The following is a 72,089-nucleotide window of genomic DNA, read 5'->3' as shown; positions in this document are numbered from 1 at the left end:
TTGAATAAATCTTCATCGCTCTTTCCAGGCTATCCATAGTTATTCTCTTAATGATGTACGTGCCTACGCTAAGACAATGTGTATCTTGGCTGCTGAGGCTAAACAGTTCCAGTCTCTCCACACTGTCCTTAGAGATGGACAAATTGACATCCGGTGTAGAGTTGTCAAACTGTGGGTCCAGCTGTGGTAGACAGTCCACTGTGAGCTCTTCTCCACAGGAGGAGCTTACTTGACACTCTGAGTGCCGAGACTCAATTGGCTCGCTACACTCTCCTCAGAGATGGACGATAATATTGAAGACAATATCTGGTGTAGATTTATGAAATTGTGTTTCTGTATCTGTAATTCTGTACTGTGTGTAGACTCTGTACGATCTGTAGACTGTGAAGACTTTGGATGGTCTGCACTGTGCTTTTACATATAAGACTTTCGTCAATAGACCGTTTTACTCATGCTGTCTCTTCAGACTGAAGCTAGACTACCTCTCAAACGAGATTCAGTCAGTTACAGCTTGAAAGATGGTTCTGTGTCGGAATGTCTGTTTTTGTTTTGGTCTTTGTGATTCCGCCCAAAGGGAGGTCGCCATGATTTTTCCAAGTAAGACATGTTCCTGGATCAACATCTTTTGTTGATCCTGGATCAACATTACTGTCCAAAAATATAGGCTTATCCCAATCCATACCCTAAACCTAACCCTACCCATAATTTATTTCTAATATCAGAGGGAGATGATAGCTGATTAACAAGAGTGTAGAGGCACCTAACCCAGATTGTAACCCTAAAACTGACATTTCCTGAAAAGTTATCCCTCCATTCTGATTGGTTGATTGGAATGTTGTTTCAGGATCAACAAGGATGTTGATCCAGGAACATGTACTTGTGAAATCACGTTCACCCCCAAAAGTATTTTGACACGCCAGGGTGCCAGTTGGTGGGAAACACAGCTAATTGCAGCCATGGAAGCCAGCAAACGCACTGCATCAGAGAACGCAGATTCAAACCGATCTTTAAAGCCTCTGAATCCATCTAAAATCTTTAGACCAGAGGCATATTAAAATGCAGATAAATCAACTCATAAACTAATAGTGCTCGTTCCTGTTTCCTCAATCTGGCAACCCGTGTGAGCATAGATTCTGAGAAGGAGCAGGGACACTATAATGGGGGGGAGGTTAGGACGATTCCAAAGACCCGGCAAGGGAGAGGGGGCCCAGGATGCGTTTTTTACAGAGATGGACTCTCACTTTTTAAACAGGAGCTGAATTGATGTTCACATTTTAACTTCATGTGTATTTCTTTAACAACAGGGCCTTCTTCTGTTTGGTTTTTATTAAAACTTACCAATTCTAATATTTATTTATTTAATCGTTTATTTTGTATCTTTTTAAATATTCTTTGTACAGATGTTATTGTACTACCCTTGTCCCAGATCCAAACTAATGCAACTACCCCTCATTTAAATCTTTTCCACTAAATATTTTGTCCATGATAAAGTGTTGTCAAGAACTAGTATGCTAGTTTACCAAGGTGAAAACAGTGTCAGAGAATGAAATATGAGATACATTTGTAAAGAATTAAAAACAAAAATGTATAGAAAGATGGTGGATAATGGTCTTTTGAAAATACATTTGTGTGTATTTAAGAAACCTTGTCTAACATTATCAGTGGACCCAAAAATGATTAAAATTGATGCTATGACCCCTTTAAGATGGCTGTGGTATTTCTGTTCTTGTCAACCTGTAGGATCCATGAGCCTGGTGCAAGTACGGCACTCGTTTCAATAGCGAGTTATCAGTGGAAAGTGCTGTATAATGGAAGCCATTTGCACTTCATCGCTTCCATCATACCCTTTGGCCAGTGCTCAATATAGATACGCAAATCCATAAACCCAAATCATCCTCTGATGACACGGAGCCAGTGCGACTCAGCAGATGGTTTACTTAGAGTAGTGTGTTTGAAAATTGTGAAAATGAAGATAAAATGGTAGCGTGAAAGAGAGTGTGCATGAGTGTATGCAGCAAGTTGTTTGAAGATTTACTGCAGAGAGTCACATATATGAAAAAGCTACAGATGTCACCTAGGTAAAGAGGCCATTACCCTGTGATTCATGCCTATGAATATATAAAAGGCAGTAAATGAGAAACAGCAGGTCTGAAGGCAGCTCTGCCATGAGGATTCAGTATAAACTTCTAACTTCCTGAAGTCCTTGGCATGCATTACTTGAATAACTCATAGTGTCTTAAAGAGGTCATGACATGAGAAATCGAATTCCCTTTGATCTTTTGACACATAAAAGGACTAATATATAAAAAGGTTTCTACTTCCTCTACATTGTGATATCATAACATGGTAGATGGTAGACTAATTTCATCAGTTTCATAGCTGACCCAGCAGTGGTGAAGGTAATTATTATTATTAAAAACATTTAATTATCTCTGTATGCAATGTCAATCTCATGACCCCTTTAAAGCTTCAAAACATAAGTAATATTTATTTTATAGATTGAAAGCTGTGGATAGAAAAATAATATGTAGTGTGCTTTTATTTTGTCAATCTTCATTCACATTTGCTGCTCAAATAGAGGTCATCTAGTTTGCTTGCACATGCAAACTATACTCAGCCACTATATAAATTGTTGTAAGTGGTTTCCAGGGCAGTACAGTTACTAAAGTGTTTTCTGTGTATTTTGTTCTGCTGACATACAGTATGGTTGCTAGGTTAGTGAGGGTGGTTGCTAAGGTGTTGCTAGAAGCTTGAGGTTGTTCTGGGTGGATGTATGGCCATTGCTTACTGACCCAAATCAAAAGAGCATAAATTGTAGCAAGCACATTATTCAATTTCATGTGGATGAAAATAAGGCTATGATGAATAGACCTATAGTCTTAACAATGGCATGTAATCAGTTTTCAAAACTCAGAACATTTATCTTTTTGTCTGCTGAAAGGTTTTTGGAAAGAAAAACTGGCATTTAGTTTAAACAACAGTACAATCCATTGAACATACTGTGATCCCTCACAGCCTCGTTTTCATTTCTGTCAGAGATAGTAGGGTATATACTGAGTTGGAACAGTCTAATTTTAAGTCTATTTTTAGGGGTAAGAATTTCACTTCACTTCCTTCTTTCAACATTGAATAGCTTCTTGTTATTTTATGAACATAAAATGGAACTTTGATCGTTATGATCCTTAGTCTATCCTCTAAAAACTGCCACATTTCATAACAAGGTCCCCTTCAGTGTTATCATGCAATTTAGAGGGGTGCGGGGTGGTCAGTGGGGCAAAGATGAAACACTCTAACAACTGCACTTCTACCTGCAGTAGAATCTTATTGTGTCAGATGCTGTCAAGGCCTAGAAATTTGGGATGAACTGATGGAGCCACAACTGCCTCTGACACCACAATTTGTAATTAAATAAGAGTAAGTTGATTAATGAGTATGTGAATGAGTGAGTTACTCAATTACTGACTGAGCGATGTTTTTTTTAAACTATCGAGTATTATTTGTAATTTAAAACTTGCTAAATGTTTCAGAGATTAACTTTTCCTAATTAAAACTCTTAAAGGGATATTTCACCCAAAAACAACAATTGTCATTAATTACCCTCATGTCTTCACATCATGGTACTCTTGTGAATGTGCGTCAAATACTGACATGGAAGAAATTGTTGAATAAGGTCGGGTAAGGTCGGGACATGTAGTTGCAAAGTTACTTTTAGTTAGTAGAATGTCTAAAGTGGACTATCGAAATAAAGTGTAACCTAAGGTCGTTATTTTAGTTTTCTTTGTGCACAAAAAGTATTCTCGTTTCTTAATAACGTTAGGGCTTAACCACTGATGTCACATGGGTTATTTTAATGATTGCACTGCTGTCTATGCAGAGTCAGAGAGATCTCGGATTTCATCAGAAATATCTTTATTTGTGTTTCGAAGATTAATGAAGGTCTTATGGGTTTACAACATGAGGGGGAACAATTAATTATATAATTTTCATTTTTTAACTATCCCTTTTGAACTATAAATGTTCAGAGATTTACTGATGAAATGTGGGCTGTTTAACTCTGAGATGTTCTGCTACCGAACAGCAAATTATCAGTTGTATATAATAAAGAAGAGGAACAAAAAGAAAAGCTGAAGTAAAGTTATTTTTGTAGAATGATATCTTTAAGGCATTTTAACATTTGAAATCAGAACTTTAAAGATGACACTCAAAAGTCTTGTCTTTACGAACTATGGAAAATATGAACTGTGTATTTGTATTACTCTTATATTATTATTCTTTAGTAAAGAAATTAAATAAAAATTACATGAAAAAATAACTAGTTTTAACTAGTAGTTTTTGTTTGATAATGTAAAAAAAAACCTCTTCCAACTGTACACAATCCACCCTAACATTAGCACTGACCTCCTGTGATTATAGTGTTCATTGGGTGCATTTTCAGTCAGAAGTTCAGTTCAGTCAGTCAGAAGAGTTCACTATTTTTGTGATAATTGTGTTAAAATAGCTGGGAATTGTCAATTGTCAAATTATAGTAAAAAATCGCTAAACCATTATGAAAATCTAGTATCTTGAGTGATCTCCTAATGCATTAGAAGACTGAAAGAGAATTCATTCAAAGCAGGATAAAACATTTGAGAGGGTGGACTGCATGAGAAAAGATGGCTTGTATCCTATTAATGCTTTGTACTCTTATGCAACTAAATCATCAGGGCATTTATCATTTTCAAAGTTCATTATTCTCTGAGAGGGCGCACAAAGTGGACAGCGTAATAGAGTATAATCTCTCATTTCCTCTCAGCCCTGATATAATTGCTCATTTGGATGGAAGTACGGCCAAATACTCGACCGAACACTCTGGCCCACCACATAATTAAATACATTGAATAGATCTTAAATCTAACTTTGTATGCAAATACTCTCATACATACTCAAATACATCTCATTCTTAAAATTGAATCATCCGATCCACATGTCAGTTTCTTGAAACAAAGCAGTATGGTGTGAAGGTTTTAAGAAAGATACTGTTAAGGTATTGTCTACTACTGATCAATTGCCAATTCTTGCCTAACCTGATTTGTAACCTTTCACTCTTCCTTGTTTTGTCTCCTAATCTAAAATCACATCACATCAGTCATACCGTACATGAGCCACATAATAGAGGCTCATCAAGCCATCTGATATGTTTTAAATAAGATGCACATCTCAGAAAATGCCAGAGGGGCTTGCTTTATTGAACCTTTACTTCCATCCAAAGCACTTTACCTGACTGCTCCACTGGTGCTACAGCAGATAATGGCACAGCAAAATCTATCATTATTTTTTTCAAAGTTGTTTTGTTGTACTCTTCATCCAAATCCCTGTAAAAGGCACTTTTCTCTCGTTTCTGCTTCCATTACTTGAGAAATGAATGAAAGCGTTGTAGACATAAGAGCGTTGTTGGGGTTCTTTGTTGTAGGCACATTTTAGCTGAATGCAAACTCATGACAATGAAACAATGAAAGGAACAATGAAAAAATACTGTCGGACTGCCAAAAATCAGTAGTTAGAGATTTACAGCATTTATCCACATGGCAGAGCCAGTAATCAAGAATCAGTAGTTAAGCTTGATGTGAAATTAGTTCACCAGTGTTATAAGGTCCTTGCACACTGAGTCCGAAATTTTTGTATGCATTCTTTTTTTATTATTATTAGTCATCCTTTCCTATCAAAATGCTTTGTTACGGATGTGAAAATGCAGTAAATCGAACCTGATCCAAATTTTTTTATGACAGACGAAAGTTTCGGAGGCAGTGTGTAAATGTGATTGACACAACGTGAGGTCGTATTTATTTTTCAAAGTGCAAAAGTTTCTGACAAAAAATTCGGACTCAGTGTGCAATGACCTATACAGGTTTTTTTTTTTTCTAAGGCATTGTTTTAAGAATACGCATGCGCTGATTTGTGAAATCTCCCACCACCTCTACTCCGTGTGTTTCTCTCCACAGACCCTGTGCACCCAGGACGCGATCTTCCCAGATGTCCTTCACTCCGGCACCGGGATGCCACGGACCTGGTGCACCAGCAGCAGAAGACGCGAGCCAGGCCCCGGGCGACGCCTTCTCCGTCTCCGGTCTTCAAGATCTCCACCCGGAACCGCTTTGCTCCCCTCCGCGAGATGGAACGCGACACTGTGATCGTCGGAGACTCCATCGTCCGGCACGTCAGTGCTACGTTAGCTGAAGGTAAAGTGCACACTCACTGTTTCCCCGGTGCTCGTGTTCTCAATGTTTCTGCGCAGATACCCGCGATCCTGAAGGGCGACGAGAGCATCTGTGCTGTCGTGCTACACGTGGGGGTTAACGACACCAAGCTGTGGCAGACGGAGACGCTGAAGAGGGACTTCAGGAGCCTGATCGAGACGGTACGCAGCACATCGCCCGCGACAACGATCATCGTGTCAGGACCGCTTCCCACGTATCGACGAGGACACGAAAGGTTCAGTAGACTTTTTGCTTTAAACGAATGGTTATTGTCATGGTGTAAAGAACAGAAACTGCTCTTTGTTAATAATTGGAGTATTTTCTGGGAGCGTCCTAGGCTTTTCCGTGCTGATGGCCTGCACCCCAGCAGAGTCAGAGCGGAACACTTGTCGGACAACATCTCCAGGACGCTACGCTCCATCTGACTAGTAAGCCAATTCTCAAATAACTGCTACGATGACTTTTGTTCTACCCACTTAAAAGATAGAAGTACTTGCGTTGTCAAATCTATACAGACTGTGTCTGTTCCCCGAATAGCGAGGTCAAAATATAAATTTAATGCAGGATCTAGAAAAAATCTGATCGTGATTAAACCAGAAAAACGCAAAATAAATGAACAAAAACAATTTTTTAAGCTTGGGCTCCTAAACATTAGATAACTCGCATCCAAAGCAGTTATTGTAAATGAAATGATCACAGATAATAATTTTGATGTACTCTGCCTGACTGAAACCTGGCTTAAACCAAATGAATATATTGGTCTAAATGAGTCTACTCCACCTAGCTACTGTTATAAACATGAGCCCCGTCAGACTGGTCGTGGTGGCGATGTGGCAACAATATATAGTGATATTCTGAATGTTACTCAGAAAACAGGACACAGGAGGTTTAGCTCATTCGAAATACTTCTGCTTAAGGTTACACTGTTAGATATGCAAAAGAAATCTCTCCTATCTCTTGCTCTGGCTACTGTGTATAGACCGCCAGGGCCATATACAGATTTCCTAAAAGAATTTGCAGATTTCCTCTCAGATCTATTGGTTAATGTTGATAAAGTGCTAATTGTCGGAGATTTTATCATTCACGTTGATAATACAAATGATCAACGCAGACTTTACAGCATCGCACTTCATGTCAGATAAAAATTCATCAACCCGCAGCATCAGCGTCATGATCAGCATTCAAAGACTGAATTATTTAGACATGTATCAGACATAAAACGTCCTTAAAATAAGCTGACTATCTTGCCAGAATGTTGAGTAACAAAACAAATTGGCTGTTCTTGAAATGTTGGTGATGCCACAAAGAAATCCACACAGAAATCGGAACGTGGCTAAAGTCGCAGTTTTCTTGACTTTCCCGGCACTGACCTGATTTTCACTCTTGTGAATTGATATTAAGGTCTGTTTTCAGTTTCTAATGATAGAAAAGACGTTTCTGAATGGAATGATATGAGATTCAGCAGGTGTTTCTGCACCTAAAGCAAACGCAGAGTTGATTGAAATCAATATTTAAGAAAGCAAAACTCCGGTAGTTTTTGGCAAAAAACAATCAAACGTTTAACAATTTTGTTTATTTTATTTGCGGCCTACGATAAAACAAACCAAATAGTTAGTTATCAAATTCATGAGCGTAGGTAACGCGATCTTTGGCAAGTAATTACGATTTGCAAACCACATAGCAACAGACAAGAGATTTCTTAATAGAATAGTTTATTTCTAACACAATACTAAGCTAAATGACACAAACAGAAGACGTAACAACACACACACATTCGTTGCAATGAATTGTCTTGATCTGAAGAGAGTTTTAGGTTAATGCTCGTTTTAAACCTGATGGAAATCACACACACATGGAACTCTTCTGTCTTTACTCTTAAAAGATAAATACAACCAGTTCCAGCAGATTTAGGAGATATTGTCTTACTTTCCTGGCTTTCAGTTGAGTTCAATTCTTTCCCGGTCCAGGAAAGATCGTGCGCGGATTGGCGGCTTGGTAGGTCGTTGTCACGAGAATACTCTTCAGTGGTTGGTTGGCTTCTTTCTGACTTGATGACGTTCCCAGGAAGTTGGTTTCAGTTTCTGAGGCTTTAGATGTTAAAGTTCTTTGGAAGTTTGAGTCTTGATCTCAGTTCACTGCTCGATCATGATGTTAAAATGACTAAGAGTGCCGAACGAGCTGAGTTTAAGCTTGAGCTTAAAACTTTTCTTTCCAACAACCAACCCTGAGACACAGTTGGGTATCTGTTTTTAATGGGCCGATTTGGGATCCACCCATGGGCGACTGACCCAATCGGATTCTTCCTGTGGGGCGGAGCCCCGCCCTGCACAGCTTCTTTCCGTGCATACATTATCTGCTGCCTTAGTTCATAAAATAACACACATATTCTAGCAGATTCCTATAAGTGTCCTAATTTGTACATTATGATGGGAAAAGACCATTTTCATCCATACCAGATTAATACTAATGAAATCAGCTTTCATCTGAAATCACACATTAGGTATTTGACATGCACAAAAGCACATATATCAATTGTATCCATTACGCGGTTAAGCCATAGATGAAACAATCCTTAATTCTAAATAATCACATCGAGCATGTGAACTGAACACTAGTGATCAGATAAAGTTATACATCCAAAGATTACAACAATACCATAAATTCCAATAACACAGCAAGCTTATACATGTCATGAAAACCTTAATATATGTTAACAATATATAGTTTGAGCATATTGCTTCAATAGCAGAAGCTAGTATAATTTGTCCCTTTTAAAATACTTGAGCAAATCATTGCGTCTCTTTTTCTGTCAGAGAGCACAATATATATATATATATATATATATATATATATATATATATATATATATATATATATATATATATAACTAAACTAAACGAGAAAACAGAATTAATCAAAATGAAAAAGAGGTACCTTCGCTGTGGATCAAGCCCTATTTGATTGTTGGAAAGTCAAACATGAATTTGCTTTGACCTGTATGACCTGAAAACAGCATTGAGGAAAGAAGATTAACAGCTACAGTGAAAGAAATCCCATGAATCAAAGTAAAATGTTTTTGCTTCTGGCATCTCAAACTAGATGAAGCCAGCTTTGGTCTTTATACATTTCACAGTCCCTTTGTGAAATGCAGAATTATTTTGTTTTCCTTGTAGGATAACCTCAACAAGTCTGTAATAGGATGGTAAGACAGCTATTCATTGGCCTTCAGTATGTCTGGGCAAAATCTAAAAAGCAGCATGACCTGAGAACTATATCAAAGAATTTCAGAGTAAATCTAAAGAAATGCTGAACAGCCCTCGAGGAGATGAAATACTTTGGCCAAATGGCTTGAAATCTGCTCCGAGCAAAATCGAGGCAATCAGAAAATGCTCACCCTAGTGAACAAAAAGATGTGGTGAGATTTCTTGGGATGGCCCTCGCAAAGTTCATTCCAAACTTGTCACAACCAATTTTAGAAGTGATTGAACAGTTCTAAAGAACTGATTGTCTAATGACTTGGACTTTCCAAAACAAGTTTTCCTGTTAAGCGTGAGGAGTAGCTTTACAAACGGTTTCTCTTCTGAAAGTACACTTTAATGGCTCAAGGCAGAAATGAAAGGTTTGAGGACTGTGTGAAGAAGGGGTTTCAGACTCAGATTATCTGAGGGCATGAGCCAGGAGTTGTTTTCCATCGGGCCTCAGGGGAATATTGACACCCTAGATTTTATTCTTTGAGATCTGTAATGGATGAGCGTGCAGCCTTGTTTGTCATAGTCACTTGTTGGCAGGCTTCAGTTGTGCATTTACAAATTTGTGTTTTAGACACATGACTGTGGAATATATATTGTTAAATGATCTCTAAGAGAAGGACAGGTTTCTTTATATTTTAATTAGTCTAATAACGTATAACATTTAAGCGGCCTTAAGGGAAATGTGGCCCATTTTCCAGTGACAGTTTTCAGTTTAGGTGTGTCTAGGTTGAGCTTTCCTTGAAAATGTCTTGGTATTTTTTTTTTTTACATTCAAAACTTTTCACAAAGAAGAGTATGCAATGTGCCAGATATGTCATGTGCTTGTTTAAATGGGTCATGAACTCAGAAATCAAAATTGCCTTGATCATTTGACATGTAGAGGTCATTGTACTATAAAAACATCCTGTAAGTTTTAGAACTCAAAACCTAGTCTAAAAACAGCTTATATTGAAGCCAATCTGGCAAAACGACAGCTTGTGGAATGTGCCACTTTATGACATAATAGTGTGGCTAAACCCCACCAGCCACCGTAGAAGTAGATCAACGCCTGCTTCTGCATCACTACCTGTTTAGCCCCACCCATTGATTCGTGCATGTAAATAAGGAGAGAAACGCAGGTCTATGTAAAAACCAAATGATAAAGATGGCTCTGAAGAAAACAAGACACTGTACAGTGTACTGTGGAAAAACACAGTCTTTGCATCGCCTGTTTCAGTGTAAACGAACCAAAATGGAGACTTTTGAATACGAGGGCGTGGCTGCCCACATTCCTTGACGACTGTGTAAACAATAACATCATGCCTGTACCTATAGATATGTATGGGTAGATTCCCCATTCGACCACTCCAAGCACGCAGACGCGTCCGCCATCTAAATAATAGGGAATCTACCCATACATATCTATGGTTGTATCTGCATGAATGGTCACGTGACATGTGTTTTCAGTTGTGTAGTGTAAACGGAGATCGTTTCGGAAACGCCAGTGTAAATGGAGATCGTTTTCATTCTAAAATGCCATTTTAAAACGAAAATGCACTAGTGTAAACGGGGCCATAGAATCCGCTATGGAGGTGGTTTATTATTTAATTTTTTTCCTTTACGAATTTGTTTGATGCAGCATTCTATATGCATATAGGTATGCTTGGGCTGTTATGAATGTTTAAAAAAAAAACCTTAAAATGTTTTATAGAGTTGTTTGGGGTGGGGATAAATTAAAAGCGATCGGCGATAACGTCACAATCGTGTTGCATTGTGGTCTGTGGAGTGGCCTGAAGTGTGCATATGAAGCAGACTTGCTCCCTTGGTCAAAATTGAGGGGTTGAGGGTCTGTCCATATAACCTTCCCTCGTTAACTTCACGAAGTGGAACACACTTCAAAATGGCAGCAGGGATTCCCCCTAGGGGAAGTGCTTAGGGACGTTTGTGAGTGCGTGTCTAAAAGTGGAGTGGAACGCAGCCTTAATGTGACATCTTGTTCCAGATTTGGATGTGTTACTGATTGCTTGCAAGGTCAGACTTTTTTTCAAATGATCAGCAAATGTTTCTCTTCAGGTATATACATGTAACGATTTTACGTCTAAAGTTGCTGAAACTACTTGAGTGTGTTTATATAATTCCACCATTGAAACGGCAAACTCTTGTAGGATGAAAGATGGTGGAAGTGCATCTATTTGTGTTCTGTACTATCTGATGACTTTCCAGAACACATTCAACACTCTGCACTTTCAGTTGAGACAGCAGCTTGCTGGTGGGCCTACATGATGGAGGAGGCATTTAAACTAAAGAAGCAGTAGATAAAGGGAAGGGAATGGAAGAAGAGAGCCTTGTACCTGCAAACAAATAAACATACTAAGAGGGTAAAATTGAAAAGAAAAAAAAAAAATTCAATCAAAAGAAATTATGACAGAAGAGAAGAAAACTAGTGGTTAGAAAAGTTTGGTTGTCACTCAGAGTGGCCCAGCAGTATGTCTCTGATTCTCTTTCCTCTATCCATTGTAAGGCCCATTTCAATGTGGACAAGCGTTATTTATCCCTCTAACATCCCATTAAAGCTGCTAGGGCAGCAACTGCCAACACTCTTAAAGTAAATCTAATTCCTCGGATATGAAAGTGCAACAAATTCAGCAGTGGCAGCTTGAACCAAGACAACAAATTCACAGAGTTAATGTTGCTAGTCATATAACTGTGGAATATTGCGATGCCCTTACAAAGAACCAACTTCTGCTTTCGTACATAAGAAAGTTTACCTCAAACAGGAACAGAATATCGCTGATTGGTAATTATTGTCATTGTATTTTTACACAGTGTAAACTTTAAACAGATCCAAAGACATAAGCCCTACATTTAAAAGATTGTCTTAGTTTAAAGTTTGGTTGTTGCAACTTATTTTGGCAAAGAACCACCCACTTGCAGAGAAACCGTGCATCTCTCCAACATTTAAAGTCATAAACAACAATTAATTTAGATGATAACTACACCATTTGGTTTATGCATTGACATTCATTTAAAAGTTGCATTTTTTGGGGGTCTGTTATATTTTTAATATAGTTTTTTTGAAAGAAGTCTATTATACTAAGGCGGCATTTATCTAATCAAAACCAGTAATATTGTGAAATACTATTTAAAACAATGTTGTATTTAATTCATAATGGCAAAGCTGAATTTCCAGCACCTTTACTCCAGTCTATGGTGTCACATAATCCTTCAGAAATCATTCTAATATTATCAAGCAAATTTTCTTATTATACTTAATATACATATTTTATTATTATGTTAAAAATAGCTGTGCTGCTTAATATTTTGTGGCCGCTGTGATATACTTCTTCATGCATTTCTGATTAACGGAAGGTTCAAAAGAATGCAATTTATTTGAAAAAAATATATATATATTTTAAAATTTTGTAGGAATGCTTTTACTGCAACTTTTGATCAATTTAATGCATCCTTGCTGAGTAAAATTATTAAAAAAAGAATTTACTAACCCCAACTTTTTGAATGGTATATATTGATAACAATTATATATATTAAAGTGAATGTTTTATCAGCGACAGATTCTTTTTAAAAGGCCTCTTAAAAGCATTAAGACACTTTTGTGTCACAGCTCAGGATATTTTCAATTCAAGTTTATTTGTATAGCGCTTTTTACGATACAAATCGTTGCAAAGCAGCTCTACAGGAATTTAAGTTTCCACAATATATTTATATATTGCAGAACCTTAATATATTTAACTTATGGCAAAATTTGGTAATTCTGTATGTTGTCTGAGCTTTGGCATCCTCTGAGGTCCTCTGAGGGGTTGGCATCATCTTTTCTCAGGTGTTCGGTCATCTCAGATCATTTAGGGGTTGGATCCAGACTGAAGCTTCTGTAATTCCTAGTTACCACGGGATGTTAATCCTGTGACAGAAACAGAGAAACAAATAGAGACATAATTAGCATAGCTGCTGTTCCATCTAAGCAAAAATGATTTGTTCAACCCAAGCTAAAGAATAATAATAAACGTTCATTTGATCAGATATAACTGCAGTACAAGATTATAAGATGCATTATGTGAATGCTTGGCTTAAGAGATGTGTCTTTAATTTAGATTTAAACAGAGAAAGTGTATCTGAACACCGACCGTTATCAGGAAGGCTATTCCAGAGTTTGGGAGCCAAATGTGAAAAAGCTCTACCTCCTTTAGTGGACTTTGCTATCCTAGGTACTAGGCTTGCTGCTATAGACGGTGTTGGCGGTGATACCGGTGTTAAGCCGCAACACCGGTTACTTCACTTGCCCACTGCGGCACCTTCTCTCACCGTAATTTAGATTTTTTTTTTTAATAGTACTAAAAATAATTTAGTTCAGTTAGAGAACAGACACTACAATTAAAACTGAACACGGCTGCTCAATGCAACACATCGAGCGAACGACAGTCGCGCATCACAGATCAGATTTCATTGAACACGTGAGGAGAGTGAGCCGAGGTGACTGACAGAAGAGTGAGGTGAGACAGACAAGACGATGGCAGAAGAATTTCAAAACGAAATGTAAAAGCGCCTGTTTAAAAAATTATTTTGGATTTTGAAAAGCCTGTTGACCTGCCATTTATCTAAAGTGATATTGGAAGAGTTTTTTTTAACATTCGTTTCTCATTTATTTGGTTCCACAGTATTTGCTAGTTTTTATTTTATTTAAACTGTGATTTTTCCCCGAAGTGAAAGTAAAATGCGCACGGTGCTTTTACAAGCAAAGGAAAGTGGGAAAACTCAAACAAACTAAAAATAAACAACTGCTTGATGCCGAATTGCCGCAAATTCGAGGAAAAGAGGGAAAACTCAAACGACTCCACCACCACGGTAATACCGGTATTACCGGTGTTGTCACACGTCGATTAACCGGTGGGAAAAGTTCCACAAAAGTTCACCGTCACAACCCTACTAGGTACTACCAAAAGTCCAGAGTTTTGCGGCCTTAGGGAGCGGGTTGGATTGTAGCGTGGCAGACGACGAGTTAGGTACGCAGGAGCTAAACCATTTAGGGCCTTATAGGCAAGTAATAATATTTTGTAAATGATACGGAACTGAATAGGTAGCCAGTGCAGAGACTGTAAAATTGGAGTAATATGATCATATTTTCTTGACCTGGTAAGAACTCTAGTCGCTGCATTTTGGACTATCTGTAGTTGTTTATTGAAGATGCAGGACAACCACTTAACAGTGCATTACAATAGTCCAGTCTAGAGGTCATGAATGCATAGCTTTTCTGCATCAGAAACAGGTAGCATGTTTCGAAGCTTGTCAATGTTTCTAAGATGGAAGAATGCTGTTTTTTTTTATTTGCTAGTAATGTTTGGAACTGTCAGTCAGCATGTCATTATATATTTTGTTAGTCACATAAGTGTTTATGGTTTCTGACCTTGCTTATTTCTTCCCATAAGCAAAGATGGCAGTTTTAATATCTCATATTTGAAGGGTCCTGTGCCTGGGGGTAGGGCTTATTCAAAATGGAGTGTTTCATATTGTATTTTTAATGAACATAAATGGATTAGTATTATGCTGATCACTGATCTAAAATCAAGGCTTAAGAATCATCCATTTTTAAATCTCCCCCAGGCAACCTAGACATCTTTGACTCAATAAAGCCAAAAGTATAAAATAAAAATGAGGACCAGAGTGATCAAAAAAGAAGCAAAGGACCATAAGCCAAGTTAATATTTTTGGCAATCATTCAGGTCATGTTGACCCTTAACCACCTACACAACCTGGCTAGAGACAGGGCAGAGATGAGTAGACACAGCCGTATATAACATTGTCTTAATTATTTCGATCTGGAACTAGCTCGTATTGAGACGTAGCTCATTAATGTACAACAGCACCGCGACATGGACCCACCAGGCACGGTGAGGAGGTAATCAGAGGCATGACGAATCCTCATGGATTTCTGTTATGAGCCTAATTAGCGTTCAGGGCACCAGTCTGACTGACCACACACCACCACTCCAGCTGCCCCTGTGGAGACGGACACACAGTTATCTAGCGAGGGCCAGATTCTTAACCCCACAGTAGCAATCTGTAGAGGAAGGACACTGAGAGATGTGATCATGCAAGCCGAGAACAAACACGCACCCAAAAAGTACCAGTTTCAACTTCTGTTTCTTTGGATGTATTTCCTGGCACAAACTGTGCTTCAGTACTGGATTAAAATTTACTTCTGAAGTCTGTTTTTTATGCCAGAACCCATTACTTTTATCAACACAGGGTACTGATTGCTAAGATGAAGAGGAACTCTCAGCTTTTGAACACAGCACAGACTTGTAGGAGGTTACAACCCTGCAGGACATGTCAGTGCAACCTGTGCTTTTCTCTCAATCACAAAAGGGATTTGGAGAATGTGAGGAAAAAGTAAATTTCAAAACTCAGCGTGAATAATTACAAAGTACTTTCATCATGAGAAGCCCAGACGTATGTGAATAAATGAGGCTGGAATATTAATTATGAAATAGTTTGAATGCATGCCGAGAGTAATCTACAGGGCCAGGCTGAGCGTGCCAAACCGCTCAAATCTAATGAGCACATGATAATGGTACTTAAGTAATATCAGCATTATTGTGAGATGAAATCAACAAATATTTATGAAAAGCATTGGGATGAGAATTATAACAATTTCTTTGGTCTTTATACAGCTGTGAAATTTGACAACACAGTCTGTATTTATAGTTTTATTTATTCATGTAGAACATTCATGAGCATAATTGCTGTACTTATGAGCAAATTTACATGTGGAGGAAACCAAACACTTTTTGTGTTCCCTTCTTCTCTTAAGAACAAACCTTTAAGAACTTCTTGAGTGCTTATATAAGAAGGATATTATAAAAAGAAAGGAACAGTTTAGCCTCTTCTGTTATCATTTATTCACCCTCATGTTGTTCCAAAGGAATATTCCTTTTCAATGCAATTACAGTGAACAAGGTTGGAGATACCAAAGCACTATACTATAGAAAAGAGCGAATATTCCAGATTTATTTGTTTGTGTTTGACATGTTTGGAATAACATGAGGGTGAGTTAAAAAAGTTATTTTTTTTATCTGATTTCTCTCTCTATCTACAGTACATGACACACCCAGAACAGATGAAGGGTCCCTACAGTAAAGATGATTTACCCTTACAGCACAGTGAACAGTGAGAGCATTAGTTCTGCTGTCCAGATCTGCTTTCATTACATTTAATCTGTGAAAGAGACATAAACTAAATAAATACAAGGGGATTTTAATTAAGGAAGGCTCATTGATCTTATCCTCTCATATTGTGCACAGTTGCTCAGTGATTTTATTGCATGCATCTGCGGTAGATTGCTTATGGACCTCTTCAGGGCAGAATCAACATTTTGAGCTGAAAACATCCCCTGTCGTGAAAAGACTTTGTTTCATATGTAGTATGAACAATCACAAACAAAAAGTGCTTATATTATGGCTTCCTCTGGTGGTGGTCTGCTCTTGCTTGGAAATATTTCCCCCACCGCAAAGATGAATGGGAAAACGTATTGTCCAATGATAGTGAACTGTGTTGTATCATCATACTTAAGTAGCAGTAATATATGTCAGTTAAGTAGCTCATTAAAAAGTTAAAATATAATAAAAATTCCTAAGTATCAAAAAGTGCAGGTATAATTATCATAAAGTTTAAGCCAGGACTAGGGCTTAGTTAGGGGAAGTCGTGGCCTAATGGTTAGAGAGTCGGACTCGTAATCCAAAGGTTGTGGGTTCGAGTCTCGGGCCGGTGGGGGGAGTGAATGTCCAGCGCTCTCTCCACCCTCAATACTACGACTGAGGTGCCCTTGAGCAAGGCACCGAACCCCCAACTGCTCCCCGGGCGCCGCAGCATAAATGGCTGCCCACTGCTCCGGGTGTGTGTTCACGGTGTGTGTGTGTTCACTGCTGTGTGTGTGCACGTTGGATGGGTTAAATGCAGAGCACGAATTCCGAGTATGGGTCACTATACTTGGCCGTATGTCACTTCACTTAGTTAAATTAAGAGATTTAAGCAACTTTTACAAAAATGCCTTGGAAGAAAACATTACAGGCGAGCATCTTGACAAAGAACAATGACACTGACATGTCAGAGCAAGATATTTTCAGCTGACATGCTATTATAGTATATGCCTATTTGCCTATTTATATGGAATAATATGCCTATTTCTTAATTTTTTAATTAGCTCTTATTTTTATATTTTCATTTTAGTTTCAAGTTATAGTAATTTTATGTGCTTCTCTCATTTTTTAACCATTTACATATACTGTAGCTTTATTTATATTCCAGTCTTAGTAATTGTGCTTTAATTTATTGTTTTAACATACACCTATTTGTTTTTTATTCTTTTATAAAAATTATTCTTATTAATTATTCTTATTCTTTTTAAGTTAAAGTTAATATTTATATTTTAATTTAGTTCAGCTTTATTTAAATTACCGAAAGAAACATTTAATAGTTCTAGTTTTAGTTAACAATCACTGGTTACAATACACTCTATGCCCCTGCCTGTTTTATTGTAGCAGTCAGTAGGCATATGTGGCAGTTTTGATTGACAGCGATGATAATTTCTTAATTAGCTTGTTTGTTTGTAGGTTATAAAAGCCATCTCTCTTGAGGAATTGTGGCCTTTCTCTTTCATTCTTACTTGCATATTTTACTCCATACAAAGTGTCATTTATCCCCTAGACATCTTTATTTTCATCATTACAGTTTGGCTGATTGAATGAATTTGAATTAACTTTAACATATTTATTATATCTGCATTTTTGTGCATGACTCCTTTTTATGTGCCCGGGAATGAGCTTTTCATAATGTAAGGGATTATGGAAAATAAAACAATGATGCGGTGTTGTTTTTCTCTGCCCGGGAGCAGGCATTGTTTTTATAATATTTTATTCTGTTTGGATGAGGTCCTCATTTAGCACAAGACGATACTAAAACCTGTTTTTCAGAGCTCTCCCCCACTAAATTGCGTTTTAATTAAAGTAGATTTATAATCAGGACTTTCTATTTGCTATGGGTAATTAAAGCCCATGGCAGGAGCTGGAATTATCAGTCTTTAATCATTGCTTCGGAATTGAATAGTGTTCTGCACATAGTTCATAATCTGATGTCTGTATCAAAATACTGAACTGAATGAGGGATAATATCCCCTATATTCATGTTCATGCACAGGTCGAAGGCCTGCAAGAGTCACTCTATCTATCTATCTATCTATCTATCTATCTATCTATCTATCTATCTATCTATCTATCTATCTATCTGACTGTCTATCTATCTATCTATCGGACTGTCTATCTATCCGTCTGTCTGTCTGTCTGTCTGTCTGTCTGTCTGTCTGTCTCTCTATCTATCTATCTATCTATCTGTCTATCTATCCGTCTGTCTGTCTGTCTGTCTCTGGAAAATAATTTTCAGCCTTTTGCTATACTGTCACATCAGTTTTCAAAGGTTACTTATATATAAACAAGTAAGTAACCTTACGAAATTGATGTCACATATAGCGAAAAGAAGACTTTTGATGATCAGAACTTTTGTTTCTTTAGCAACTGTGGCTTTTCACCTTTTTTCACCCCTAAGCCTAACCATTGGTGGAAAGAAAGCACACACAAAGTATAGCAGAATGAAAACACAGGAATGAGAACGCAAAATAGGCCTAGTGCCGAATTGTCATGGGTGTGTTGGACAAAACATCATGTGTAATACACAAGATTTAAATAATACATTAACTAAATTAAATCTATCATAAGCACTCCATTGTAAAACACTGTTACCAAAAGTAACAAGAAACTAACTTTTAAAATACATACAAATGTGATTAGCACAGGGAATTCTGTCCTTTCTCTCATAAATTATATGGCGAGTCATACTGAAAGACTGTCAACAGTTCTAGGAATTGTATCATAAGGGAAATCTGTTAATGCACTTGAAATATGAATTATGAACTTCGTTGAGTACAATAGGATATTTGAGGCACATTTAAAATGTAGCCTACTTGGAGGGTCTCCAGAAGGTTCAGTCCGTCCAGTGATCTGAGAAACCACAAATGATGCCTCAGATGACGTATCAATGTGGCCTATGGTGTGAGGGAAAAATGTAAAAATAAAAGAAAACATTGAAGATAAACCTCTCTCATGCTATTTGTAACTCTAAAAATTAAGAAAATTTTCTCATGTTATTCTTATTTTATGTTAAATTATATATATATAATTTTTTTTTTTTTTTCTATAAATTTTTGCTGTCACACCATAGTGGTTAGATACTGAAACCCGTTTTAAAAGTAGACGACGGATAAGCGTCTCCTGGAATCTGTGGATAGACGGCAGATTATCGAGAGGAGAGACCTGAGAGTACTTCTGGAGCTATGTGCGTGCGTGCGTGCATGCGTGTGCGCGCATGCATAACATCACTGTTTGCGCCCGGTGCATCACTCGCAGGTTGGATTTATTCGGTGCATCGCGGAAACCGAAGTGGCCTCGTGATGCCGCGTGTGTGGTGTGGAGATCGGCGGGGCGCAGCCGCCGCGCAGGTAAGAGCGCACCGCGAGCGCGCAAGTTTTCTCCAAATCGAGGATGCCAAGAGAGACGGCGTTATCTCCAGCCGCTTCCCACGCCGCGTGGTGGACACTTGAAGAAGGGGGAAGCGTGAACTTTGAAGCTAAAACTGGGAGTATTTGACGCTACCCACTGAACATGACTTTCATCTGCACTCTAGGATTTAAAAGTTGCAAAAATGAAGTTCGGCAAAAGCGTCTGTATCATAAACGTGGGTGGCACCAAGTATGCTTTTCCAAAGGACGTAATCAAGGATTTCCCTTTGAGGAGAGTGAGTCGTCTCCACAGTTGCGCCTCCGAGAGAGAAGTGCTGGAAGTGTGCGATGATTACGATAGAGAGAGGAACGAGTTCTTCTTTGACAGACATTCAGAAGCGTTCGGCTTCATTATGCTGTATGTGAAGTACGGCAAACTGCGCTTCGTCCCGCATATGTGCGAGCTGTCGTTTTACAACGAGATGATCTACTGGGGTTTGGAAAGCTCTCATCTGGAGTTCTGCTGCCAGCGGAGACTCGACGACCGCATGTCCGACTCGTACACTCAGTTCACCGAGGAGCACCACAGAACGGCCGATGAATTCAGTACGGATGCGTCGTCAAACGGGAAGCGGGACTCAAAGTGGCTGGAGCGAATGCGCAGGACTTTCGAGGAGCCCACCTCCTCCCTGGCCGCGCAAATTTTGGCGTCTGTGTCGGTGATTTTTGTCATTGTGTCCATGGTAATACTTTGCGCGAGCACTCTTCCCGACTGGAAAACTGCCGAGAGCAACTTTGAGGAAGAGCACAGGTACACAGACTCTTTAGAGCATCCATCCGGGTATTTATGTCTTCTTTCTTAAATTAACTTCCTAATTTATTTTTGTGACATTTCAGCGGCAAAAATATCCCACATGGGGGGTGGTTGACACAGGATGCGTTCTTGTGTTCAAAAACAGCTTGACGCCACGCAGAGGAAATAAAACAGCTGGCATAGGCGTCTCGACTAGTTCTTAAAAGTTGAATGTCTTTTAAAGGTGCAATTTACAATTTTAACTCTTAATAAAATGCTAGACATGATCAAATAAGTAGTACTTTTAATAAACCTGTGATTTACAGTCATACTGAATAGAGTAGGACAGCTGTTTTGTTTTACATGGAGAGGGTCTCCTCATGGGGCTGACATGTTGAAATCACACGACCAGCCAAATGCTTTTCATCTTGTCTAAATAACTTTAGGGCTATTTTAGCTAATGGGGGGAAAAAATGTTGAAATGTTACCCCCAGCCCTGAAATAAAGGGGGCCCACATATCAACCAATACAACATAAATAAAAAGGTAATTGCTGTAACTTTAACATAGCACAGTGTCTTAAAAATGTAAAGTTCATGACACGGGATGCTAAGAAATAAAAAAAGAGCAGTGAAATGAATCACAGAGGGTAAAGATGCCTGTCTAACCCGTTTATAATAATCCAGCATTGAGCACTCACTTAGACATTTTCTCTTCTGATTTTCCATCCCACTGCCATGAAATGCATGATAAATGTATGCTCTCGCAGTCCTGACTGGGGTCATTAGAAGCAGTTGGTGTTTTGTATTAATAATTATATGACAAATCGTTTACTTTCAGATGGTTTTCTCCTATAAGTTGTTCTTTATCCACTCCTGACCACAACATAGAAATTTGGTTACAGTGTACAAGCTTAGCAAGCAAAAACAACATATTTCTTCTATTTTAATCAAGAACATTGTTCTTGAAATACCTGGAATCACCTAATTAATTGCAGTTATGTTTTTTATTTTATTCTAGGCTGTGTTCGGTCTACACTATTTTTAATTGTTCCTAAAAAGGAGTCAGATGGTGTTCATTGTCCATTGTGTGGTGTCTCACACCATGACTGCTCATGGTGTGAGACACCACACAATGGACACCATCTGACTCCTTTTTAGGAACAATTAAAAATAGTGTAGACCAATCAATTCAACTTTTAAAAACACATCTCAGTTGTTTTAATGCAAACTGTTTGTCCAGCTGTTTTAATACAAGAGCACATCAAGTGTGTATGTGCGCCTATTTCTCATAAAGCAATGCCTATAAATATACGTGTCTGCAGCCACACTTGTCTATAGTCTTCTGTATCGTGTATATTGTCATGTTATCATATTTCCTAAATGTTTGCCTTTTATCTTTCAGCATGAAAAGAAGTCATAAAGTTTCATAGTCTAGTCAACAAATAGCCTACTCGAGCATCTCGAAGCTCCTCGATTTTCAGTGCGCGTAGCTAAAACTGAAGCGAAGCTGGAAAGCGCACTAATTGTGGGGAAGGTAGAGCTGTCTCTCTCCAAGGTGCTGATTGAAGGTTGAGAGCCAGCAGTTTTTAGGTCATGTGGAGGAATGGATTCAAAACAGCAAAACATGTCAGCTGTTTGAAATTTATTTAAGCTTGACTGTTTTTTTCTGACTCCATTTAAGGCTTTAAAAAAATAATAATCTAATTAAGGAAATAAAATGACAATAAAACCAATAAATAAAAGATCAAAAGGTGAGTCGAATACTGGTGCCACTAGTCATTTACATAGCTAGAAACCTGCAACAAACAATGGAAAAACTAGTATGTTAGCAAATTTCTTTGTTTTTAATATCCTTTTAATCTCTGTCTTTGTCTGTTCCGTATTCATAACTGCCACGTGGACTGTTCTGAAGGTACTGGTACCTGAGGAGCAAACTTCCATACTGTGTGTGTTTGTGTGTACAAAATATAACATTGTCTATGTTGCTGAAAAATCAGGTTTGTTTTTTCAGCTGTCATTAGTATGAGTGATATATCTTCGGGGACAACTTTCAATGTCTCCATTTTTCCTCCGCTGTGCTTCTATTCCAGCTCAAAGTTGACTTCTGTCAGAAAAGCACGTCTGACATGAAAACGTCAGACAATTTTGTTGCATATAAACTAGAGTTTCACTCCACTTGATGTAAAATGGGACATTTTGCGTATCTATTTAGGGGTTTTAAACACTGGAACAGAAATAGGCTACACCAGTAATTTCAGCATAACAGATGTTGATAAAAGACTAAATCTGAATTTGTCTAAAATGGAAAAACAGTATTTATGTCCAACTTGTCAAGTGGATTTGAAACAGCAACTTGTTTCTCTCTCAGAGAACCAAAGAGAAATAAACTTCGCTATCTGTTGCCAGATTTGTCCCTCCAGTTCTCAGCTCAGAAATTCTAATCTCATCTTCATAATCAAATTTGAAATCATATTGATTTTGTTTTTAAAACAAAGAGAAATTGACAGGGCTCTGAACTGGAATGGTTTGCCGTTATTTATTTATCCAGCCCTTTAAGCCCCAGCAACCGTTTGAACAAAATGCCGAAACAGATAAAGACAATGAGCATTGGCATATCTTCTTAATATTAGTGTTCTTTTTTACTCAGTCACTAACAATTACTGGCATTCTGTGAACACACTTCAATCCATTTTCCTGTCTGGCTTTCATCAGACATCATTACTGTCATCATTAGACTCTGAGAGGAATACAGATATTGTGATCAATATTGGCATTACTCCATAAACGGTGTTGCTAGGCCTTATGGGATTCCAAGCGGCTGCATGTATTAAGTAGCAGAATGCATTTCAAAATGTTTCTAGAGAGTAATGTTTCAGTTTCACGTAATGAAAATATAACTTACTATGCATTTGTTTCCATTAGCAATTAGTTAATGGTCATTTGGATCACAAGACAGTAAAAGAGCTGTTCATTTTATTTATTTGCTAGTGTAATTTCATCAGTTCATTAATTCTAAGCCATTATTAAAGTTGTAGGCGCAATCTTGCGTTCTTGAACAGAGGCGTAATTCTGAAGGAAGTCAGCTCATTCCTAAAGCGATTGCTGACTTTTTGACCTTATTACTCGTTGCCTCAGAAAATTTCAGTCAGCTTTTCAAAGGATCTGTGAGCGAGCAGCAATAGTAATGTGTAAATCATTCAACAGCTTAGCAAACAAGATGATGAGTCTCAGTGAAAGCTTTAAAATGGCTTTGAATTATTTCAAACTTTGGCACCTTGAACTAAACATCTGATGTGGTTAAAGAGACTATGTTCCTTATCCCGTTCTTTCTCTCTCAAACTGTTTTTCTGTTCTTTCCCCATCACCGCGCACCTGTCCAGGATCATTGAGGCGGTGTGCATCGGATGGTTCACGGCAGAGTGCATCGTGCGCTTCATTGTGTCCCGAGACAAGTGTGAGTTTGTGCGACGTCCGCTGAACATCATAGACCTGCTGGCCATTACCCCCTATTACATCTCTGTCACCATGATGGTTCTGACAGGAGAAAACTCTCAGCTGCAGAGGGCCGGTGTGACGCTGCGTGTGCTGCGCATGATGCGAATCTTCTGGGTCATCAAGCTGGCGCGTCACTTCCTAGGGCTCCAGACTTTAGGGTTAACATTGAAGCGCTGCTACCGTGAGATGGTCATGCTCCTGGTCTTCATTTGTGTGGCCATGGCCATATTCGGAGCGCTGGCGCAACTTCTAGAGCACGGCCTGGATCTGGAGTCCGGGAACGAGGAATACGCTAGCATTCCTGCCGCCTGCTGGTGGGTTATTATCTCCATGACCACTGTCGGCTATGGAGACATGTACCCCATCACTGTGCCAGGACGTGTGCTTGGTGGCGTGTGCGTCGTGAGCGGAATAGTGCTGCTGGCTCTTCCGATCACTTTCATCTACCACAGCTTTGTGCAATGCTACCACGAACTCAAGTTCCGCTCGGCTCGCTGCACACAAAGCCTGTCCGCCGAGTTCCTCAATTAACTATTGGCTGTGGCCAATAATGGGACCGCTTTCTGCTAGAGAAATCATGTCTAGTGCAAAGATCTCCCAAGGCACTTCCATCTGCCGCATTCATCTCCAGAACAGACACTCTCAGTGCCGCTGAGCTCCAGTATGTGCTGTATCTGTTACTCAAGGGGCTGGAGGAGGCTACCATGGTGACGGTATCACAGAGGCCAGGTGTCCTTGACAGGTACACACTGCTGGAGGGAAACTTTCAGAGGCCTTGAAAAGACTCAACAAGCCCTCGCTCTCAGAGATCTGCGCGTTACCTTATACATGTGGCGGTCCTCCAAAGGATTTAGCCACTTAGGCAGCCCACAGTGTTGGCAAGAAGATACGAGAGAAATAATTTAATCATCTTGTCGCCCAGGAACCTTTCTCTTTGATGATGCCTTCATTTATAAGCAATGAAGTTTTAAAGCAGTTCCACTTTCCAGCATTTAAAATATTGAGAGCCTCTCTTTTTTTACTAACAATAGATTCCAAAACCTGAATTTTAATCAATCTGTTCCACTTTCTGAATACTCTTTCCAGACTAAATTGTTGTGTAGACCCAATTCAGTGTGACAGCAAACCTCCAGAGGTGGTGGGACATAATGAGCGGAATAGACTGAGAATTACAAGGATAAAGTGAGAGCTGTGTGGGCAGCTATGCTGAGAGGAACATAACGGGCCATGGGGAGAGAGTGCTGTCATGGAGAGTTGGGTGTTTTGGATGACACCACGCAGAGCGTGTAGAGTTCTCCCCGAATCCTCTACCTATGAATGTCCTCTATCGTCCTGCCAGTTTTCACACGGGAGTGAGATGCCTTGAGGCTTGTGCACCCTTGGGGTTGCACAGAAAGCAAGGTTCAGTAGGGTTCTGGAGATCTTTATTGATACAGCTACCTCAAGGCCATCTCCTCCCATGGAGTCACCCATGCCACCCATTTCTCCCCGACTCACTGCTGTCTCTATGTTGTTGTGGCTCTTATGCTCCTTAATGCTCTTAGGGGAACATTCAGAGATTGTGCTACTATCTGGGTTTTTGTCTCGACACATCATGGATCATGGGAGGGCTGCTGCTAGAGGGAAAAAAAAACTGTGTGTAAAATTGTAACAAAAGGGTTATTTGATGTCAAATAACATGTCAATGTTGGCCTGTTTAAAATTTTAATTGGAAGTCAACAATTAAGGAAAAGTCATCATGAAAATTGACCCTGTTTATTTTCTTGGGGCGCATTCATCTGGGCATATTATTCCAGATTCAAAAAAGTCTTAACTTAATAATTTGATCCACCTCTGAAATGACCTTCCTTAGCCTTATGTTTATGTTCTGTTTTGTTTTTAACTCCTCCCTTCCAACCACCTAGTCCATTGTGGTACGTAATATCCACTTTTCACCATTCAGTCAGTTCCTGATACCCGATATAAAACAGTCCTATCCTACATTTTTCCTCACTCTGTTACACATGTAAATATTCAGAGAACAGAAGTAAAACGGATCCATGTTGACTTTAAAACATTTAGCATTTTAGAAATTTACAGAGTTTGTTTTTAATACGGTCAACATTCCAATGTCAATTAAAAAAACGGATAGTTCCGGTCCTTGATTCTGATTGGTTGAGCCACGTTCGAAGCTGTTGAAAATTTCAAACCTACACCTTTGTTTACTTTGTGTGATGCTTGGCAACGACTTTGTTCCAACCATAGATTCCAACTACAACTATTTCTGAGGAACTACATTGTTTGGTGGAAGAATACTGTTTTTATTAATATCATTACACTTATTTGCTCTGTTTTATTTTGTGAAACCTTACTAAGTATATGGAATAACCATTTTATAAAAGCAATAAGCCCCATGAAGACTTGGTTTACAGTGAATTTATAACAGCTAAGGAGGTTTTAGGCACTCCTCTTCACGTCATGCCTAACAATTCCCCTTAGCTGTTATAAATTCACTGTAAACCACGGCTTCTTGGGGCCTATTGCTTTACTATGATATGATATGATAAACTATATTTAACGGTGCAATAATAAATTATGATGTTTATTAAATTTTTTTTACTGTTAGGTTTTTCTTTTCTTTTTTTTCTCTCCTTCAGAATGATAAAGTGGCTCCATCTGGCCCTTCTTGCCAGCTTGTAGTGTTTTTATATTTTCTTCTATACATTGACATCTTTTGTTTCACAAATATTTAACCGCAGAAGAGTGCTTTAGGACAACTATTTGTTTAAAAATCATGTTAAATTGTATTCATGTTTAAAGGGGGCTGTAGGCAAAAAGCATTGATAATGTTATATTCAGTATAATTGAAAAAAAAAAGTATTTTGTATTGTGTACAAAATATCCTGTCCCATTAGAATTTTATTTTTTTGCTTTCTTTTAACAGAACTAAAAATTGACATCAGATTGCCAAAAGGTCTAATAATTCAGTTCTTAATATTGCAAACAGGATCGCCAGTTTAAATACAGATAAACTACCTGTTTAAAGAAGTAAGCGACAAACTTTCACCTTTTCTAAGAATAATTCCTCTTGTGCAAGGTGTGGTGCCTCTCTCCTCTGTTATTACCACATTCTCACTAATCACCGTCATCTTTATTCATATTCCTCACAGCAGTTTATAGATGGAAACCAGCAGTCACTGACTGCAGCACTGGCCTTTTAAACAGAAGTTTGTGATTGGAAATAGATGCATTCCGTTTTGGGTTACAGGAAGAAAAATGTGTCAGACCAAAATGTGATAAGATTTCCCTCCTCATTAATTAAACCTCCTGAGGAGATCATGCTGAGATGTTCTCTGGTGTGCCTCCAGATCACTTCAGACACAGACTCCCTTGGCTCACATGTACACACAACAACACCCAGAAGTTAATGTGAGAGTGAAAATAAGCAAAATCCCTGAAATTAATTGCAGGTGTCAGCTGCCACTCATTTGTTCTTAATACACGTTCATCCCACTGCTTCTCTCTCTATTGCCTGCTTCATTAATCATGGTAAACATAAGGGAACCTGTTTACTTTCCATGCAAATATAGCAGCGCTCTAATGAAAAGCTCATGGCTAAAGATGTGATCCGTTTCACTTCAGTCCCTACTAAAATCTCACAACAGCAGCAAGAGATCTCCTGGAGGAAGGTGTAACAGTTTTTATAATTTTCACATCTGACACTGTACACCATCATATGACACGTGCAAAACAGTGCTGCCAAAAGTGGTCTCAATGGACATACAGCGGGTAAAATAAGTATTGAACACGTCACCATTTTTCCCAGTAAATATATTTATTTTTTGCCCCTCCCTTTCTTCATGTGTCCCATTCTTTTTCTTTGTGTCATTCCATTTTATTACGCATAACTTAATTTCTGATCTTATTTGTTTTGTTTTCTTTGTATTTATGGATTGCTTGGGTTATTACCGACATCTGGTGAAAATGTCAAGTCGACAGAACCTTTAAAAATATATTTACTGAGAAAAATAGTGACGTGTTCAATACTTATTTTACCCGCTGTATATATGTTTACTGTAATACTTTTAATATTTATCTGTTGTGTTAACTCTGCAGAAATAAGCTTTTGACATACACAGTTCTGACACAACCCATTTAAACAGTGTTTTTTTTTTATAATTAGTTTTTTTTATTAAACTTACTCTATTGTTTTATAGTTGTAACAACAGTTATGCATTATGGCTTTCCTGTTTCCTTATTACACATGGCTTGAGCTTTTTGTAGGGATTTTTATACCCCAGTAATGTTTAGAAGAGTGTTTGAAATCCTGCTGTAGACTACAGTTTGGCTATTTTTCCTCTTTTTTTCTGCATTCACTAGTACTGTAAGCTTTCAATGTATTTTTTAAATAGAAAGTCTATTTTGAATAAACTAGAATTTGCCTCTGTGTTAGCTAAAGCGGGTCTTGACGAAATTCATGAACACTGGATATTAATAAATAGTACAAAATAAATTACTGTTTTGTGGTCTTATTTATTATTTTTATTTATTTTTTGCTCTTCCAAATAAACACAAAAATCTGTTTCATCATAAGCTCGATATTCTACGTAAACTTAACATTTCTGAATTTTTTTTTGACCAGCCGTGTGTCTAAATCATTAAAAAGTCTTAATTTGTTAATGTTAATCAGAGCTAAAAAGAAAGAGAGAGAAAGAAGAAGGGTACATTTCTGAAGGTAACACAAATGCTAATCCCTTTTACGCATTAAACTGGATAGCTGGTGTTTTGGCTACACTTCTGTTTAAAAGTTTCTGGTCTTGATTTTTTTTTTTTCTACCTAAAAAATGTTTAGTGAAAAACAGTCTGTTATGCTTGGTTGCATTAAGCCTATTTGATCAAACATGCAGTAAAACAGTATTGTTGTACAGTATTGTACTGAACACAGACTTCTGAGCAGTAGTGTAAATTATTTTATTCCCAATTTAATAATAGCATTTTTCTGAACAGATACAAAGTTTTTTTTATTATTAAACTTTCAAAATTACAAAATTGAACAGCAAGTTCTTCACATATTTACACATCTTGTAAGTACAAATTGAGAATTTTAATAAAATAAAAAAACGATTAAAAATTAAATAAAAGGGCATCACAAGCATATTTTAAATTAATTTAGCAGAGACACAGTTTTTTGGGCTTTACCATGTTTTAAAGACTTTATAGAGTCTTAATTCTATTGATGAATATAACATTTTCCTAATAACAAAAACAGACCAATAATACATATTTTTCCTTTTAGAAAAGTCATATTCATTTGAATGAAGACAAACAAATGAAGTTCACTTCACAAAAAAGGGATATTAAAATAGATAATAATGCACAATAGACTCTTTTTTACTTTTCCAGAAAGCATTGTAATGAAAACGCTCTAATGTTTCTTTAACGGGAAATATTTTGTGAGCAATTTTAAAGGACACTTGGTAAATTTGATTTAGCCTACTTAATGATAACCAGTTAATTCGATCTCTTTTTGATGATATCTCTTCTCCTCCATCTAAATTTGTTTGGGTTATATGTTTCCTTCATTTGAGTGGGAAGTTGGGAACATTTTTGTGGAGATCTTAATAGTAAGGTTGACGCTTTTTTAATCGGGCAAGAATCGGTCTGCTAAGTGACGTAATTTCCGGCGGGGTCCTCTCACTCTCCGGCACATAGAGCCAGTGGTGGAATACGATCCTGTCTGCGGTGTGAGTCACAGTATTATCAACAAAAATGTACTATAAGGTCAGCGGAGTCACGGGGAAATTAACGGGAGCCACAGCAGCGTCCGCTTACAGCCCGCAGGTACTCAAGCCTTCCGCTGCTGTTTGATGAGAAGCGAGATCTGGAGTGACCTTCACAGACAAGTCTGCCTTTTTATTGCGCTGATAAACACTCAGATATCACGGTTTAAGTTGGTCGTTAACGTTAATGAATCCGAGTGATTAAAGACCCACAGTAGAGCAGCAATATGACGGGTTTTATAGCTTCAGATCACACAGTTCCTCTGAGCTGTTGAAAGGGAACTTAACAGAAATGATACCTAATAATGGTCTATTTGTTTAATGTCAAGGACAGAGTTCAAAGTTCAGACTAAGGTCAAGAGGTTAAGATTTGTTTACCTTCAGTCTTCCACCGTCAGTTGTCGTTCATTGTTTTCTTATGTGATGTTATTCTTCCATCAAACAGACGAGGAAACATTTTGAACAATCTTCATGCAGCTCTTTTCCCTAATAATTCATATTGACCATATCTTTAAGCTCCAAAGGGGGTAAAACACTAAAAGAGTGTTAGATGGTCATGAAAGATGTGTGTGATGAAGGTTTAGATGATTCTGTTTTATGGTGATTGTTGGGTCCTTTTCGGATGATATAGTTCATTACGAGTGCCCTTTGTGTGGTGTGGGTGTCCTTTTGAGTTCAGAGGAAGACGATGCCAGCATACGGGTTTGGACTTGTGTTAAAATGAGTAAATAATGGCAGTAGTCATTTGGTGCCGTAATATCTCCGCAGCTCATACGTCATTGTGTTTGTCCTGACAGGGGCTGAAGCCCACGGTTCCCTCTCAAGCTCCTCCCATGATCTTTGCTGTACCGACCAAGGTCGTTTCAGAGACCGGGACAGTGGCTCACTACATGGGAATCAACAAAGTCCCTGAGCTGCAGAAGATTTTCCAGGTATTACAATGAGATTCTTTTTTTTTTTTTTTTTGGATGTGATTTTTTTTAAATCCAGTGACATATTTCATGTAAGAGAAGGTTCTTATCCTTTCACGATTTTCTTTTCTTTTTTTTTCTTTTTTTATTTGAAACTTGGACACAAACCAAAACAATATGATCAGTTATCTGGCATCTGGCCTAACTCGTGTTAAACAAAAGACTCAGAATAGTATAACTAAATTCAAAACTCTGAATTGTAATTGGAAAAGCCGCATTCAGGTTCATGGTAAAAGGGCAGATGTGTCTATAGACACTCATTGATGCATTGTTACATTGTTACAAATGATAAGATTTTGCTGCCATATGTAACTAAAGCACTCCTCCCCACTGATAGCTGCAAAAATATATAGTTCATCCTGCTCATTCATTATTTATTTATATATATATATATATATATATATATATATATATATATATATATATATATATAACTAAATCTCTTATACAGTCACTCTCAGTCCTTAGTCTTTATAAAAATATTTCTAAATTAATAAACTATATACATTGGTGATTCTAAAAAAAAAAAAAAAAAAAAGAGGGCTGGGTATTAACACAGATTTCACAATTTGATAATGATTTTGATATTGATTAACTGGATAAATCAGCTACAGATCATGTCCATTTCTCTGAAGTAAAATAATCTCTCAACTAATGCTGTAAACCAGAGGTCTTCAACCCTGTTCCTGGGGACCCACTATCCTGAAGAGTTTAGCTACAACCCTAATCAGACACACCTGAAGCAGACAATCAAGCTCCTCAAGACTACTCGACAATTGCAGGCAGGTGTGCTGAAGCAGGTTGGAAATAAACTTTCCAGGAGAGTAGGTCCCCAGGAGCAGGGTTGAAGACCTCTGCTGTAAACCAGGGGTCACAAAACTTGTTCCTGGAGGGCCGGTGTCCTGCAGAGTTTAGCTCTAACTCTAATCAAACACACCTGAAGCAGCTAATCAAGGTCTTGCTTGGTATACTTGAAACTTCAAGGCAGGTGTGTCGAGGCAAGTTGGAGCTAAACTCTGCAGGACACCGGCCCTCCAGGACCGAGTGTGGTGACACGTGGTGTAAACTATACGTTAATATTAAAGGTTCAAATTAACATTCAGATTCAACTGCTATTTATTTTAGATATAATAATCAACACTTATAAAAACTGAGTTGTATGCAAACATTAGGGATGCACCGAAATGAAAATTCTCATACGAAGCCAAACAAAATTAAACACTGGGCCGAAGGCTGAATACCGAACACGATTTTTCGAATTATTTCCCCGCATGTATTTTGCCACTTTTTTTCACCATTGCATAAATTAAAGGATAACTCAGCCCTAAAACAACTTTTTTGAGTTAATGATCTGTAAGACTGTGTCTTTATTAGTGCTGTGCATTGATTCGAGTAAATGTTTTGATATTTGGTTATAAAGTGTTTTAATTCTACAATATATGGTGTAAAGACGTCTGAGTGCTGGCCTCTTCAGGTTGAACGGTGGCTACTGCAGTTGAATTTTCCTATTGGACATTGCATACCCCTGTGACTTACTAACCACGCCCCTGCACGAGCTCAATCAATCCGTCACTGTGGGTCTCAGGTGCACGCCCTCGGTTCGTCTCCGCTGGGCTCTGCCCACTTTTCCAGCATTTTTCAAATATTGCCAGTGGGTGGAGTTAGGCTCTGACCAGGGGTTTAGTTACCGTTTATATAGCCAAAATATGCTTTTTACAGTTTTGTAACCGCTTTTCAAATACAAAAAACTATTACAAAACAATTTAAAAAATTTACTTAACACTGAACTTTAACATTCTAGCAGACATTATACCAAAAAAGCACAATTTAACTTAAAATTAACAATTTAGTCAAATGATATTTTTGAGATCCCCTTCTTGAATCAGGCATGTATTTTTTACAGCACAAATAAATGAACCCTTGCTGAGCGGAAGAGAATTCTTATAAAACATTAGAATATATTACAGATCCCAATTTGAACACTGCGTGAACTTAAATGTATTAATAGAGCTGTTGCAGGGTAATTATTCATTTCATTGTTATTGTCTCGCTTTATTTTATTCTACAGAACAGTAAAATTACAATACTAACATTTATGAATGTTGATGGAGTTGTTGCTTTTTCTCAGCTTTTATTTTGGCAGAAACCCGCAGGGAGATCTCAGTGCTTCTTTTTGTTGACGGCAGATTTATAAATGATTACGAATTTGGGAAGATGTTTGTCGCAACGCATCGCATTGTGACATGCCTTTAAAACTGACGAGTAACAGTGTTTCAGCGCAGATTTTCCTTGAACTCTGGCACCCATGAGCTCATGCAGCGCTGTTTGAATGCATGCAATTTGTGCGTGAATTTGAAAACATAACATTCTGCAGTTTATTTACTAATCGTTTGAGGCCATTTCGCGATTTCAATCATCATACAGTAACCAGCATAAACCACCTCTTCTCATCGGAGACATGAGATGCTGCACTAAGCATTCTCTCGCTGTCAGTGTTTCGTGCTTGTAATTTTTTATGTAATTTAATGCAAGATTAAATGAAATGACAACCATAATTTTCTGAAGACAGTCGTTTCCTTCAGAAATACAGTGATATAAAAACACCAGCACCGGGTTTTGATTTTGAAACGTGCAGTGCTCAACCAAGCGTTCTCCTCACCCGCCAACCATTCGAATTTCCGTAGGCTGGATTTATTTTAATGATATTCTAATGGGCTGCTTTGTGATATCACTAACACCGGAAATCAACGCTGTAATCCAAGCGAGCCGTTCGTTGTAGTTCTTAAAAAGGGATTTTTTTTTTTAAACGAAATATCTCCCTTTGGAATAGACTTTAAAATTTGTAAATTTCGTAAATCGTTTTATGCTCAAACATACACACTACACACTGTCTAAAATTCAAGAAGTGAAAAAGCATAATAGGACCCCTTTAATGATATTTGTTTATTGGTGTTATAAACATTAAAAGGTGGCTGTCATAACTTGTTTTCATAATAGATATATTTAAACGTTCAATAAATGCTATGTCACTAATAGGTTCATTAAAAATACAATGTAATAGTGCATATGTTCAGCTATATGCTCATCTAGCCTAGATTTTTAACGAGATTATGGATATTGAATGTCGTTCCTGAGGTAAATGTAACATGTACATGACATTGTTTACTGATGTTTTTCCAAGGTTGAAATACTGAGCGATACATGAGACATGATTTCAGTCATTTGTACTCTTTCAACAAACCCCTTTCAGTGTTCTTTCCTCTTTTTCCTTACTATAACTAATCATAAACAGGGAAAGATGATCAGTTCATCTCCGTGCTGCTACTTTAACTGAGGTGATGAAGAGACTGTCAAAATATTTATTTTTTATGATAAAATTTACAGAATTTGAAAGCTTGAAATTATGCTTCATACTTAACAAAATTAACAAAGTTCAAAAATTAACAAAGCATACTGCGATTATTGGACAGGAGGCACACTACAAGCGATGTTTAGGGAGGTTTTGTTCATCAAAATGAAGATTGATCAGAATCGATTAATCGTTATTGTCAGCCCAGTCCTAGGCTGAATCAATTGGCAAAATCTCAAGCTGGTTCTGGATTTATGCAGGTCTCGTTCTGGCCAATAGTACAGTGTTGTATTTCTGAATTGAACAAGCAGCAAATATATGTATTTTTTTGTGTGTATTAATCAATATGACCTGTTACAGAAAACTGATGGAGCACCAGTTCACCTGAAGCGTGGCGTCATGGACAAAATGCTGTATAGGACCACGATGGGCTTGACGATTGGCGGCACCCTCTACTGTTTAATGGCCCTCTATATCGCTGCCCACCCCCGAAAACCACAGTGAGCCGCCCTGCTTGTGCCCTCTGTAATTATTAAATATATTGTAATTATTATGGTTGGAGTTATGACATAGACTTTTGTCATTTTTCTCTAAAATACTGTGACAGAATTATTTTATTTACCCCAGTATTTAGATTTCACTCACTGGTTATACAAGTCTTGATCAATCTGAACAGTGCCATCTGATTTCATTGCATATGTACATTTATTACGTAAGAGTTTATGGTATCTGGTTTGGTCAATCATTATCTTCTCATATGGTCGTTTGATGGGTCCATCTAGACTGTTAATGGTCTGTTTTTAACAATCATGGAAATTGAAATAATGCATGTACTGATCTATTTGCATCCCCTTATATATTTTGAGTAAATGACAGCAAGCTTGTCAGCCTGTAAATGAAGTCCTTGCAATTTTTACCTAGCAGAATAAATATATTTTGTTTGTAAAAAGTGAACAATGAAACCTTCTTGTGTGTCGTCATCTTTGTTGAGTTGGAACAGTCCGGATGGGTTTCGATTATTAGCAACAACATCCTGTGGTCTTTGGCTCCATCTCATCACACAGGATATGAGTCTGATGGGATTGCAAGTGTTATTAGTGTTAATCAATACATACAAGCGTTTCAAAACCTATAATTCACTGATATTAGTTTAGTTCCTTGGGGTACCACGTTGTCAGTCACATTTACATGCATTATGGTCAGGCAAATAGAAAATTAACATTTGATTACACTTGACATTAGATTGCAAAATAGTGCAATCTAACAGTGCTGCATAATGCCCATTATTGATTTATGTTTTTGTAAAATGTGAAATGAGCTTCTGTCTTGGATTCATCCTCTACTGTAGCAGTGCTGTATAGATTTGTCAAACATTGTGCTTAAGGTTTGGTTAAAACCCAGAATCCTTAATATGCCATTTAAATTTAGCCCAAACTACTTAACATACAAACTGGGCTGAATTTAAACTTAGATCATTTCATCCTCAAGCCTGGTGTTCAAAATTCTAGCCAACAGTATTGTCATCTTAAAATGTCTCTACTGAATTGTGATGTGTGTGGTCTGAATTATGATTCTGCATAAACACTACCATTCAATAGTTTTTTTTTTTTGGAAGACATTCAAAACAAGATGTTTCATATTCAAAAGTGAAAGTAAAGATGTTTACAATTGAACAAAAATATATTTTAAGTATATTTTAAATTAACGGTCTTTTCATTGTGTTACGCAAAAAATAAAATGTTATATATACAATGGGGCAAATAAGTATTTGACCGCGGCGGTCTCGGTGATCAGCAGCATCCACAACTGAATGCAACAAAAAGTGTTGAACTTGAAAATTGTTTATGCGCGAGTGCACATGCTAAGTGAAGGCGGATTGAATAAAATGGATAAAAAAAAAATATATTAAAAAAGTTTATTAATGAGCTGCAGTTTTATTACATCACGCGCTGACACAGATGCAGTATTAACGCCACAGGTCATCAATAAGGTGCATATTGGTTCTCAATTTGAGTACAATATTGCAAATCGTTTTACAGTGTTTCCAACACACTTTTTCACAGCGCGCATCACACGCTCAAACTCATCAAAAGTCAACAAGTTCAACAAGCAAAAACTTATCCAAGTGACTGCAGCTGAACGCGCGTGAGAGAGACGAAGCAGCGCAAATCGCGCGGCTCTTAAGTGAGTGGGAATTTACCGAACGTGGCACTTGCGGGAGTTAACACTGTACGCAACCTCACACCAAATTTCAGGTCGTGTAGATAGGCAAGCATATATACAAATCATTTAGTAAGCAGAAATCCAAAATTTACCTTAACATATTAGAGGAAGATGTGACTGCATTGATGCTTGAGGAATGCACTTCCAGCAGCCATGATAGACAGCAGCTGGCGGTTAAAGTTTTCTATGCACAATTTGATTTGACGAAAGTCACTAGACACTATCTCCCTATCCAATCACGTTAATGGATAAAAATTAAAATAAGTATGTAATGACCACAAACGGATGAAAATAGCGGAGTAAAAGTACTGATACATCACTTAAAATGTACTCAAGTAAAAGTAAAAGTCCACAATTTTCAAACTACTCAAAAAAGTACAATTACTGATAAAAACTACTTAATTACTGTAACGTGAGTATTTGTAATTCGTTACTTCACACCACTGGCCATCACACATTGTGATGGATGATTAAAGGAATCTGGCTTTTGTTTTCCCTTCTATTTATATTCCTGTGAAACAGGAAGCCATGGCTGGATAATTTTATGTTCATAATCACCCTAGTGAGAAAAGAAAAAAAAGAAAAAAATAATATATATATATATATATATATAGTATCTCACAGAAGTAAGTACACCCCTCACATTTTATTATATCTTTTCATGTGACAGCACTGAAGAAATGACACTTTGCTACAATGTAAAGTAGTGAGTGTACAGCTTGTATAACAGTGTAAATTTGCTGTCCCCTCAAAATAACTCAACATACAGCCATTAATGTCTAAACCGCTGGCCACAAAAGTGAGTACAAAGTGTAATTTCCTCAATGTTGTCACGTGAAAAGATATACTATTTACAAAAATGTGAGGGGTGTAGCCTACTCACTTACATTTATTCATTTAGCTGACGCTTTTATCCAAAGCGACTTACAATTGCTATATATGTCAGAGGTCGCACGCCTCTGGAGCAACTAGGGGTTAAGTGTCTTGCTCAGGGACACATTGGTGTCTCACAGTGGATTCGAACCCGGGTCTCTTACACCAAAGGCATGTGTCTTATCCACTGCGCCATCATCACCCAGCATTATATATATATATATATAATCTTAAATCAATTAAATGCAGCCTTGGTGGCTATAAGAGACTTCTTTAAAAAAAGAATAAAACATTTAACACTGATGCTGACCCCAAATTTTTGGAACGGTTTAAACAAAATCACATAATCCAAGCTTTCATTTTTACTAAATATCAACACTGCTGTTCCTCAGCCTAAAATTATCAGGGAATTTCAAAGTGTGATTTCCAGGCCTCATAATTTATGGAAATGAATAACATTTTAATATTTTTCTATAGGTTAGTAATTTCTATAGGTTATTTTGTCTAGTAACCAGTAATCAGCAATCAATCTTGACACTTTCAAGTTCTAAACCTTTAAAAAATTACATTATAAATAAGGATAATCCCTATCAGAACAAATGTTAAAGGTTGCATTTCCCATTAGCCATTTTTAATATATCCATTGTCCTAACACGCATGTCAGCTGGTCATCTCTTATCTCTGTTTGAATAATGGTGCGGTGCACAGAGAGCTGGTGCTCAACATTGCCACTGCCTGCAGTTATTGAAGGCCGCAGGGTAATAAGACTGGCATGATTACAGCCGGACAGAACACAGTTCCCTGGTCACACAGGCCTTTGTTCCCATTAGACTGACAGTCTGGAACTTCCAGACAACAGCGCCATTAGTGTTATTTATGCCATCTTATCTCTGTTTGCTATCAACCCATACAGCATAATTGCATATTTGTTAATGCCTATGAGACGTGATCATTTGTTTGCTGAAGGATTACAGCAACAGCGGTTCTCATAGCAACCAACTGGGTATGATAACTAGCCTGGTAAAACCAAAGCCCCTACAAACAACTACCCTGACCTCACCTACACAATGGAAAGCTAATGCAGGTGAAACTGACACACACTAATTGAAAAGCCCATCTGCTGTCTTATTTCAGTGCTGACGACATACTGCATTTCTGCTCCCCAGTGTATTTACTAAATAGCAATCTTGTGATGCATTGTGTGAAAAGAATTTACGTTTTTTATCAAAATGTGTCATTGGGGTTGATTCATTAAAAGCATGTGCTCTCATGAAGCTGTTCCAGAGAAGGAAAAGTCTGACATGGTCTATATTTTGAAGCACCTTGTGAACAGGACAGGAACTTGATCTTAAGAAAACAACATTTGGTATGACGAGATCATGTGAAAAGTTGTCAGTGTCAAGATTATGAGAAAATCAAGTTGTTCTGTAATCAAGTTTAGTGGCTAAAGCAGTCAATAAGTGTTATAGCATCAGCTAAACGCCACTGAAAACTTCTGAGGTTCTTTTGGCTCAATTTGTCTCTATCTTGTTCCTCAGATTGAGCTGTTTTACAGGCCTGTCATTAAAAAATCTATATCTCCTGTCTGAGCCGATAGCCAGCATTTTGACTTATGGTATGGTTGCCCACTTTGCCTTTTTTCCGTTCTTTGTACTGTACTATAAATAAAGGCAGAAATGGCAAAAATAGGTCTGTACCTCCTGTTAAGCACAGACTATCTGTTCCAGTCGATTCAAAACCTTCTCATTTGGTCCCTCACAGAAATGACTGGCTCCTGATGGACACCCAGAGGGAATGCTTTTACCTAATGATAATTTGTCTCCTGTGCGTAAGTTTTGGAGAAGCTCTCAGCCAGTGTAAGTGCAAAAGTGCTTAGCACAGAAAGTCCCTGTGGATACTCTTATGTGACAGTCCTCAGTGGTTAAGTTGTGTTGGTGATTTTGAGTAAGTACTCGCCAAAATAAATGTGTTTGGTGACTTTGACGAGGTTGGAATGCAGTGCAGTATACAAAGTGTCCGATATTTTAAGTACATTGCAGGATTTAACACATGAAACAGTATAAAAACCAGGGATGACCTTTAGTGGATTTAAAGGACAGTTCTTTCATATTTCAGGTACCTTAAAGTGAGGTTTTTTATTTCTACTTTTCTTTGTGTAAAAGGATACCCAGCCTAATAAAAAAACAGAACAAAATGACTAAAATTTAACTAAAATTAAAACAACAACAACAAAACATTAATAAAAAATTGTAAGAAGCTATGATACTAATATATAAAAATATAATATATATTAAAAATAAAATACTTTGTAGGAAGTGATAACTCAAAGTCTGATTGACCAAATGTACCCCTAAACTGAGAAGTGGTAATTTGCTGAAAATTGACTTTTAGCATTTAGCATTCAACAATTTAGCATTCACTTGCTCACCAATGGATCTTCTGCAGTGAATGGGTGCCATCATAATGAGAGTCCAAACTGCTGATGATATCACTTTCTCCAGTTTGAATCTGGAGAGAAATACGTACAGGTCAAGCACTGTTTACAAGCCAAAACAGATATTCTATACAAACATGTTGGTGGATTTTTATGTGAGAGGGCAACAGGGGATGGACTTTTTAACTGGAGGAAGTGTTATTATAGATTATGGACTCGTATTTTGGCCAGAAGCAACTTTTTGAAGTTTTAAAAATGCTTTAATGATGGGTTTGTTTCTTACAAACACTGCTTAAATTACTGCAATATTAACTTTAAATCTCAATGGTCCTATTTTAGGTCAAATGGGTTCAACTGACAAGTTCTAAGTCAATGAGCAATAAGTTGTGTTAAATACACTAAGAAGCGCATTTTGAATTGCAAACCAAGGTACTATGACCTCCAAATTGTGCCTTCTTTTTCCACTGCCATTCTGCTATCAACTCCTCCGCTCTCCCTCTGTGAAAATTAGGGTCACTAGACCCTCTGATAAAAGACTTTGACAGCGATGCCTCGTTAATTTCAATTTTGTGGTGTGTCTGTATAAATCCTTATTTGCATAAAATAAAATAAACAGCAGATGTGACTGGCCAACTCATGAAAGGCAGATTAGAGATCTAAACCGGGATGTGAGGGGGAGGAAGAGACTTCTGAGACTGTGAGAGGAGACAGTTCAGAGAAGAGTCTGGGACAGTATATACAGTATACTGATGCTGTATCCATGAGCGCTTCAGAAAAAAATGTGTGGCTTTGAGAGAAGCCACCTTTGCGGAGCACTCCTGGCTCTGAGAAATCATATGCAAGATGTCAAGCACTGCACCTTGAAAGCAGAGCTGTTAGAGTGTCATGAAACTTCATTTCAGCACAGGTCAGGTCTCACCAGAGCTTTGATAAATGTGAAAAAGTGAAGTGTGGAAAGCTGCAGAATGAGGGGAGAAACGGGCCAGACAACAATCCCTGATTGACTGATCCAGTCATTTTTATGTAGCTAACAGTATCAAACACAAATACACTGCAATTCACAAAAACATGCAACAAAATGCACAAATATATCACAAATCCATATAATGATCTTGTAATTCGATCTCTATTTAATTTTACCATAATATTCTAACAATAATGATATTATACCAGCATGCACTGGTGGTGATCACCAGCTCTTGAAAAATAAAGGTTCTGGTAACACTTTAGCTGCCAATCCTCAGTATTAACTAGTTGCTTTTTATAATGCATTTTACTAGCATGTTGGCTGTTATTAGTACTTACAAAGCAGATCCTTTAACGCTACCCCATAACTAAACTTAAAAACTACCTTACTGGCTCTTTAAGCAGCCAATTATGAGTTTATCGAGGCAAAAGTAATATTTAAAAGAGTGACCAAGGTTCTTTATTGGCATTTATGGTTCCATAAATAATCTTTAACATCTATGGAACCTTTCCATTAAGGTCATTTCACACTATGTCTGAAATTTTTTAACGTCCAAAAATTTCGGACGAAAATCTCAGACTCAAGTGTGCAATGACCTTTACACTATAGGTTATTTTCAGTGAAAACGGATCTTCTGATTATTAAAATGTTCTTAAAGGGGTCATATGATGCGATTTCAAGTTTTCCTTTCTCTTCTGAGTGTTACAAGCTGTTCGTGTATAGATGGGATCCCTAAAGTCATAAAGACTAAAGTCTCAAACCCAAAGAGATATTCTTTATAAAAGTTAAGACATCCACGCCCCCCTAAAACGGTTCATTCAAACATGTCCCCACCTGTCTACATCATGATGTGGAAATATTTGCGTAATGCCGCCCATGCAAAGAAAGAAAGTGCGGATAAATAAAAGCACTTTATTTGGCCTTCCGAAAGTAGATGCATTAGGAATCATTGGTTAAGATTTATAGAACACAACAGCACAACCCAAATGTTCGAATTTGTGCAACGCATTTTATGGACGACAGTTTTGTGAACCTAGGAGAGTACAAGGCTGGCTATGCACAAAGGCTATTTAAAAAAAAAAAAAAAAAAAAAAAAAAAAAAACAAGGGTCAATTTTGACTTTGGGGAACAGAATCACATCACAGCGGAGTGTACAACCTGTCAGAAAACGTCTTAACCGTGGCTTGTGTACTGCAAATACATACAGTATGAGCATCATCACTGTATCTTTCACGCGACTTTGTTCCCCTTTCGGGCTTGAGCTGATAAAACTAACTCGAAAGCTGAAGCTTGCGATTATGGTAAGGGGCGTTACATTTCCGATGTGTGCTTGTGGTTTTCGGCCAATCACAATGCACTGGGACATTGACTCATTCAACTAGATAATTAAGAGATTTTTAAAATATCTCTGGCAATGAAGTTGAAATTTAGTATAAGCTATTTCATTTTATTTTAAAAATCTCTTAATTATCTAGTTACAATCAATACAAACACTACATTTATCGACAAAATCTCTAAAACAAATACACAAAAATGCGTTTGGCTGATGCACAAGAAAAACCCAACACTATACACAGCTGCAACACTTTATCTCACTTATTATAAAGAGTCTAGAGAACAATGCAAAATCACTTACATACAAAAGTACCTAATCTCACCATCATAGAAAACATCATTCTGTATGATGTACAAGCCCGTTTCCTCATTGAGGACCTAAAAATGTCCACAAGGTCAAAATATACTGGCATTACTATCCTTGTGGAGTCATTTGGTCTCCATAACGTATAGGATTACTAACACACAAACTTAATACAAGAAACAAAACAAATGAGACCTTATTGTAAAACATTACCAAACTGTGTTAATGGTACCCTCGGTTTCACAGACAAGGCTTAAGGCCAGCCCCAGACTAAAGTGTAATTCTGAGCTGTTTCAACTGAAAGAAACTTGCACTGACTGATCTTTAAAAATATCAGTGCCTTTGTTTTGTCCCAAGATGCACACCAGTAATGTTTTTCTAAGGCATGTTAATGAAAATGACTTAAATGCCCTAATTGAACTATGGCCTAATCTTGGCTTATTCTAAGACCTGTCTGTGAAACCAGGCCATACATTTTCAAACCTTTACTAGCACCAACATTAAACAGGACCGAAAGCTTTCTTCTAAAATCTTGACTAAATAAATTAAGTAATTAAAAAACTCCAAATGAACTTGCTGGGAAGTGGTGTTTGTCAGTGTCCCAGAAGCTCTTCATCGGCAGTAAACATCAAATGTCATGAAGCTGCACACCATCTCTCCACAGTCTCTGTGAACGGAAATGTTCCAAAGAGGCAGGAAAGATAGAAAAAAAATCCTTGAGGAAAGAAAGAAGTTATAAAACATATCCAGTTACTATAAATGGTTCAGTTGAGTGAAAGCAATAGACACAGTTGCAGTCCAAAGTTTATATACACCTTGCAGTATCTGCAAAATGTTAATAATTTTAAGCAGTAAGAGGGTAGAGGGGTAGAATCATTAAAAAAAAGGCAATTTCTGCTCTGATAAAGCAGTTTATTCTGCAAGGTGTATGTAAACTTTTGACCACATCTGCATCACCTAAGAGGTGAATTACCTCAATCATCAGGGAAACATCGTAGTAGAACGCTGGGAGATGTTCCTTCAGATTTCCAGACCACACCATCTTCACTGACACTGGGCTTTAAAAATAAATAACATTTTTACAAACATGTTTTATTCCTACTTTACAGGGAATAAAACATAACGTTATCAATTACCCAAAAATAGATAAATTTCCCAAAATGTATGAAAATGAAGAAAGGTACCTTAATTTTTTCCCCCTCATCTTGCCTTGCAAGCTTCTCTCGCACATCTTCATGAAGAATGTTCCTGTATTTACCACGACTGACACAGCAAAGCTGCAGCCCGCTTCCTTTGGTTTGTTACCTGTGACATATATGATGATTAGAGGGGGATCTGTAAATGCACAGGTGGGAATATATTACTTGCAAATGGAAAAGATTCAAAGCATTTAAAATCCATAGGGATAGTGAGTTAATATAACACTTTTAGCTTGTCATGTGTGATCAGGGTGAGCTGACTTCTAACATCACGTGTTTCCACACTCCAGTAACAAATCTGTACTGATCCTGCAAAATGAATAACTCCATATAAGTACAAAAATATTACATATTACAAACACAACCAGTAATGAAACATCTCGCTCTTCAAATGCAAAAAAAACAAACAAAAAAAAAAAAACATTATTTCTAGAGGTGGCTGATATTTTGAATATTACTGTTGATTATAATATCGATTAAATATTACAAGATTGGATCTTTGAATTTTGTTCAGTAGCGTTAAATTGAGTTTTAATTCATTTAGTTAAAATACGTTATTGTATTTTCAGCAGCCAAATTTCTTGGTCCACGCACGCGATAACATTCCGATATCAGAATGCATTCATAGATAAATTACAGGACATGATTCCATATAGCAAGAACTGCCGGGTGTGAAAGTCGCAGGAATGACAAGACTAAATTAAGAATAAAGAAAGCTTATATCAAGATATACTTGATTCATTTTCTGCAGTACAGAAAGTCTCATCTGTAATCACCCAAACACGCGCGCTCCTCTGTTCTCGTTTGACCAACGAAGCTCCCACGTGTCCCGATTACAGAAACATGTCGCGCAGTGCATTTTTCAAACTCTGCTGAAGTAGCGCGCCATCATGACGTAGTATTTTTGGCGCATGCGCATAAAACAAAAGAGATACTTTGTGCGTGGTTACATGTTATTTCAGGCTTTTCATTTGTATTCAAGTTCAAGTTGTCCTAATTCATTGTGTAGTTAGACCAAAGACTATTGTTAGACTCATTCATGACTCATTCTCCTCACTAAAAGTCAGTCATTTTTTACAGTGCATTGTAGCCTAGTCTAATTAAAATCAAACGTATATGAATGTAAATTAATTTTGTTTAGATCTGTTAAATTTTTGCTTGCAATTAATGCAATTAAATGTGTGTTTAAGTGAGAACAACATAGTGATATTGAAAGTATTCTGTACACAGATGTAATGTACAGTAATATTACATACAAATGCAGTACTCTCATAAATGACACTATATCAAATATTATGTTGAAAATTATACTTCATAGACTTCATAGCGCAAAAATTTTAACTAAGTTTAATTGCAGGATTCTGTATAAGAACGTGTATTTACGTTTAGAAGAAAAATACATTTGAAGTGCATTAATGCACATAGTATATATTATAGACTAAATACATTTAAAATACATTAACAAAATTTAAAATCAATTATTTTACATGTGCTTTAGTATATTGATAAATATATCAAAATAAGTGTACTTATTTAAAACACAATAAAATCATTATTAGGTCAAATGTATGTTTAAGTAATACTTAATTATACATTATTATAAAGTGCATTTTTAAAAAGTGCACTTAAGTATGTTAAGACTCTCTTTAAGTTCACTTAAGTGGCCTTTAATTTATTTAGTGAACTTTTTAAAAAGTATACTTTTAATAATTTAAGTACACAAAAAGTGCACTTTTACTGCAATTAAGCACACTTCTTTATCACAAGAGGGGAGCGATTGCGTGTGAATAAATGTTGTAGTACTTATTTAAATCATGCTTTCAGCTGAAAATATTCAGTATCTACAAGGAACAAACTAATTCCTTGAGAACTATAACTTTCCGCTCATGTCCAATGCCGTCATCATCAGCCTTCGCATTCTTTCTAATTTGAGTGATCCTTCTCTATCAAGCTAGCTAAATGTTTAAATGTTTAACATGTGAATTCTTGCTAAATATGCAGTTATATTATGGGCTGTTGGCATGAATTGTAGCCTACTCATGATGGAGCCGTGGTGGAGCGCTCTTGGAGCGAGTGAAAACCATGACGCTCTGACTTAAAAATCCGCTCCTCGCTCCAGTCAAAATCACACCGCTCCTCTCCGCTCACATACTCTAATTGTGAGTAACTGTTGTTGTCATGTCAGATCTATTTCAGAACCAGCCGCTATCAAAATAATCTGGCTGCGGGCATGGGCGAGATATTATTGCTGGCGGGTCAGTTTTGGCCCATGGCATCACAGTAAAAAACAATTTTGGAACATTTATATGGTGAATTCTAATCTAATTCTAGTCTAATTCCAATGTCACATACTGAATGTTTCCTCTTGCATTTTAATTTCACTGCTACCAGCTTTGAGAAGTGCCTTCATTTGACTAAAGCCCCTGGGCCAGACAAAGTTAAAAGTAGTGATAGTTCTTTCATTTTCTTTTAATCTAAAAAGAATCAATTGTTCATTATAGTTATACTAACCTAAAGTTTCTTTCTCTCACATTCTCTTACCCCTCACCCCAATTTAAGCTTCACCTTATCCTTAACCATCTATTTAAAAAACTACATCCTGATTTGGGTCTTCATGCATGTTTCTGTTGCTCTAAGGGAGTGTGTGCTGAGAACATGATGTGTCAGGATCATTAGAATTTAATTTGCTCTGTGTGCTTCCTGTCTGCCTTTCTATAAGTATGTGGGTTAGGTTCCTGGAGTAGGGTTATTAGTATTCCCATGGATTCCTATTCCAAGCTTCAAATGTTAGTTTTATGAGATACAGTACATGTAAAAAAAATTTAAATAAAAAAACTCATGAATTTAGGTGGTGGTTTCATAAGTCTTCTTAAATCAAAATTTTCAGGACAAATCAAATTATCCTTGATCTTCTGACATAAGATATATTAAAACAGCTCAATTGGATATTATGGGATTTGTAATGTTACATTGGTGAATATATTTGCAAATGACTGCCTCTAGAGGAAGACTACACTAGAATGGTTATACTGTACATCACAACCACAGGCCCCGCCCACTGGTGTTCATTTACTTGATGGCAGACATCTGTCTACAACAGGGATGGGCAACTTCAGTCCTGGAGGGCCACTGTCCTGCAGAGTTTAGCTCCAACCCTAATCAAACACACCTGCCCGTAGCTTTCTAATGATCTTGAAGACCTTAATTAGCTTGTTCTGATGTGTTTGATTAGGGTTGGAGCTAAACTCTGCAGGACAGTGGCCCTCCAGGACCGAAGTTTCCCATCCCTGGTCTACCCCAAATGCAAGTGTCACATCAAAGCGACTAAAACCCATTATAATTACATTGGATACAGTATATGTATGCACGCACACTTTCTGACATTCTCCATGTGATTGTGCAACTTCTGACAACTGGACAAACGGAAGAGTGAAAGAAAATTTGCTTTGACACTTCCTGATTAAACAGCTTGTTTGCATCTCTGTACAAACTTCAGAAGGACTCAGCAATAGGAACAAACAAATATTTTTAATGGCATCCCAAATCGTGCCAGAAGATTACATGTTTATTCAGAGCATTTGACTGCAGATTGTTTCATAAACAAGGCACAGTGTACAGGGGAGTTGACAGCAGGTTCATTGTAAATCATAAGTAAATAACCTCATAATGCTTTAAATTATGGTTTTCTATAGATAACATTTTCAAAACACTCATGTGCAAAAACGAGGGGGCGTTGATAATTTAACTATTTAATCATGTTAGCCAATTATAACAGTGGGTGTTTACTGAAACGTGTTTAAGGAACCATCTGCTTAACACTGATCATTTCATACAAAGGGACAGAATAAGGGTTGATTTATTTATTTTTTGATAATATATGACTGTTTATTAATAATAATAAAAAAAACTTTAACATTATAAATGAACCTCAAAGAGCATATTAAAGCTATTTTAAAAATCAATTTCATGACACCTTAAAAAAATGTTTTGTGAATGTTCTTTGTCTTTTTGCGACTGATTTACCTGTGCATGTTAAAAAATGTTTTCGGAATCTGTCATCAGAACGTATTAACATGCTCTATCTCTGAAATTACTGGGTCACTGATGACCATCACATGCGACTAGCCTAACAAAAGCAATGAGGAGATGTTTTTTTTAATTCCTTCTGATATAAAAATATGGCGCAAATAGTAAGAGTATGTATGCTACACCGTAAAAAAAAAAAAGTTGTGCCAGCTTAAAATTTTAAGGCAACCAGCTTCAGCAGATTTTTGAGTTTTCTCAACTACTTGTTTTAAGTTTATACAACAAAAAGTTGAGAAATTTCCTAAAAAAAAAAATAAGTTGAGAAAACTCAAAAATCTGCTGAAGCTGGTTGCCTTAAAATTTTAAGTTGGCTCAACTTTTTTTTTTTTTTTTTTACAGTGTATACAGAATTCAAACCCCCATGATACAGTTTTTCTTGTTGAATATCCTGTTTGTTTCACTCTGAAATATGTCAAAATATAGAAGTATGATGGGTTACAAACAGCATTTCACATTGGTTTTACACTAGAAACCTACTTACAATTTATGTGATATAGTCAGTATGCAAAGTCATGCTTTGACTCTTTGATCTAAATGTGAACCTGTTACTCTCAACAGAAATATATCTGAATGTATTATGCATGAATGTCTGTGCACACAATATTGATCTAAAGTGTGTAAATAAGTATCAGGGTTCAGAACAATGGACACTTGTAGTAAGAATGCAGTGCAAATGTACATGGCATGAACTAGATTTTGATGGAAATCAGAGCTAGTGGATTGTAAATAAGCCCAGAGCTCTGAGGGATTTTCCTGTCAGCAGAGCCAGGAATCACCTCACAACCCATACCATCCTTTCCTTCTCTGACGCCCCAGATCTTTCTCAACTTCACAACACTCACATCGACTGAGACATCCCTGAAACCTCATCTCCCTGCCGCTTCATGTGTTTTAAAGAACTCAGATGAGAGCTTTAATGCCTGGCTGTGGAATGAGGTTGAGATAAGTGGAAATGAAGGAAAAAGGGCAGGATTTGTGAAAAGTAATAAAAAAAAATACGTCTGATGAGAGACTAATAATCCACCTGGGTTGCAATGGCCTAAATAAGCTCTTTTTTGCACATGCACACTGACTTTACAGACTCTCTTGGTTTCAAGTCCCAATAGAGCATCTCTCTGGTTGCCATGGATACTGGTTCAGTGTTTGAAATTTTATGATCAATAAAGACAAAAAACTAAGCCAGGGTCATGACATCAAGTCCATTAAATGTAACATCTGATTTGCAGTCTGTTGCTTTGTGCTTTATTTTTGAGTGCACTAGATTTTTTATGCTTTTATTTTTAAGTCACATTTAAAGGAAATCATGAATCTATTAGCTTTTAAATAAATAAGAAATGTGATCTAATTGAAATCACTGTAAAAATCAGTTTGCATGAGCCTGTTTTGTTCTTGGAGAAAAAAAAATCAGGTCAGTGTGACCCGTTCTGTCCTCTGTTGCTGTAAACATCATTTATTCTTAATAAAAGGCCATGCTGTCCTTGAAAATTCTGAAAATGCAATTGAGGATTTGAATTTGTTTGAAGCTAGACACTATGCATATAACATGTATAATCTGATGCATGTGTGTGCTTGTACTGGTACGTGTGTGTGTATATGTGTGCATAATTGTATAGATGCAATATGAGATTATTAACACTTTTCAGAACAGCGTGTCCTGGGGTGGTGATATATGACACGTTTCAGAGAAGAAGTGATTTCACAATGAAAACACAGGGACCGATTTTAATTCAGTTCTCCACTTGAAAGTATATGGGCCGTGTCATGACTGCCTTTGGACTTTTCTTGTGCTCAGTTGAACCCAGTTAAGAAGAACTCTGCAAAGTAGAAAAACTATTTCTCAAAATTGATTATTTCTCAAAAGTAGGTTAACAACAACTGAAAGTTGACATTTATTTTGCTTTCATACGAGAATTTTGTCAAAATCATGTATTTTATCATGTTTTTGTGTTTTATTGTGTTAGTTAGCTGTTTTTTAAAAGTTATTTTTTAACCCAGTCAAAATAACCCAACTGCAGTTTGATTGAGATTAACTGGAATGCACAAGGAATAAACATAATTTCTGAGAATTGTTAAAAACGGAGTCAATTGTTTTTGCAAATGAACTCTTCATATACATATATACATATATATATATATATATATATATATACATATATATATATATATATATATATATATACATATATATATATATATATACATATATATATATATATATATATATATATACATATATATATATATATATATATATATATACATATATATATATATATATATATATATATATATATATATATATATATATATATATATATATATATATATATATATATATATATTAGTGGTAGTAGCTTAATAACATTGCTTTCAGCGATTTTTAGGCTGTACAGTGGCTTATGCATTGTGGCATGATTAATTCATTGTATTATTATTCCATTACTGTTCTAAGTACTGCGTAGGCCTTCCATTTCAGTACAAACCGCAGAACCACCCACTATTAATACCATCACGTTATTATATAGTCCATTATATGCTATTAGATGGCTTGTAGTAATAATCACAAACACTTGGTGTGTGATTTGTTGCTTTGAAACGTCAGCCAACGCCAAAACTTGCATGGGACCAAAACAAAAGTGCAATCATTTCCAGAATGAAAGCGAAAACTGTATTGTTATGTATACGCAATACATGATATTGTATGCTTGATGAGATGTTACTATGTTAAAGTATTACTGCTGGAAGCCAAGGTAAGTAAAAGTTCCTTGAGAAGTATAGTATAGTATAGTAAGTAACAAAGTATAAATTTTACATTTTAAAGAGAATTATGATACTGTAAAGCAGGATTTTTTTAAAAGTGAATTATCATTACTCAAAGGCAGTATTTGAATATGGAATAGCATATTATACAACTCCTACTGTAGACATAAGCCGTTTCTCAATCTTGTCTTGTACTTGTGGACTTGAGAACCATCAGCAGTCATTGCCCAAGTACTGTTCCAATTCAAAGTTCACATCTAGCCAAGTACAGTTCAATTCCCTGGATGTGTTCTTGTTCTGCCCCTTTCATCGAGGATGCATTTCGTAAAACAAGCGAGCGTTAATGGTGGAATAAAACACCCATATAATTTTCAAAATACTATTATTGTGTCATGAAATGTAGTTTTTTTTTTCAGGCAAGGATGTAGTCACATCTGCAGTTTATTAGTGCCTATTTGAAAATTTGATGTTTTCAGAGATGTGAGCTTCAGGGGATCACCACTCATGAACCTGCCGAGATCAGCCTTACCTCATTCTGACATTTGCCACTGGCTCTAATGTCTCTATCGTGATTAAACATGAGATATAATTAGTTTTGGGTCTATCTAACATCTTTGGTCTTATAAATGTATTATTTGTTCCTGGTAATAATAATATAGTTTTAGCTGATGTTGAGAGTTGCTGAAATCGCGTTTGGTCTCGTACTGTATCGCGTATCTTGTCAGTGTGTGTACTTGCTTGGCCATTTTTAGTTGATAAACAGGAAAGTGGGTCCAGCTGAATTGAAATGGCGATTTGTTGGATTGGTATAAAAAAGGTTATTATACCGCGGCAGTCGTCGTGTGAAGCCCTCCTAGTGTGAAGACCGAAGAGTGTAAAGACCATCAACTCTACCGTGCGACTCCACCGGGCAGGGACACCGGCAAGGGATAGAAGTATCGCTTTTTATTTTAGTTTATTCATTTATATATTTATTATTGAAATGTTGTTATATGCATGTGTCAATTTTATTTAATTTCTTTATTTTCTTAAATATGTGGGTATATAGTATTTATAGAGTTGTAACTTTTAGTTTTAGTTACTTTTTCTTATTTGTAAGTCGCTTTGGACAAAAGCGTCTGCTAAATGACAAAAGTAAAGTAAGTAAGCTGAGCACAAAGTTAAGTTTCATAGCTTTATATTTTTATTTAACTTTACTGTTGTAGTAGAGCACTGACTGAATTGCTTGCTTGTCTTTATTTTCAGTTGTATATGTGTCTTATACTTTACACTTATAAAAGAGAATAGAGTTGTGTTTTATGTGATATTTCATTCTAGGCAGTGGCTATTTACACTAAATGCAAATTGCGATAGATTCTGTTTACATTTTTATTTATGTAAAAAAAAATTATTATTATTATTTTTTTTTTGCAATAAGTGTAAATAGTAGATGCTGTTTATACTTAGTGCAAAAAATGGCACAGTATTTTAATACATTATAAAACAGTTTGTAGTAGTAACATATTGGGTGTAAATTTATATTAAATGATTAAATGGATGTCACCTTAAATTGGGAAAATAAAGGCCAAAAAAGACAAAAAAAAAAAAAAGTGTTGTCGGACTGTTATATCAGCACTCTTGCAGATAGATAGATAGATAGATAGATAGATAGATAGATAGATAGATAGATAGATAGATAGATAGATAGATAGATAGATAGATAGATAGATAGATAGATAGATAGATCGATAGACAGATAGTAAATTTAATTTAGCAAACATATTCTTAGACATGTATCAGGGTGGTCTCTCAACCTGGTTTAGAGGTCCTTGTGATGGTGTAGAGGTCCACAATGATGGTGCCTATAAAGCATTCCTTCAATGTGCAGCTTTTGACTTAATTTTTCAAAACAACAATCTGCATCATCTGTTGGAATTCCAAGTCAATAAATCAGTCAATTGGTCAGTAGTTTCATGTAGCAGACTTTTGGCAAAAATGAATGGACGGTGGGTGGATGGTGGGTGTGCTGCCTGAACCTGAGACTGACTGATCTGTTACTCAATCAATCAGAGAGATAGAAAAAATAAGACACTTCAACATCTTTCCTGTGAATATAAAAGGGAAATTTACTTGATCGACACCATCTGAGTATGACACACTCTTGCTCGTGGACATGAAGTTTGTTCATGTAAGTGGATTCTGTGCTCTTTGCTTCCTACTTAACATCCTTTGATGTATGCCATCTTATAGAACAGACCTATTCTCTGTCATGCTCATAGCATGTTTGACCTTTAATAAGAGCGAGTCATTGCCTATCTTCAGCCTGGCACAGCTGCTGCACACAGTTCCAGAGACTAAGTGAGAAAAAGAGCCAATGTTCTCCGGTCTCTCTCAGTATACCAACACTCTGGGAATTAATAACGCATACACTGAACCCGGAGGACCCGATGAACTGTGCTGCTGGCTGCCTGAGTTATTTGTGAGGGAAGCTTTAGAATTGTGATCAAGGAGCAGGTTTGTGCAATAACGAGAGAGAGAGAGAGCAAAAGCTGAGAACGGGAAGAGGTGGTCTGGATGTGGACATGATCAATCATAGAACCTTTTTTCTGCATTGATGTTTCTGGGACACTGAATCTCATGAGAGTTACTCTATCTTGGCGACTAGTCCTTGTACGCATGAGACAGTTGACTGTTCGCCTGCATTAACGGTCAGTGGATTGGCTCCTGTGTTTGATATTTAAACATTTGCTGGTCAGACCCCTAAATAATCATGCTCGTTTATTTATTTAGAGGCTGTTTTTTTTTTTTTTCATTTTTTCTGCACTTCATGATTGAGAAACATTATGTAGACAACCAAAAAATGTATAAAAAATAAATAAAATAAAACATAAATAAATATTTCAGTGTTTGCTGTGGCCTCTTGTTTTCTATTAAGCAACAAAATACTTTTTAATTGGCCAAAAGCAGCAAAGACATTTATAATTCATCTAAGAATACTGAAAAGTTCTTTGAAAAATATAAATAAATAAAAATCTCAGTTTCCATAAAATATTTTTATATTCCATTTTAATATTTACCATATTAAGAAATAAAAATTGAGCAGTAAATCAGCATTTTAGAATGATTTCTGAATGATCATGTGACATTGAATGATGCTGAAGATGGGCTGGACTGAGTATTTCAAAATCTGCTGATCTACTGAACACGTCGAACCCTGAAGCAGATGGGCTACAGCAGCAAAAGACCACACCGGGTGCCGCTCCTGTCAGCTAAGAACAGGAAACGGAGGCTACAATTCACACAGGCTCTCCAAAAAGGGTCAGAATTTGATGTAAAGAACATGAAAGCATGGATCTATCCTGCATTGTCTCAACGGTTCAGGCTGGTGGTGGTGGTGTAATGGTGTGGCGGATATTTTCTTGGCCCCTTAGTACCAGTTGAGCATCGTTTAAACGCCACAGCCTACCTGAGTATTGTTGCTGACCATGTCCATCCCTTTATGACTACAGTGTACCCATCTTCTGATGGCTACTTCCAGCAGGATAATGCACCATGTCACAAAGCTCAAATCATCTCAGACTGGTTTCTTGAACAAGACAATGAGTTCATTTTACTCAAATGGCCTCCACAGTCACCAGATCTCAATCCAATAGAGCACCTTTGGGATGTGGTGGAACGGGAGATCAGAATCAGAATCAGAATGAGAATCAGAATGAGCTTTATTGGCCAGGTATGTTTATACATACGAGGAATTTGTTGTAGTGACAGAAGCTCCACAGTGCAACAGAAAGACAGCAACAGGACAGGACATAGATAATAAAAGAATAATATACAAATAGGCAATGTACAAAATAGCAAAAACACAATACATAATATAGACAATTATGTGTGTACAGGTCTGATATGTGGAAATTTGAAATAAAAAAATAAGAATGTGTGGTGAATAAATAATGTATAATAGAGTTGTGTGTTCCACGTTTAGTGTCAAGTGTTCGTGAGATGGATTGCCTGAGGGAAGAAACTGTTTCTTTGTCTGGTCGTTCTGGTGCACAGAGCTCTGTAGCGTCGACCAGACGGAAACAGTTCAAAGAGGGAGTGTGCTGGATGTGAGGGGTCCAGAGTGATTTTGCCAGCCCTTTTGCTCACTCTGGATAAGTAGAGTTCTTGGAGAGTGGGGAGGGTTGTACCAATGATTCGCTCAGCAGTCCGGACTACCCTCCGTAGTCTTCTGAGGTCAGATTTGGTAGCTGAGCTGCTGGTGAATGACCTTTTCCCTTTGGGCTTTTATAAAGACACAGTTATCCACAGGCTGACCGCACAAAGGAGAACAAGAAGACAGAAAGAGATGAATAGGGTGATCGAATGAGAAAACAAATTGGCTGTAGGTAGATGGACTAAGTGGGTGAACCTTTTCACCACTCTGACCTGTCAATCAATGCTCAAGTGCAAAGACAGACCTGGTTATTAAGTTCCTGTGGCTCGCATAGAGACAGAATACAGACAGTCTGTGATCCATCAGCTTTAGATGTGTGTGCTGAGCGTGTGTGACCCTGCTCCACACCGCTATCATGTGTTCAGTCAAGCAGCATTAACATTTAAACGCTGGATCACAGGGGAGGACGCTCCGGGAAAGAGAAAAGCATCGAACAGAACTGGTGCTCTAGATGCTCACAAAAACACACACACAGCCTGTACTGATGCATGAAGCCCTGGGGAGGAACACAGCCTGGGCACATCTCTCCAGCTCGTGCATTCATTCTGTTTGAAGACCGGCGGGATTTATAAGCTCTTGGATGCCCGGTGCCACTGCTGGCGGATCTCTTTGTGAGCACTGAGTGAAAGAAGCAGCATGTGTTCAGTGAACTGCTACATGTAGTCAAGAACTGAAAGGAATGACTTTTTAATGATGACCGAAGCAGTTGCGAGGTTATCTGAAGAGGCTGGAGGTTAGTGAAGGTGAAGAGTGTAATTTCCAGATAGTCCCACCTTAAATACACAGCATTGTTTGAGTTTGTAAGTGACATGTTGGGCTGTTTAAAGTGATTCAAACCTTGTACTAGACACACATATTGACCCTGTTAAGCATGATGTTCACTACAGTGATCTCTAAAGGGCATTTTTATCCATTCAGTGGCATTACATTCAAAGCACAATGGGTTACTTTGACCGTTGACCCTTTTTAATATTTCTTTAGATATTATTCTGTGACTTTTTATATATATCATCACTTTTAATTTATGACAACATTCAACTTGCCTGATGAAAGGTGAAGAAGCTGCAAGAATTTACTACTATCATTATTTTTGGAGTTCAAGACCGGTACAAATACCTATGTATTATTAATATACACATTCAATTTATTTATTTTATTTATTTATTTTATTTTTTTAGAAGTAAATACTATTATTTAGCAAAGACACACTAATTTGAACAAAAGTGACATTATAGAAATTATATTATAAGGTTATGGAAGATATATAGATATTTTATAGATTATAGATATTTCTATTTCAAATAAGTGCTGTTCTTTTGAACTTTATATTTACCAAAGAATCCTGAAAAAAAATCAGCACAACTGTTTTCAACATTGAAAATAATATTATACATGTTTCTAAACCAGCAAATCATCATATTAGAATGATTTCTGAAGGACCATGTGACACTGAAGACTGGAGTAATGATGCTGAAAATTCAGCTTTAAGAATACACTAGATGAGTAATGTAAAACAAAGTTGGCTTAAAAAAGCCTTGACTGAAAATTTGAAGCAGTTGTAAAAGCTTGAAAGTTTAAACAGATTAGATGTTGTTAGCATGTTTCTAGCATGATTAGCATGTTGCTACATGTTTCTAGCATGATTAGCATAATGATAGCATGTTTTTATCATGATTAACATGTTTTAGTATGTTGCTAGCATGATTTAGCATGTTGTTCTAGGATAGGGAAGTGGCCCAATGGTTAGAGAGTCGGACTTGTAATCCGAAGGTTGCGGGTTCGAGTCTCCGGCCGGCAGGAATTGTAGGTGGGGGGAGTGAATGTCCAGCGCTCTCTCCACCCTCAATACCACGACTGAGGTGCCCTTGAGCAAGGCACCGAACCCCCAACTGCTCCCCGGGCGCTGCAGCATAAAATGGCTGCCCACTGCTCCGGGTGTGTGTTCACGGTGTGTGTGTGTTCACGGTGTGTGTGTGCACGTTGGATGGGTTAAATACAGAGCACGAATTCCGAATGTCACTTCACACTTCACATAGTCATTAAGCTTTGCTACTGATAGACAGCTTAAAGACGTCATCGGATGCAATACTTTACAAGTTGTTTGAACATAAATGTGTGTTGGAAGTGTGTGTACACATCCATCCTATAATGATAAAAATCCGCCCAGTGTTTTTTTTTTTTATATTTAAATCCCTATTTCTCAAATCAGTTCTGAGATTCCTGGCAGAATGATGTAGTTCTGCACAGGCCTCTCCCACAATAGTTGACAAGGCCGTCTTACCTTAGACCCGCCCTGAGTGAACTGATAGCTGTCCGCCATTGTGTCGACTCCGGTGCAGGGGAAGACAAGAATGTCCCCGATTAAGCGATTGAGGTGTTTTGTTGTTGGATGTAATAATGAATATAGCAGTCATTATTTACTCCTGACATCTGAGCCGCTGAAGACGCAGAGGATTAACGTTACTTTCGTTTCTGAAGGGAATGTGCCGATCCCCGATCTACATAAATGCGCCTATGTTCGCGCGAATCATTCATGATCCAGCTTCATCTTGTCAGGGAATAGGCTGGATTCAGATGCGGGTACAACAGAGGCTTTATTGAACAGAAAATAACGAGCGTGGAGCGCTCCCGGAGACAGCTTGCGTGGATCAGGAATTCCTACCGCACCGAAGGGTGGATAGCGGCGGCTGGAGCGTGCCTCAACTGAGCTGGCAGAGACCCGGGTACGGCGGCAGCCGGAGAGAGTCCACGGATAACTTGAATGCACACAGATAGAAGCAGGATAACACACTAGCAGCTACGAGCACTGGAGCCTGAACGGGACAAGACAAGACAGGTAAGCGATACACAATCAAGACAGTCAGAGCAGTGGGAAATACCATAACAGTCTGACAAAAGACAGAGTAACAAGGGGAGCTATAAAGGGGAAGCTAATGAGATGACTAGAACCTGGTGTGAATGCAAGATGAGCTAACGAGCAGAGAAACAAGGAGGGCGGGGAAACAATCACGCTGACAATGCGCACGTGGCGAGCTGTCAAAACAATGCCACGTGCACAACACATGAACACAGAGACAGCAAAGAACAGGTGATCAGACCCGAGACCCGACAGTACCCCCCCTCCCAGGGGCGCCACCAGGCGCCCCAGGAGGAGGCCTACCTCGTCGCCGACGGAAGTCCTCGATCAACGAACGGTCCAAAACGTCCCGGGACGGCACCCAGCATCTCTCCTCTGGACCATAACCCTCCCAGTCCACGAGATACTGAAACCCTCTTCCGCGGCGCCGCTCGTCTAGTAATCTCCTAACCGTATAGGTAGGGGAGCCATCCACAAGACGAGGGGGCGGGGGGGTGGGGCGATCGCCATCAGGGTTAAGGGGTGAAGAAAACACAGGTTTAACCCTAGAGACATGAAACACAGGGTGAACCCGACCAAGTGCGGGAGGGAGCTTGAGCCTGATAGCCACCGGATTAACCACCTTGGTGATTCGGTACGGCCCAATGAATCTGGGTGCCAGCTTGCGAGAAGGCGCCCGGAGAGGCAGATCCTTGGTAGAAAGCCATACCCGTTGACCGCACACATAGGTAGGAGGAGAGGACCGGCGGCGATCGGCTGCTGCCTTGGTTCGTCCAGAGGTTCGGACCAAAACCCTTCTGACTTTCTCCCAGGTGCGGCGGCAGCGCTGAACGAAAGCCAGAGCGGACGGAACCGCAGCATCGGGTTCCTGTGATGGGAACAGAGGCGGTTTATAACCCACAGAGCACTCAAAAGGGGACATACCTGAAGCCGCCACTGGAAGGGAGTTACGAGCATATTCTATCCAGGAGAGCTGTTGGCACCAGGAACTCGGATTGTTGGATGTCAGACAGCGGAGCATTCTTTCGAGATCCTGGTTGGCCCGCTCGCATTGCCCATTGGTCTGAGGATGGAAACCAGAAGACAGACTCGCAGAGGCCCCGATCTGTCTACAAAACTCTCTCCAAAACCGGGAGGCGAACTGAGGACCCCTATCTGAGACCACGTCAACCGGCAATCCGTGGAGCCGGAAGACGTGGTCCACGATCAGTTGGGCGGTCTCCCGGGCGGAGGGCAATTTGGGCAGGGGAATAAAATGAACCGCCTTGGAAAAGCGATCCACCACAGTGAGAATCACAGTGTTACCCTTCGATGGGGGAAGCCCAGAGACAAAATCAAGGGCTATGTGTGACCATGGGCGGGAAGGGACGGGAAGGGGATGGAGCAGACCATCAGGAGGGCGATTCACCGGCTTACATTGGGCGCATGTGGGGCAGGCCAACACAAACTGTCTGACATCTGCGGCCAGTGTGGGCCACCAGAAGCGTTGACGGATGGCAAACAACGTTCTCCGAATCCCTGGATGGCAGACCAGCCTGGACGTATGACCCCACTGAAGGACCTCAGGGCGCAGCGCAGCCGGCACCGGCAACCTACCCGCCGGGCACCCTCCTGGCACTTGCACCCCTCGACCGGCCTCCTCTACTCGCCGCTCGATACCCCAAGAAAGAGCCCCGACCACCACCCCATCAGGAAGGATGGCTTCGGCCGTAAGCTCCCCCTCTGGGGGCCCGAACAGGCGCGACAGAGCGTCGGGCTTGACATTTTTGGACCCCGGCCGGTATGAGAGGGTGAAGTTAAATCGGCCAAAGAAGAGCGCCCAGCGGGCCTGACGCGAGCTCAGCCTCTTGGCCGAACGGATGTATTCAAGATTCTTATGATCCGTCCAGACCAAGAAGGGCTGCGCCGACCCCTCCAACCAGTGACGCCACTCACCCAAGGCCAATCGCACCGCCAGCAGTTCTCTATTGCCGATGTCGTAGTTACGTTCTGCAGGGCTGAGGCGGCGAGAGAAAAATGCACACGGGTGCACCTTCCCGTCACGGAGGGAGCGCTGAGATAGAACTGCGCCAACCCCGACATCCGACGCGTCAACCTCGACAATGAACTGGGATTCAGGATCTGGAACCAACAGAACAGGTGCAGAGACAAAACGGGACTTCAACGTGTCAAAGGCTACCTGCGCATCCTGGTTCCACCTGAAGGAAGTCTTGGTGGAGGTCAAGGCCGTGAGAGGTGAAGCAATCTGCCCAAAGTTCCTGATGTAGCGCCGATAGAAGTTGGCAAAACCCAAGAACCGCTGCAGAGCCTTACGGGAGTCGGGGACTGGCCACTTGGCGACAGCCTCTATCTTAGCAGGGTCAGGTTTGATCCCCCTGGTAGAAATGATATGGCCAAGGAACGTAACTGACTCGGCGTGGAATTCGCACTTCTCCGCCTTGACGAACAACTGGTTCTCTAACAGACGCTGGAGGACCCGTCTAACGTGCTGAGTGTGTAATTGGAGAGAAGGGGAGAAAATCAGAATATCATCCAAATACACAAAGACGAACTGATTAATCATGTCACCCAGAACGCTATTGACGAGACCCTGGAAAACGGCTGGAGCATTGGTAAGACCGAACGGAAGAACCAAATACTCGTAGTGCCCCGAGGGGGTGTTGAATGCCGTCTTCCACTCATCCCCCTCCCGAATGCGCACCAGATGGTAGGCATTGCGGAGGTCTAATTTGGTGAAGACCCGGGCTCCCTGCAACAATTCAAAGGCAGAAGACATAAGGGGTAGGGGGTACCTATTCTTTACCGTAATGTCATTCAAACCTCTGTAATCGATACAAGGGCGTAGGGAGCCGTCCTTCTTCTGAACGAAGAAAAATCCAGCACCGGCGGGAGAGGAGGAATGGCGGATGAGCCCAGCCTGGAGTGATTCATGAATATACCTGTCCATGGCCTCTCTTTCAGGGCCAGAAAGGGAATATAGACGACCCTTGGGCGGAGAAGTACCCGGGAGAAGGTCTATGGCGCAGTCGTAGGGACGATGCGGAGGTAGCGAGGTGGCCCGGGACCTACTGAAAACCGCACGCAGATCGCCATACTCCGCCGGGACACCGGTCAAGTCAGAGGGATCCACCTGTGAAACACAAGACACAGAAACAGCAGGAAAAGCAGCACCCAAACATGACACATGACAAGACTGACTCCAGGCTAAAATAGAGCTATTGACCCAATCAATATGTGGGTTGTGTTTCAGCAACCATGGATGTCCTAAAATTAACGGGGCCTTGGGGGAGTCAATAATTAACAGTTCAATCTGTTCATAATGGTTGCCAGAGAGGGAAAGGCTTACGCATGGTGTGACGTGGGTGATCGTGGTGAGGGGACTGCCTGCTAATGACCACGCCGTAATGGGCTTGGCCAGGGGAATGGTCGGGATGTTCCACTCCAGAGCCGAGGCAGAATCCAGGAAATTCCCCTCAGCCCCTGAATCCAGAAGGGCGTGGCCGGAGTGAGAACCTCCCTGGAATGAGAGTAGAAATGGAAGCTGAGTGTGTGTAGTGGGAGAGTTTGAACAGGGAAAGGCGCCCACCAGGACTCTCCGCTTCACTGGTGGGCCTTGGCTTTTAACGGGCATTGAAGTACGAAGTGGCCACCCTTGCCGCAGTACAGGCATAATCCTTGAGCAAGACGCTCCTGTCTCTGCTGCGGCGTAAGCCGTAGGCGACCTAATTGCATGGGCTCAACCTCAGCTGACTGAGGACTCGCTGCATCGAACGAAGAGGACTCCAGGTGGCGCCACGGTGTGGTGGGTAGACGACGTTGGCGGCGACGGTCGAGACGGGACTCCACCCGGAGCGCGAGATTAATCACGTTATCCAGCCCTCGAGGGAGATCCACAGCAGCTAGTTCGTCGGCGATGGCAAAATTCAGACCCTCGAGAAAACGCGCGCGCAGCGCGCCCTCATTCCAGCCGCACGCTGCCGCTAGAGTCTGAAACTGTATGGCATAGTCGGTGACAGAGCATTTCCTCTGGGACAATGAAGATAGCTGAGCCGCCGCCTCATCTCCCTGGGCTGATCGGTCAAACAGCTTCGCCATCTCCTGACGAAACTCCGCAAAAGAAGCACAGCAGGAAGCCCGCGATCTCCACACGGCAATTCCCCATTCGCGGGCGCGACCCGAGAGAAGAGTGAGGACGTAAGCGACCTTCGCCTCCTCAGTGGCGTAACGGCGAGGCTGCAGTGAAAATACCAGTGAACACTGGGAGAGAAAGGCTTGACAGGCGTTGGGATCGCCATCGTAAACCGGTGGATTATTGGCATGGGGTTCAGGCTCCAGAGGAGTAACAGCGCGGAGTACGGGACCCCGGTCAGCCGCCTCTCGCTGAAGATCATCGACCCGCGTGAGGAGCTCAGCGACTCGGGCATTGAGAGCGTCAACCTCCTGCGCTGTGGCGTTGAGCTGTGTATCATGTTGCCCCAGTAAAACCCCTTGCTGCACGAGGGCGGAACGAAGCGGATCCGATCCCGCTGAATCCATCGTTGGTCAGACTGTTCTGTCAGGGAATAGGCTGGATTCAGATGCGGGTACAACAGAGGCTTTATTGAACAGAAAATAACGAGCGTGGAGCGCTCCCGGAGACAGCTTGCGTGGATCAGGAATTCCTACCGCACCGAAGGGTGGATAGCGGCGGCTGGAGCGTGCCTCAACTGAGCTGGCAGAGACCCGGGTACGGCGGCAGCCGGAGAGAGTCCACGGATAACTTGAATGCACACAGATAGAAGCAGGATAACACACTAGCAGCTACGAGCACTGGAGCCTGAACGGGACAAGACAAGACAGGTAAGCGATACACAATCAAGACAGTCAGAGCAGTGGGAAATACCATAACAGTCTGACAAAAGACAGAGTAACAAGGGGAGCTATAAAGGGGAAGCTAATGAGATGACTAGAACCTGGTGTGAATGCAAGATGAGCTAACGAGCAGAGAAACAAGGAGGGCGGGGAAACAATCACGCTGACAATGCGCACGTGGCGAGCTGTCAAAACAATGCCACGTGCACAACACATGAACACAGAGACAGCAAAGAACAGGTGATCAGACCCGAGACCCGACACATCTACAGAAGACGTGAGTATAAGGGTTTATATGTATCTTTGCAAATAATGCAAATAATTCGCCTTTCCTAATAATGTGCTAGTTATCCAGTTTTGTGGCTGAAGTTTACAGTCTGCTCGTCACTCCACCGAAGAGGGGGATGGGTGAGCAGAGCTCATTAGCATTTAAAGCAACATGGAATAAAAAACAGCTGAAAACTGGTAAAAAAGGATAGGGTAAAAAAGGTGGTTGTGTGTGTGAGAAGGAGAGCAACAGAGCGTAGGAAGAGAAATTCAAAGGTGAAAAGTTCAGACCACAGTTGGTTTTCACCTCTGTAATATCAAAGGCTGATGCTGCAACAACCTAATAAAGAGCAGTTACTGGAGGCTCAAGAGGGCCGATTCTCATAAAATAGATATTTGCTGTGACTAAAGGGAATGAAATGTACAAAGCCTTGACGTGTACATTATGCAAGGGCATGGATTGTTAGCTCAGGTCCCTAAAATGTATGAGGAACACAGACCTGAAAATCTGTGAGTCCCAATACAACTCAATCAAATACTGTTCATAACATCAGTATGCTCATCTCTACTCATACCTCGCAAAACATCAGCGTGGCATTTTCTCTCGCAATACTTCAAGTAATAAACAGCAGTCAAGAAGTAAACTGCAAGCTATCTAAAGCAGCTGAGACTACAATCTATAATGCATTTCTTACATCACCCACTTTCTATCACAATGTTTACAAAGAATTTTACACTTATGCATCTTGGCAGGCACTTTTATCCAAAGCAACTCCCAGTACATTCAAAATTTAAAATTGCATCAGAATGCAGATTCCTTGAGAATCGAACCAAGACAAGTAGAACATATTGTACTTAACTTGCACTTAACTAGCTTAACCATCAAGACATCAATAGTCAACCGGAAGGACAATGCTAATGATGGTCAACCACTTTAGAAGATCTGCTTGTGGTCATTTTAACTATGCTTGCTTTGCAGCACCAAGCTAGAACTAACCAGCATAATCCTCTCTCAAGACCAATATAGACATTTGTGAATGTCTAGTCACTGCAGCAAGAGATCACTGCGATATAAACTGATGAAGCCCATCTTCTCTCCAAAACGTCATCATTATCAATGAAATGTCACATCAGGGAGGTCTGACACTTTCTTAAAGATTAAAGTTATTCGTAACAGTAACAGTAAAGGTCAGTCTTCAGCGTCGAGTCCCGCTGTGCAATTGTGTTTCTCCACTCGGACATCACCACATTAGGTCACATCTGACTGGAAATGAACCGATGAAATGAATGTAATGATGATCTGTGACGGAGACGGTTTTTTGATGGTCACTCAGGTCAGCTCATTTGCCTGCAACCTTCATGCACTGTGTACTAAAAATTTGTTGACAAATGGCCTAAAAAGAATGTGAATATAAATAATAGGTGAACGACAGCCTGTAGTAACAAATAAAACAAATATTTTACAAAACATTGTTTAAAAATCCACAAAAAAATATATGCCTCTTGGTTATATACAATATTAAAAAAATAATACTTTCATATAAGTTATAAATATAAGTAATCAAAAACTGTGTAAACATTAAGTGGATCAGGAACATGTAATTGCATGTTGGGCAGAAAACAACTGGATACTAACTGTTAAGATTACATTAATTATATCAAAACACAGTAAAAACGGTAATATAGTCATATATGTGACCCTGGACCACAAAACCAGTCATAAGTCACACAGGTATATTTGTAGCAATAGCCAACAATACATTGTATGGGTCAAAATTATCGATTTTTCTTTTATGCCAAAAATAATTTGGATATTAAGTAAAGATCATGATCTATGAAGATATTTTGCAAATTTCCTACCATAAATATATCAAAACTTAACTTTTGATTAGTAATATGCATTGCTAAGAACTTCATTTGGACAACTTTCAAGGCGATTTTCTCAGTATTTAGATTTTTTTGCACCCTCAGATTCCAGATTTTCAAACAAAAAGACCCTTATTATGGGTTTTGTGGTCCAGCCAGGGTCACATATTATTACTATTTAAAATAGCTGTTTTCTATTTTACTTTAAAATGTTTTAATTCCTAATGCAAAGCTGAATTTTCAGCATCATTACTCCAGTCTTCAGTGTCACATGATCCTTCAGAAATCATTCTAATATGCTGATTTGCTGCTCAACACACATGTATTACTATTAATACTTAATATTTTCGTGGAAAATGTGGAAACTTTTTTTTAGGAGTTTTTGATGAATATAAAGGTTAAAAATACAGCGTTTATTTGAAATAGAATTTTTTAGTAACATTATAAAAGTATTAATTTGTTTAAAAAATAAACATTCTGAGCCCAAACATCTAGAAACCTAGAGCTGAATTCAGATGCTTGTGAAATTCATTAACAAATTAACATTTTAACTGAAATATTCCCAAGTGAATCGATATGAAGCCAAATCAGAATTGAATACAACAGACGTATGCAGTGACAAATGCTTGTTCCACAACCACACACATACCCTCACACATACAAGCCATACTACCCACCACCTCTTACGCCTCGTGTGGTGTAAATTATTCACCAAAGCAACACGATCGAGGGCTGCGCGTCTTTAGCACAGGAACAAACAGAGAGTGAGAAACACTGTGTGTTGAGGAGAGGTGTAGGAAAGACAGATGGATACGATCGGGCGCACCTGTCGTTCTGCCTTTCTGTCTCTCCTCTTCTCCTCCCGCTTCCTCTCTTCTTCTTCCTCAGTAACACATCAAAGTGTGCAAGGTCGTAAAGGGCAGCACCAAAGAGAATTGACAGGTTTGTGATTAGCGTGGACTGAGGTTTAACCTTATGGGACCTCTTCTCTTTCTGCTCTATAACAACTGCCTGGCCTTCATCCAGGGCTTTTTATGGACTTATTTCTCCCAGTAAGCCTTCCAATAAAAGTAGGTGACAAGAAGCATCTGAATGCAGCTCTAGGTTACTCAATTTTCTGGCATGATGCCGTTAAATCCTGCTGGTAAATGTCACAACTACACAATCTGGTAGCAAAATATACATTGTGTATATACATGTTTTTTTAAATTGGACTTATATTTAAAAAAAAAAAAACTTGCATGTAACCCACCCTTAAACCTACTCATACCACCAAACCTGTCCCTAACCATGTATCCCACCTCATTAGCAACAAAAGTGTTTTGCAATACATTATGAACAAAGTATATTGTACATAGTACAGTAGTTAAGGCCACCTAATATAAAGTGGGACCCACAATTTTAAAAAGCAAACATGAATTAACAGCACAGCAGAATCAAGCCACAACACAGCAACATAACAATGGTTTCTAATAAGCAACCTTCTAACTTAACTCACGTTTTCTCTCTCCATGATTTCCTGTCTATTCTAAAATGGTCTTTGTCAGTCAAAATAGCAAAGCATAATAGAACTAGCTAAGATAAGAGCTTTATTTTACATGCATTGTAATGAAATAAACACAGTAAACTTCCCAATACTGCTGAAACAATAGAGCAATCAATGATGACAATCAGTGGAATAAAGTTCTAATTAACGGAGCTCTAATTTCCATCCTAATTGGATGTGATTTTTTTTTTTTTAAATAATGAGCACGCTAATCATGCACAGTTGCTCCTGTGTACAGTCCAAGACAGTTCACAGTCAAGCTCTTGATGAGACTGAATAAGAACCTGGATGTGAGTGTAATCAGCACCTGCTGATCAGCAGCTTGCTCTTCTAAAACAGACTCATCCTGAACTATGAGAGGATCTTACTCAGAACCAATTCCCTCGGTTATGTGGGAATTGCAACAGCACTTCATCTTTATAAAAATAAAGTGATTTGGCTGTTACATCAGCCCATAGAGGTAGAGAAATTCCTGGAAAAGCTTATACCTTTGAGCTGTTCGACCCACAAACTCAATAAAATGGCCTGTACTAAGATACAGCTTGGTCAAAGGCAACTGCATGGTTTTTAAAATAAATACACTTTGAAGTTTTATCACCTTTGAAACTGAATCATCAGTAACAGCTACATGGTGATGGTTTTTCCTCAGATTGAGCATTATCTCATCACCAGGCTTTTAAAACTTCACCATGTTCATGGCCAAAAGACCCATGTGTTGGTAAGCAAACATATTAAAGTACACAACATGTTTTCTCTTTGTTTTTGTTTTCAGCTCTTTCCTTTGTTTGGAGGTGTAACGCAGGACAAACATATGGTTATGTGGGTGCTAAACTACATTTTCTGGATTGCAGCCTCAAAGCGTGGGCCGTGCCCCCCCAAACGAGTTACTGTGCCCCCCCCATTGTCCATCCTCTCCCCTTCTCGCTGAACGCGATCGATTTCGAAAGCGAAAGCGCTTCCCACCCGAACCCCCCCCCCCCCCCCCACACACACACACACAATGTGATTTGTGCCCCCCCCTAGAAATTTAAATGCCCCCCTGATGGAGGTGCCCTGGCGCCGGCTCTGGTTAGGCCTATATGTTGAATTTAAGTTTTTAAAAAGATGCTGCAGAGCGTGACGTCATATGACAACTGTTGCAGTGTCAGAAGAAATGTGTCAATACATTATGTGTGAGAAAGAGCAGAAAAACATTTGCCGCGGGGCCCACCTCAAGCTCTTTCTCAAAAAAAGTCTTCATGAATATAATTATCAAAACCTACCCTACCTTATTGCACGGCATCAAAGAAGTCAATACAGCACACTCAAGAATAACTTAAAGAGGTTGTCATCGTATAATAAACTGTGAACTAGTTTTCACTCTTGCTGCTGATTTGAAGGGTGATGCTTCCCATTATAAGTGTCTGTTGATGGCCTTTTATTTACAACCAGAAATGTGTATGCTGCTTTTCAGATGCTTATTGAACTTTTCTGTGGCTTTTTTCCAGTTGTGATTCAGATGTGTCCATTTTAGACTCGTTGCCACAAAATGCGAGACATGTGAAGAAGGAAATAAAATATCTTTTGTGGGACTATATTCAAACCAGTCATTAATTGCTGAAAATAAAATTACTGGTTGATATGGCCAGATCTCAATAAAGTTTGCACAAGTTTTTTGTCCGTGAACTGGATCTCAGTCTAATGTGACGTCAGTAATCTCTGAGGGTGCTTTCACATACAGTGTCGTGAAAAAGTTTTTGCCCCCTTCCTGTTGTTTTTAATTTTTTGCATATTTGTCACACTTAAAAGATTCCGATCATCAAACAAATTTTAATATTACACAAAAATAATGCAAGTAAAAACAAAATGCAGTTTTTAAATGATTATTTAATTTATTAAGGGAAAAAAAGTTACCTATTTGGCCCTACGTGAAAAATTAATGTTAAATCATAAAAAAAGAACTGTGATTAACCACATTATTTTAGAAAGCTGAGTTAAATTTCACTAGCCAAAGCCAAGCCTGATTACTGCCAGAGCTGTTGAATCAAGAAATCACTTAAATAGAACCTGTCTGACAAAGTGAAGCATGCTTAAAGAGCAACACATCATGCCACGATCTAAAGAAATTCAAGAACAGATAAGAAACAAAATAGTTGACATGTATCAGTCTGGAAAGGGTTATAAAGTCATTTCTAAGGCTTTGGGACTCCAGCGAACCACGGTCAGAGCCATTATCCACAAATGGAGAAAACTTGGAAAAGTGGTGAACCTTCCCAAGAGTGGCCGGCCGGCCGACCAAAATTAGAGATAAGATAATAAGAGCACTATGACGGCTCTTCTATGAGATCATAAAAGAACCCAGAACAACATCTAAAGAACTGCAGGCATCACTTGCCTCAATTAAGGTCAGTGTTCATGATTCAACAATAAGAAAAAGACTGGTCAAAAATGGCATCCATGGGAGATTTCCAAGGCAAAAGCCACTGCTAACCAAAAAGTACACAAAGGCTCGTCTCACATTTGCCAAAAAATATCTTGATTATCCCCAAGACTTTTGGACAAATATTCTGTGGACTGATGAGACGTAGAACTTCATCATACCAACAATCAAACATGGTGGTGGTAGTGTGATGGTCTGGGGCTGCTTTGCAGCTTCAGGACCTGGATGACTTGCCATAATTGATGGAACCATGGATTCTGCACTCCATCAGAAAGTCCTGAAGGAGAATGTCCAGCCATCAGTTTGTGACCTCAAGCGCACTTTGGGTATGCAGCAGGACAATAATCCCAAACACACCAGCAAGTCCACCTCTGAATGGCTCAAGAAAAACAAAATTAAGGTTTTGGAGTGGCCAAGTCAAAGTCTGGACTTAAATCCGATTGAGATGCTGTGGCATGACCTTAAACAGTCCATTCATGCTCGAAAACCCTGCAATGTGGTTGAATTAAAACAATTCTGCAAAGAAGAGTGGGCCAAAATTCATCCACAGCGATGTGAAAGACTCATTGCCAGTTATCGCAAACGCTTGATTACAGTTGTTGCTGCCAAGGGTGGCACAACCAGTTTTTAGATTTAGAGGGCAATTACTTTTTCACGTAGGGCTAGGCAGGTTTGGACAGCTTTTTTCCCTTAATAAATGAAATCATTATTTCAAAACTGCCTTTTGTATTTACTCGGGTTATCTTTGTGTGATAATACAATTTGTTTGATGATCTGAATATTTTAAGTGTGATAAATATGCAAAAAATAAATAAATACATTTTCACGGCACTGTATATTTTTGTTCCGTCCATTGCTATGGTTTTCATTGTGTCAATCACTGCTATTTCGAGAGTGAATCCTGTATAAATATGCAAAATCATTCACGAAACTTTACAGTGTGTATATGTGTCCAAAAACAAAAGTTTCATACAAAAATTCTGAATGGATTATAGTGGTTCTCAATCCCAGCCCCTACATACCACTGATCTGCATATTTCAGATATCTCTTATTTAACACACCTGTTTCAGATAACCAGCTCGTTAAAATAGGGCTCCATGCATGAACTGTGATCCGATTGACAGGGTCCCTACACAGTGTTGTTTGTTACCTACTCCCTGAGCAGGGGAAATCCGTTGAAGTTTACTTCACTTCGGAACATTCATTCACGGATTTCCGTTATGCCACTGCCTGCAGGATCTTCACACAGAGTTCAAACTTCCTAGAGAAGTGTGAAGTGTGACATAAATGCCACTGTAAATAAATACAATTTAAATTCACATCTTGCACACTTTAATGCCTTTTGAATGGAACATATACACACCCTTCGAACTGGAATCATGGCGGAATATCCTGTGATGTCCACTTAACAGGGCACTTATGGTCGAATAGAACAAACGTCTGAAGCACACAAATAAGAACACTCCCTTTATTGTCACTATTTTCAGCAGCGAGTGAATTCTGACCAACTACAACATGTCTGATTGGCCATTGCGTTAAAGAATTAAACAGATATGTCTGTGATTTTCTACATTGCTTGACACTGCAAAAATTTGTTGTGAAAAGCAACTTAAGGTGGACTTATGGACCAATTCTCATTGTATATAAACCATATGACTTTTGCCTTAATACACTCCTAATTTGCTCCTTATAAATAGTTAGCAAAGTACAGTAGTTGTTAAGTTTAGGTATTGGGTAGAATTAAGGATGTAGAATATGGTCATGCAGGGTATGCGCTTTATAAATACTAATAAACAGCAAATATGTTATTAATACTCATTATGCTGCTTGATATTGCAATATATATATATATATATATATATATATATATATATATATATATATATATATATATATATATAGCTTTAAGGATAGCCATAAGGGTGTGGATGCTTTTATGAAGATAAACACGTTAGAGAAGAGAATAACATGATAATTTGGATTGCATTTCTGTGATTCAAATTACTGTGGGTAAAATCATTAAAATTCAAATTGTAAAAGCATATGCAAAGAACTTATTTATTTGAAAGACCCATTTGCAAACGACACATCTATTCAACACATCTTGCCTTGAATTAATTCTTCTATTGTTGTTGTTCTTTCTAAAGCCACTTTCTTTAGCTGGAATAATGTCCTTTCACACTCCTCTGGGAAGCAGAAATATATAGAACTCTGAGCATTCCATGTCTGAATGAAAAACATCTTCACTGATTCTTTTCAACAGTTCCGATCCCGGTTGCTATGGAAGGGTCATTAGAACCATGAGTTTAAAATGAAGATGTTTTCATAATTTAACCCACTGACATCTCTCTTTCATTGGCTCCCTTCTACAGTTTACATTCCATGGACACTAACAGTGATGAGTCACTTGCATTGTCTCCCACTGATGCAGCTGCCATCATCAGCCTTATTCACCAGTCATAAAAATCACTCTTGCAGGCAAAAAGAAGCGATTGGAATTGTTTTAGATTGCAACTCTCAATGGCTTTCACTTTTTCCATTAGCTGTGCATTTAGATTTCACATTGCCACCCAGCTTTGTCCCTATTGAGGTGTCATTTGGTCTCCATTGGGCTCGGCGCCATGGTCTCAGATTCGGGTCTCCAACTTTTTGAATAGTCAGAAGTCTTCTGCTGTTTGTTAATGGCACACACTACATCTTCTCTGACAGGTGGATCGATGGCTCAGATGAAGTTAAGCAGCAAGAGCAGGATTAATTTTCGCCATCTGATAGGTAATCGAAAAGTAGGTCCACAGGGACTGTGTGTGCCTCTGTCTCACCCCATCACCTCCATAAACAAAGCCAGTGTGTTGGCTACCCGAGCCTGGCTGACAATCAAAGGGTCAGATGCAGTTAGTTTGTTCGAGTTTGTTTGCGCTTGGGTGGGCCACATCTGTCCATCAGAATCTCTGAAGCCTGTATTTGGTGGCAGGGTTGACCCACTGACTTATGGGACGTGACAGCGAAGGAGAAACTTTACTGATTAAAAATTCCTCTCAGTCAGCTATGTGCATTTCCACCGAAAGATCTATAGTGGGCTATGTAGACTATACAGCAGGGCTCGTCAACTAGTGGCCTGCAGGCCGAATCTAAGCCGTCAATCATTTTTATGAAACCCTCCAATTGATTTAGATGAAATCGTTGTGCTGCATTATACATCAGAGCGCTTTCTGTGCAAATTGCAGTCTGCAAACTATATTTGGACTGGAGCCTGTGTTTTCTGTCCATAGTTCAGCTTTCCAAATGTGAACCGTGTAGGCATGAATGCGATTGTGTCGTGTCCTATCAAATGTATTTATGCAAATAACTTGGCCTCAGACAAATATTCAGACATGGAAAGATGAGTTAAGACAGCTGAGATGGTCAGTTTATGTGTAATGACACACTAGCTTATTTTTATACATAAAACCTGGAGAGTATGTTATCTTATTTGAGCTGCTTTATGTATAACATTAGTAACGTTTGTATTAGTAAGATT

At 38.7% G+C, this 72,089-nt stretch overlaps 2 protein-coding genes and 1 long non-coding RNA gene across 3 annotated transcripts; 2 read left to right on the top strand and 1 right to left on the bottom strand.

The window, feature by feature from the left end:
- Window positions 1–20,227: 20,227 nt before the first annotated feature.
- On the top strand, window positions 20,228–28,638 carry LOC306881978 (voltage-gated potassium channel regulatory subunit KCNG3-like; the record flags this gene model as incomplete). Its single annotated transcript, XM_079436381.1, has 2 exons — window positions 20,228–20,865; window positions 24,199–28,638. 2 exons carry the CDS (start codon window positions 20,228–20,230, stop codon window positions 24,842–24,844), a joined length of 1,284 nt encoding a protein of 427 aa, XP_079292507.1. The 3' UTR covers window positions 24,845–28,638.
- Window positions 28,639–29,983: 1,345 nt separating this feature from the next.
- Window positions 29,984–37,180, top strand: LOC306882044 (cytochrome c oxidase subunit 7A2-like, mitochondrial). The gene is made up of 3 exons (XM_079436477.1): window positions 29,984–30,133; window positions 30,870–31,004; window positions 34,753–37,180. The coding sequence occupies exons 1-3, from the start codon at window positions 30,062–30,064 to the stop codon at window positions 34,894–34,896; spliced, it is 351 nt and encodes a 116-aa protein (XP_079292603.1). The 5' UTR covers window positions 29,984–30,061; the 3' UTR covers window positions 34,897–37,180.
- A 5,281-nt stretch (window positions 37,181–42,461) lies between these two features.
- On the bottom strand, window positions 42,462–44,611 carry LOC306882141. The gene is made up of 4 exons (XR_013785222.1): window positions 44,504–44,611; window positions 43,713–44,036; window positions 43,502–43,586; window positions 42,462–43,243 (listed from the first exon to the last, which is right to left on the bottom strand). It is a non-coding gene; the product is annotated as an uncharacterized lncRNA (long non-coding RNA).
- Window positions 44,612–72,089: the final 27,478 nt, after the last annotated feature.

The sequence above is a fragment of the Barbus barbus genome, assembly GCF_936440315.1.
Source record: "Barbus barbus genome assembly, chromosome: 16".
In the NCBI taxonomy this organism is placed as follows: domain Eukaryota; kingdom Metazoa; phylum Chordata; class Actinopteri; order Cypriniformes; family Cyprinidae; genus Barbus; species Barbus barbus.
This window is presented reverse-complemented; position numbering and strand designations above follow the sequence as displayed.

What these genes read in the sequence shown, in the direction of transcription:
- LOC306882044 (XM_079436477.1), top strand. Translation starts at nt 30,062, where the DNA reads ATGTACTATAAGGTCAGCGGAGTCACGGGGAAATTAACGGGAGCCACA. An exon ending in CGTCCGCTTACAGCCCGCAG is followed by an intron (nt 30,134 to 30,869) that starts GTACTCAAGCCT and finishes TTGTCCTGACAG; the next exon opens with GGGCTGAAGCCCACGGTTCC. An exon ending in AGCTGCAGAAGATTTTCCAG is followed by an intron (nt 31,005 to 34,752) that starts GTATTACAATGA and finishes GACCTGTTACAG; the next exon opens with AAAACTGATGGAGCACCAGT.